The sequence below is a fragment of the Phacochoerus africanus genome, chromosome 3 (genome assembly GCF_016906955.1).
Source record: "Phacochoerus africanus isolate WHEZ1 chromosome 3, ROS_Pafr_v1, whole genome shotgun sequence".
NCBI lineage: Eukaryota > Metazoa > Chordata > Mammalia > Artiodactyla > Suidae > Phacochoerus > Phacochoerus africanus.
Genome location: NC_062546.1, coordinates 28,854,757 through 28,925,460, shown reverse-complemented (window position 1 = coordinate 28,925,460; position 70,704 = coordinate 28,854,757). Strand labels below are relative to the sequence as shown.

Genomic DNA, 70,704 nt, shown 5'->3' with positions numbered 1-70,704 from the left:
CTACACCACAGCCACAGCAACACCGGATCCAAGCCACAACTGGAAACTATACAGCAGCTTGCAGCAACACCAGATCTTTAATCCATTGAGCAAGGCCAGGGATCCAACCCACATCCTCACAGATACTATATTGGGCTCTTAACCCCCTGAGCCACAACGGGAACTCCCTGAACTCCTCATTTATTTATTTGCCTGTGTGTTTATTGCCTGTTCTCCCTGCTAGAACATCAGCTTCACAAGGTCTGGATTTCCCCCTATTTTGCTCACTCCTGTGTCCTTGGCTGCATGAATATTGCCTCATGTGTAGAGAATGAAGGCCCAAAACCCAAGGCCAGACCACACTATGGAAAGGAAGCTTATGACAGAGAAAAGCTGCACTCTGAAGATCCTGCCCTTTACAGTGTCCTTGGGTGACCTGTGGGCCTCTGCTTTCTCATCTGTAAAATGGGCCAGTGCCTTCCTGGCTGGGTCATCATCGTGCAGATGCAATGATATCAGGCCTATGAAGCAAGGCGCCCAGTGCCTGGCAAGTGCCAAGTGCTCTTGAATATTGGCAGCACCTCCCATTATCATCATCATGGTTATCAGCCTCTCATCCCGACTCCAGGCTCAACATCATGGGCTGTGTGGCGGTCAAGGGAGGAGGACCCAAAGAGAGTCGTCTCAACACAAGCCATGTGGCCACCCCTGGCTCCACAGGCCTCCTCGCCTGCCCCTCTGCCTTTGCCAGTGCCCACACGTGGTGCCCTCTGTGACTGGCCGTCCATCACCCATCATCCCGCAAGCCTTTACAGGACCCCCGGGGAGTGGGTGAGTTAGGGCAACATCAGTAAGCCCAGAAAGCAGAAGGCACCCTCACCATAGAGGTTTACTTCTCCCACACCCAGAGTCTGCCATGGGTGCTCCCATAAGTGAGCAGGTCCCAGTAGCAATGATTCCAAGACTCAAGCTCCTTCCCTCTCGTGACCCACTGTCTTCCACCACGAGTCTCCAGTCCCGTATGCATCGAGCCCACGGAAGGGGAAGGCACAGAGGGGAACCCGGTCACCGGCCCACTGCTCTCTGCCAGGCAGGCTGGGGAACATGGCCCCACCACGAGCTTGGTTTTGCTGATTGCTGGGTGGTTCCTGCCTCGGGTGGGAGCAGATTTCCTACCTGGGATCCTAGGATGGTTGGGGAAGGCTTTGCTGAGAAAGTGCGCTGGTGATGCTGCTGGCACAGGGACACCAGGGGCCACCCACTTGGTCTACTCCCTCTCAGGCCATCCTTTCCCTGAAGGGTCCTTCTGTCCCCCATGCTCCAGCCACTGCTGCCCCCTATGTTATCAGAGTAGCAAAAACTCTCCTTCTACCAGCTGACTTTGGCTAACAGTCTCATTGCCCAGTACTTTGTCTTGTGCCCCCAAAACTGTGGAAGAGGCTGAACAGGTGGATACTTGGCTACACAGCCTCTATGGTGGGATGAGGCTGCTAGGAATGGACACTTGATTAGCCAAGCCCAAGGTCTGTGATGAAACATACCTTTTCCCTTAAAACTTGGTTCTTTGGGAAGGTGGGGCAGGAACTGGGGGGAGGTGGCATTTCAGGCAGTCATCTTGCCACTACCACTTGAGAGGTCATATGAGAATGGAGCCAATTCTGGTGATGGTTGAGACTCTAGATCCAACCATGCCTGAAGGCTGCTCTTTTTGGATGTAGTCATTACATGAGCAAAAATTAGTAACAACGAATTATTATTATACTTATATCAATTTTTAAATTTGGTATAAAATTTAAACTATAACGAAATATAAAATATATCTTATAAAATACTCTATAAAGTGTTTTTTATAGAAAATATATAGTTTCTTTTAATTCTTTTTCTTGGTTGTTTTCTTTTTTGTCTTTTGTCTTCTTAGGACCTGTGGCATGTGGAGGTTCCCAGGCTAGGGGTTCAGTCGGAGCTGTTGCTGCCAGCCTATGCCAGAGCCACAGCAACACCAGATCCGAGCCGTGTCTGCAACCTACACCACAGCTCATGGCAACGCCCGATCCTTAACCCACTAAGCAAGACCAGGGATCAAACCCGCAACCTCATGGTTCCTAGTCGGATTCATTTCCGCTGCGCCACAATGGGAACTCCTAATTCTGTTTCTTTTTACAGCCATACCTGCAGCATATGGAAGTTCCCAGGCTAGGGGTCCAATCGGAGCTGCAGCTGCAGGCCTACCCCACAGCCATAGCAACGCCAGATCCAAGCTGCATCTTTGACCTGCACCTCAGCAATGCCAGATCTTTAACCCACTGAGCCAGGACAGGGATCAAACCTGCATCCTCACAGACACTATATCAGGTTCTTAACCCACTGAGCCATAACGGGAACTGCATATAGCTTATTTTATATGTATAAACCAATGTGTATATTGGTTTGGGCTTGCCCTCTTCAGCTGAACTTAACTATTTTTCTCCTCCCCAAGAGATGCCTCCTGGTAGAAGAAATACTACAGAGTTTAGAATCAAGCCACCCAGTTTCCAGTCCTGGCTCTGCCTTGATTTTGGCCAAGTCATTTCACCTCTCTGAATTCTCGACGCTTAGATGAAGCAGGCTAGTGTGTGGGTTGAGCCAAATGTGCTGTGTGAAAAGTCCTGTCACAGAGGAGACCTCAGCACACAGCCTTCCTCCCGCGTTTTATTTCCGTATGCGAAACATGTGGAAACTGGAAATAAATTTCCCAGCTATGTTTTGCCATGGCATGTGTCAACATTTCTTTTTCCTTTACACCAAAAGCTCCTGGAGGCCAGGGGCTATGTCTGCTTTAGTTTTGTATCCACAGCCCATAGGCCATAGGCACTCAGGAGATGCTTGCGTTGGGGAGTACATGGATGCCCCAAAGTGGTACCTGGGGCAATGATAATAACATCAGCGACACCACCACCAGCTGCTGTTCACAGAAGGGCTTGACGTTTGCCCGGCGGTGTGCCAGGCACAAGGCCCTCACCATCGCCTTCACTCCTCCCTACATTGCTGAGAGGTGATCATGGCAACACAACACTTTGTGGATGTATGTGTGCCAACCTCGTCCTGACTGCTTCATGTGCATTCATTCATTTGCTCTTCTCAAGACTTCCATGAGGTTGAAACTAGAGCATTTGGCCTGGCTTGGCTTAACTAACAGAAACGTTTGTTTCTATCTTGGTTAAAGGCCAGGGGAAGACCATCAGGTCTGGGACCCAGGCTCCTTCTAAAGGTTGCTCTGCCATATATGGCCTCAGTTTCCAGGTTCAGCTCATGGTACAAGGTGGATGCTCTAGCTCCAGCCATCACATCTGCATTCAAGACAGAGAGAAGAAAAAGGGGAGGAGAAAAACGAGCCCTATCCCTATCCCAAAGGTTCTGCAAACCTTAGCTTACATCTCATTGGCCAGAATTTAATCACCAGAGAGGCTGGGAAACTCCATCTTTATTCTCAGTAGACATACGGGTTCTATTACAGATGAAGAAGAGGGCCATGACATCGGGAACAACTCACAGTCTCTAACATTATCTTACAGAGAAGAATGCTGAGGCACAGAGAGGTTAAGGATCTTGGCTAAGGTCACACAGCTGGTCAGCCAATGTGATAAGATCATAGGCCAGCCTCTATGCTTTGCTGCTTCTCTGAGCTGGCCAGAGATCTCTTACTAACTAATCTGTTTTTCTGTCATTCTTTTCTTCAGAGGAGGAATTGGAAGCTCAGAGAGTGAAGTGACTTTGCCAAAGTCTCATAATTATAGGGAAATAATTGGAACTTGAACGTGGCTCTATCTTTTAAGGCCTGTGTCAGAACCATGGCATCATGCCACACTTCCCACCCTCCTGCAGATGCATGTCCTCTCTACCTGGGGCATCCTAGGCCTGGCGTGGTCCTGCCCCCAGCTCTCCCATTCATGCCAGCTGATGTACCTGGTCCAGATTTGAGCCCCCCGACATACCCCTGCCCCATTTCCCTCAGGTTCCCAACACCCCATAGACCTTCCTGACTCTGATTCCCCCTGTTCCCACTGTAGGTGGGGCTGATGATGGGAAAGTTTTTTTGGTTTTGTTCTTATGGGGAAATTTTTGGACGGAAAGCTAGAAAGCAGCCGCCTCATATGCCCAGTCAGATCCTAGCCCTTCAAGGGGATGAAGTGACAGAGTGGCTGTCCCACACCCATTTGGAACCCACATCTTTCTCCCTTCTTCCTGGTTTCTTCCCTGTGCTGGACTTTTGCCCCTGCTATGCTGGAAGGTGCCGCAACTCCATGCCCGAGCAATTCCTCACCACCCCTCCAGCCCGGCCCAAATGTTCCTTTACCAAGGAAGCTTTTCCTGCCCCTCACTAGTTTAAGACCCTGTTACACTGGCCCAGGGTTCCCTGGAGCCTCCTTCCCAGCATTTGTCACAACTGAATTCATTTTCTATTTTTTTGCTTGGTATCACTTCTTTACACTAGAACTTAAACCATCAAGGACAATATTTCTTCTTGTGTGTTCCTAAATTCATAGGGCTAAGAAGCACCGTTCTGGGCTTGTAGCAAGTGCCCACTAGATATGTATTAGACGGATGCATGGATGAATGGAAGTATGTACGTATGGACACATGGATGGACAGATGGATGCATGCATGGATGGATGGATGGATGGATGAATTCTTAGTGGATGGAGAGAGTATGTTAAGGCTCCTTAAGGAACCTTATCCATCCTTTGCAATCATCACCTACTATAACCTTTCAGGCTCTTTTCCTGCATCATTTCCAGTCCTCATAAGAGATTGCGCAAAGAAGCAGATGGTGATTCTCATTTGCTGCTGAGATACAGTGCCTTGCACTTCGTCTCAGAGGCGTGAAGTGGTCCAGCTCCTTGGTGAGCACCAGGAGTCAAGCTCCTTCTTTCTGACACTATCCGTTATTGTTTTTTGTTTTGTTTGTTGTTTTTCCTTTTGGCCAGACTCACGGCACATGGAAGTTCCTGGGCCAGGGATCAAAACTGTGCCACAGCAGCAACCTAAGCCACTGGAGTGACAATGCTGGATCCTTAACCTGCTGCACCACAAGAGAACCCCCTACATGTTATTATTTTAATCAGCTTCGTTAAGGCATAATTTCCGTACAATCAAATTCATGCGTTTATGTTTAGTTTGCTGTGTTTTAACAAATGTGTGCACCCATGTAGCTTTCACTCTGATCCAGAATGGAGCACTTCCATCACCCCCAAAAGATTCCTTTGTGACCTTCCTTCCCGGTCAATCTCTGCCTTTCAGCTCCCAGCGCAGGCAACCACTTATCTGCTTCCTGTGGCTGTTGATTAGATTTGAATTTGCTAGACTTTCATATGAATGGAATTACTCAGTATGAATTCTCTTGTGGTTTGGGCTTTTTTAATTTTGAGATTCATCTATGTTGCTCCTCAGAATTTATTCCTTTTCATTGCTAAATAGTACTCCACTGAGTGCATGCACCACACTTATTTATTCATTCACCTGTTAATGCACATTTGTGTTGTTTTCATTTGGGGGCAATTTAACTATGAATAATGCTATGCATAGGAACATTTGCATACATATGTGTGGACATGCATTTTCATTTCCTTTGGATAAATGCCTAGGAGGAGAATTGCTGAGTTGGATGAAAAGTGTGTATTTAACTTTATAAGAAACTGCCAAGTTGCTTTCCAAAGCGGCGGCACCATTTTGCATCCCCACCAGCCATGAACAAGAATTCCAGTCACTCTACATCTTCACTACTTCACTTTGTCAGTCTTTATTTTTATTTGTTTATTTATTTTTGGCCTTTTCTAGGGCTGCACCCGTGGCATATGGAGGTTCCCAGGCTAGGGGTCGAATCGGAGCTGTAGCTGCTGGCCTACACCACAGCCACAGCAACTCCGGATCCGAGCCGCATCTGCCGCCCACACCACAGCTCACGGCAATGCCAGATCCTTAACCCACTGAGCCAGGCCAGGGATCGAACCCACAACCTCATGGTTCCTTGTCAGATTCGTTAACCACTACGCCACGAAGGGAACTCCTCCTGCTCAGCTTCAAGATGAGGGTGGAGGTGGAGGCCGAGATTGCAGTGAGGCAGCCACAAGCCAAGGAACCCTAAGGACTGATGGCCGTCACCTAAAACCAGAGGCAAAGAAGGATCTACCCAGAGTCTCCGAGGGAGCATGGCCCTGCTGACACCTTGATGTCTAGCTTCCAGAGCTGGGAGAGAACCAGTTTCTGTTGTTTGACCCCCTTCAGTTTGCTGTACTTTGTTAGGGCAGCCCCTTTGGGTATAACTCCACCGACATCGACAGTTGGATTCGTTAACCACTGAGCCACGACGGGAACTCCTGTCAGTCTTTTTGATTGTAGTCATTTAGTGAATGTACAGTGGTATCTCACTGTGCTTTTATTTTTACTTACTGATTTTTTTCTTTTTTGCTGGTGCACCTGAAGCATGTGGAAATTCTCAGGGTAGGGGTTGAATTGGAGCTGCAGCTACGGCCTATGCCACAGGCAAGTAACAACAGCTCTGAGCCACATCTGCAGACCATTCCACAGCTTGCAGCAACACTGGACCCTTAATCCACTATGCGAGGTCAGGAGTCAAACCCACATCCTCACAGAGACTATATTGGGTCCTTAACCCACGGAGCCGCAAGGGAAACACCCTCCCTGTGGCTTTGATTTACATTTCCCTACTGACTAGGGATTCTGAATACCTTTTCATGTGCCAATTTGCCATTTGTATCTCTTCTTTCACTGAGAGTTCGTGCAAAACTCAGGCCCCTATTTTGGGAGGTTGTTTTCTTATTCTTGAGTTTTGAGATTTATTTATATAATCTGGATATAAATTGTTTATCAGAGATATGTTTTTCAAAGAGTTTCTCCTAGTTTGCAACTTACCTTTTCGTTATTTTAATCATGCCTTAGACGAATAAAAGCAACTGATTTTGATGATGTTCAATTTATCAATCTCTGATCTCTACGCCTGTTTTGTGCCAATACCACAGTGTTTCGTCAGTTATCAGTTTTTTCTCTTCTGATCCATGCTTTCAGCATCCTTAGACATCTTGGCTGAAGTTGTTTTCGAAATTTAATATATCATGGATCTTTCCAACAACCTCGCTTTTGACAGCCCCTTGGTTTTTTAGCCCATGAACTTGCTACAGTTTGCGGTTCTTCTTCTGGAGGAGGTGTCCAGGCAGAGGATCCCCAAATCCCCAAAGGTGGACTTCCCTTCTCTGTCCGGAGGCCACCTCCTCGGAAAAGCCACATACACATCCCCCTGGTCACCCTGCTCAGCGCCTGCCCCCAGTCTATCCGTGAAGAGAAGCTGTTTCATTCTCAGGGCTTCCCCATTGCCCAGAGAGAAGCGTTATGCACATAGTAGGTGCACAGTAAATAAAATAAACAAGAAGTTCCCGCTGTGGCTCAATGGAAACGAATCTGACTAGTATCCATGAGGTTGCAGGTTCAATCCCTGGTCTTGCTCAGTAGGTTAAGGAGCCGGCATTGCCATGAGCTGTGGTGTAGGTCACAGAGGCAGCTTGGATCTCCACGTTGCTGTGGCTGTGGCGTAGGCCGGTAGCTGTAGCTCCCGTTCGACCCCTAGCCTGGAAACTTCCACATGCCATGGGTGCTTTTTTTGCCTTAGAAATCAAAATAAAATAAAATAAAAAACAAGAAAATAAATTATAAAAATGAGTGAATGAATATTGCAAGTGGAGCACTGAGCAACATGCACAGAAAGTTTCACTAAACAGACACCGTGGCGACCGCAAGAGGCAACCTTCATTGGCCGCTGTATTAGCCGGGGAGGTCAGTGGAGTTGTACCCAAAGGGGCTGCCCTAACAAAGTACAGCAAACTGAAGGGGGTCAAACAACAGAAACTGGTTCTCTCCCAGCTCTGGAAGCTAGACATCAAGGTGTCAGCAGGGCCATGCTCCCTCGGAGACTCTGGGTAGATCCTTCTTTGCCTCTGGTTTTAGGTGACGGCCATCAGTCCTTAGGGTTCCTTGGCTTGTGGCTGCCTCACTGCAATCTCGGCCTCCACCTCCACCCTCATCTTGAAGCTGAGCAGGAGGAGTTCCCTTCGTGGCGTAGTGGTTAACGAATCTGACAAGGAACCATGAGGTTGTGGGTTCAATCCCTGGCCTGGCTCAGTGGGTTAAGGATCTGGCATTGCCGTGAGCTGTGGTATGGGTGGCAGATGCGGCTCGGATCCGGAGTTGCTGTGGCTGTGGTGTAGGCCAGCAGCTACAGCTCCGATTCGACCCCTAGCCTGGGAACCTCCATATGCCACGGGTGTGGCCCTAGAAAAGACAAAAAGAAAAAAGAAAAAGAAAGAAAGAAACTGAACAGGACCCTATGGGGCTTTTCCAGGTAAAAAACTCCTCCGTGGCCTTTTTTGTTTGTAGAGAAAAGGCTTTCAGTCTCTTAGGCCTTTGCAGAGTTCCAAAGAGTTACTAATTAGGGAAGTGAAGGAAGGCAGAAACAAAGGAGAAGTAGTCAAACAAGAAAAGAAATGATAACTTCTAAAAAAGTTCAGGGATAGGAGTTCCCATTATGGCTCAGCAGGTTAAGGACCTGATGTAGTCTCCGTAAGAATGCAGGTTCAATCCCTGGCCTTGCTCAATGGGTTAGGGATCCAGTGTTGCCAAAGCTTCAGCGTAGTTCACAGATGAGCTTGGATCTGGCATTGCCGTGGCTGTGGAGTAGGCCAGCAGCTGCAGCTCTGATTTGATCCCTACCCTGGGAACCTCCATATGTCTCAGGTGCGGCCATAAAAAGGGAAAAAGAAAAAGTCCAGTGATAAATAGAAACCCCAAACTCCCAGTCCCTCCCCTCCTCTCCTTCCACCCCCTTGGCAGCCACAAGGCTGTTCTCTACGTCTAGGAGTCTGTTTCTGCTTCATGAAAGATCATTTGTGCCATATTTTATTTTATTTTATTTTTTGTCTTTTTGCCATTTCTTGGACTGCTTCCCGCAGCATATGGAGGTTCCCAGGCTAGGGGTCGAACCAGAGCTGTAGCCTCTGGCCTACACCAGAGCCACATTAACGTGGGATCCGAGCCGTGTCTGCAACCTACACTGCAGCTCAAGGCAACACAAGATCCTTAACCCACTGAGCAAGGCCAGGGATCGAACCTGCAACCTCATGGTTCCTAGTCAGATTTGGTAACCACTGAGCCACGACAGGAACTCCATTTGTGCCATATTTTAGATTCTACATACAAGTGATAGCTTACTGTATTTGTCCTTCTTTTTCTGACTTCACTTAGTATGATAATCTCTAGCTACATCCATGTTGCTGTGAGTGGCATTATTTCATTCTTTATCATGTAGTATTCCATTGAAGACATGCACCATATTTTCTTAATCCATTCATCTGTCAATGGACATTTAGCTTGTTTCCATGTCTTGGCTGTTGTGGATAGTGCTGCTATGAACATAAAGGTGCATATATCTTTTTGAATTATAGTTTTGTCCAGTTATATGCCCAGGGGTAGGATTTCTGAATCTCATGGTAGTTCTATGCTTAGTTTTCTGAGGAACCTCCGTACTGTTTTCCATATCGGTTGTACCAATTTCCATTCCCACCAACGGTGTAGGAGGGTTCCCTTTTCTCCACATCCTCGCCAGCATTGGTTATTTGTAGACTTATTCATGATGGCCATTCTGACCAGTGTGAAGGATACCCCATTGCAGTTTTTATTGGCATTTCTCAAATAATTAGCAATGTTGAGCATTTTTTCATGTGCCGACTGGCCATCCGTATGTCTTCTTTGGAGAAATGTCTGTTTAGGTCTTCTGCCCATTTCTCAACTAGGGATGTTCACTTAAGGGAACATTCAATATGTAAGTCCTCATGTTTGCCTTTACATTTAAATATTGATGCCCTCCAGAAAATCTAGAAGGATGAGTAAGCTTTGGATAAAGAGGGACAGCAGAGAGAACCAAGGTGAAATAAGAAAAGTCACAAGTCTAGAGTTCCTGTCATGTCTCACCAGAAATGAATCTGACAAGTATCCATGAGGACGCAGGTTTGATCCCTGGCCTTGCTCGGTGGGTTAAGGATCCGGCATTGCCGTGAGCTGTGGTGTCGATTGCAGATGCAGCTCTGATCTGGTGTTGCTGTGGCTGTGGTGTAGGCCAGCAGCTACAACTCTGATTCGACCCCTAGCCTGGGAACTTCCATATGTCTCGGGTGTGGCTCTAAAAAAAAAATTTTTTTTTTAAATAAAAGTCACAAGTCCAAGGCCACTAGGACATGAAAGAAGCCCTGCTGGGTACTGGTCCTCACTGGGTGGATACTGAGAGGCACCATCCCCTTCAATCATCACAGTGACCTGGAGGGATAGATACATTTTGCATTTTCCTGAAGAGGAAACTGAGACTCAGCAACTTGCCCAAAATACCCAGCCAGTCATGAACTGAGCACAGGAAAGACTTGACTGGACCTGCATCAGCTCTTATTAGCTAACAAACCATTCCCAGATCTGGTGGCTTGACACAACAAATATTTACTATCCCCCACCTTTCTCTGAGTCAACTGGACCATTCTCATGGTCAGGGCTGTGTGGTCTAGGATGTCTTCAGCTGGCTCGGGTCGTCAAGGATGGCGTCACTCATCTTGGTGGGTTCAGTGTCAGCTGGGGTGAGAGGTTGACCTGACTGCGTGTCTCTCATCATTCAGCAGACTAGCTGGGGCTTGCTCCCACCATAGCCCCAGGGTCCCAGGTGAGCAAGAGAGCAAAAGCCCTAAGGCACAACCCCTTTCAAGCCCCAGAACCTCACATTTGAAAGGGTCCCGTTGGCCAGAGCAAGTCATATGGCCAAAGCCAGCTTCAAGGGGTGGAGTCTTGAGAAGTCACATTGCAAAAGGCATGCTGACAGGGGCAGGGCCCTGTGGTCAGTTTTGCAATCTACCACAAAACAAAGTCCAGTGTCCAACAAGAGGGAATGAATTAAGAAAATCCTGGCTGCGCCAGTGGAGGCTTAAGCCACCATTAAACATGTGCATATAGAAAAATCTTCTGCCATAGAAAGTACTTCACAATACATAGAACATTAAATAGGAAATGCAGGCTAGGAGTTTCCATCATGGCTCAGTGGAAATGAACCTGACTAGTATCCATGAGGATGCAGGTTCAATCCCTGGCCTCACTCAGGGGACTAAGGATCTGGTGTTGCTGTGAGCTGTGATGTAGTTTGCAGATGCAGCTCAGATCTGGCGTTGCTGTGGCTGTGGCGTAAGTCAGTGGCTACAGCTCCGACTCAACTCCTAGCCTGGGAACTTCCATATGCCACCGGTCTGTTTAAAAAAAAAAAAAGAGGAGTTCCCGTCGTGGCGCAGTGGTTAACGAATCCGACTAGGAACCATGAGGTTTCGGGTTTGGTCCCTGCCCTTGCTCAGTGGGTTAACGATCCGACGTTGCCGTGAGCTGTGGTGTAGGTTGCAGACGCGGCTCGGATCCCGCGTTGCTGTGGCTCTGGCGTAGGCCGGTGGCTACAGCTCCGATTCAACCCCTGGCCTGGGAACCTCCATATGCCGCGGGAGCGGCCCAAGAAATAGCAACAACAACAACAACAACAACAACAACAACAACAACAAAAAAGACAAAAGACAAAAAAATAAATAAATAAATAAAAAGAGGAAAAGAAATGTAGGCTATAAAGTCACAGGTACTCTTTCACAGGCAGCAGATTGCCAAAACAGTAAAGCAAGGGATGGCAGGAGTGCAGAGCAATAGAAACTCTGGTGCCTGCTGGTGGGAGGGAACTCGGTGAGCCACTTGGAAGCACACGTTGGAAATCTGCTCAGGCTGGTGATGTGATTTCCCCACGTCCGGGAGGGGCTCACCTCCATTAATACCCTGGAGAAACTCTTGCTCATGGCACAAGGGCTCGTGTAGGAGATAGCCACTGAAGCCTCTTTAGGCCCGGCAGGTGAATTGAATCAACCTAAGGGTCCATCCTCAGAGGCGGAATAAATAGACAGTAACATAATTAGATGATGTAATGCTGCACAGCGGTGAAAAAATTACCCTGGTCACAGTCACAGTCAAGGGGTCTATCTGTGAAAGTGTGTATAGATCCAGAAAATATGGTGTGCATGCAAAGCTTTGCCTACAGTTTAATAGAATATGTTTGAGTTTTGAAAACATGAAAATAGTATTCATTATATATGGATACATACACATCCTTGGGGGCAAGGAGAAGAGAATGAGATGGGGGAGGAAGATGTAAGGGCTGCCAACTTAGTGTCCATGAGGATGCGGGTTCAATCCCTGGCCTCGAGCAGCGGGTTAAGGATCCAGTGTTGCTGCAAGCTGCGGTGCAGGTTGTAGATGTGTCTCAGATCCAGTGTTGCTATGGCTGTGGCGTGGGCTTCAACTGAAGCTCCAGTTCAACCCCTAGCCTGGGAACTGCAGGTGCAGCCATAAAAAGGAAAAAAAAATCTGGTAAAATTTGCAACATGTTGACAGGTGCCCATTTGGAGTGATGGGTATATAGATTTGTATTATATTACCCTGTGCATTCTTAAAATTTCTTTTTTCAAAAAATAAATGCAATGTAAGTAGAACAAAATTTCCAGTAGCTTAGAAAATGTTCCTTTGGGGGTTTGGGTTTTTTGTTTGGTTGGTTGGTTTTTGCTAGGAAACCACCGGAAAATATATATGTCCATAGGTAGAGAGAAATGATTGAAGGAAAAATACTCCAAAATGTTAGCTGTGGTCTTTGCCTCTGGTTGGTAAGAACCCAGGCAATGTGTATTTCTTTTCCCCTCTTGCTAATATGTATTTTCTGACTTTTCTATGAGAGACAAGCTGTGCTTGTTTAATAAAAACAAACAAAATCCAGAGGGGCCTGTTGGTTCTCTGGGTCACAGGCTCCCCTTGGCCTCCGAGGGGAGTGGGGGTGCCAGGTTCCAAAATAGATCTGCCCTCCGACCTGGCAAGCTCACTCTTCAAAAACTGGAGTGAGTGCCAGATGTGGGCTCAGGGGCAGTGGGGCTCCCCAGGCCTGAGAAAGGACAGGCGTGGCTTCTGGCCCAGGCAGAGCAGCACAGCTAAGAGGGTACATGTCCTCCCTCCTGGTCCCCTCTGGGGCAGCAGAGCCAGAACACTGCCATTGTTCAGAGGGGGAAACAAGGCCAGGTTGGACACCCAGGGGTGAGGCAAGCATAGCCGATGGCAGAGGCCACTGTGTCCGAGGCCAATCTGGCGAGGAATGGACTGGGTGCCAATCTGCTGGGTGACTTCGGACCAGTCCCACAGGGTCTGTGGGCCGGTTTCTCCGGCAGCTCCAATGGACCGAATCCCACTTCCTGCTGCACGTTTAACTATCAGAAGGTCTGAAGGATGTTTTCATGCAAAGAGATGCTGGGTCTTTCCCATAACAGCAGGGGTAATAATAACAGCTACCAACTAGGAAGCACTCATGTGCTAAATACCTACATGGCATTTTCTCATTGTGCCCTTTGGTGGCGGATTATATCTTCCAAAAATGGCTGCAACGTCTCCCATCCCATGTGATCTTTCAAAACCTTGCCACTTCTCACTAAGAGGTAGTCTTTTCCCCTCCCCTTGAACCTGAGTGGGACTTTGTGACTGCCTTTACGAGTAGAATGTGGAAGAGAGGGCTCGGCATGATGCGTGAGGCTAGGTCATAAAAGGTCATACACCTTCTGCCTGATTCTCTTGAGACGCTTACCCTTGATACCCAGCCAACCTGTCATCAGGAGCATCCCCACCCCGTGGAGAGGTCGAACTTCGTCGTTTGGACTGACAGCCCCAGCCGAGGGCTCAGCTATGTGAATGGCTGAGCTTTCAGATGGTTCCAGGCTCCAGCCTTTGAGCTGCCCCAGCCGATGTTGAACGGAGTCTCGTCAAGCCATCCTTACCAAATCCGGCCCAGATTGCACGTTTATGAATAAAGTATGTGTTGCACTGTTTTAAACCTCTAAGCACTGAGGTGTTTTATCACATGGCACTGGTAACTGGGGGTCTCACAAACCCTCCTCCCACAACACTTTGCTAATAAGGGACTATTCTCCCCATTTCATAGATGTGGAAACAAAGTCTCACCTTCTAAAGTGGAATCGAGATCCGGTGCCAGGAATGGTGAGCTCTGGCTGGATAGGTATGGGTTGCAGAGTGACCTCAAAACCCAGCTTGGGGATTGGGTCCCTTCCGATCCATCCACTGTGTTGCAGCGCTAGGCTTGGAGTGGCGGGAAGCAGAGGCAGGGAACAGCTGTCTTGAGTGGAGAGTCTCACAGGGACACCTTGATTCCTGCTCCACGAGATCCCCCTCGGCCTTCTGGGGACACTGACAGACCATCCCCAGTGCAGTCAGCAGCCCCAGAGCTTCCCGCCAGGGCTCAGCCGTTGCCATCAGTGGTCCTAGGAGATGCCAGTTGCATTCTCAGGCGTGCAAAGAGCACAGAGCAAGAAGCTTGGAGTGTCTCAAACTGCCTACTTGCCGCCCTCAATTATCACCCTGGGTGTTGAAATGCAGGAAGCTGAAAAGGGGAAGGGCAGGGGAAGTGCCAGATTGTGGAGATGAGGCCAAAAGTGGGAGACACAGACTTGTGACTTAATCCTCTTCTTTGATCCAAGATCAGCAAGCGACTCTCCAAGAATGATCCTGTTTTCCTCACCTTTGTTCCCAGGAGCAGAAAGAGATATGCTTCCAGGAAAATCGATTCCAGAGTGTGACTCCAGGCACGTCTCCTCCCCTTCTGGGTATGTCTCCTCGGAGTTAAATGTGAGGTGAGGACCCCTGGAATCCCTGGTTATGCCAAGGCGCCACTGGCTGGGGGGGAGGAGGGGCCCGAAGCTGGTTCACTTGGTGAGTGACTAGGATGGGAAGCAGTGGGCAGGTGGTCTGTGCCCATCAACATCCATCTCCCTTCTGGTCTCTGCCCCCAGGTTTCCTTGAGAATCACCCTACCCTTCCCTCAATCCCTTTGGGTCTCACGCTGCTGACTCATGAGGCACTTGGCCCAGTCTGACTGACCAGAGTAGCTCATCCCTTTGGCTATTGTAGTTGGTTCAGGAATGTCCATGTGACCAAGCCAGAACTTTCCCAAGAACTATCAGAAAAGGGGTACTCCATATTTGGGGGGGTTTCTATGTTAATATATTGGAGCTGCTATTATCAATGGTGGAGGTGATGGTGGCAGGAACTGAGTGAAGCTAACAGAGGAAATAGGGGCCTAGAGCTGGAGAAAAGGGGGGGAAAAAGGGATCCTAATATCATTTGAGCACCTGGATCCAGCTATGCCTGAATCTAGATATCCCTGCCGATTTCAGTTACATCTGCCAATAAATTCTATTTTTGCCCCAAACATTTGAGCAAAAGCCAAATTCCCCAGATGGATATTAGTATTTTCTCCATGCTCTGGCTCCATGGCAACAACAGGCCTGCACAGAGAAAATAAACTAGGGATAGAGGGGTTGTTTTAAGTATTTGGAGGCAAGATACTTGAAACACCCCAAACAGAAACTTCCTGCTGTCCTTGCCCTAGAAAGGGTGATTTCCTTAGTCCACCTTGAGATTGTAGCTCCAGCCCCACATTCATTCCACAAACCCTCTTGAGAACCTACTATGAAGTTGACCTTAAGACAAGCAACAGACACAGACATGGAAAGTGTGGTTGATGCCCAGGAAGGGTTTTCAGGCTAGAGGCGGGTAAAGGCCTGCACACAAGGCTGTATAACCCAGGGTGAGTGCTTGGGTGCGGGATGCACTGGGAGAGGCCTTGGGCTCCAGAGGGAGAGGCCTATTTCCACCAAAGGAGGGAGGTGGAGAAGGTGATGCCAGAGATAAGACCCAGAGACAGGGAGAAGGAAGCCTGTGAGTAAAGCTGGGGAGGAATATGCAAGCAGACACGACGACAAAAACCAAGGCACTGAGGCTGGATACAGCAGGGAGCATGTTGGAAAGTAAAACTGTTGCCTCATCCCAAGGTACCAAGTCACAGGGAAAGAACAATGAGGCTGGGATCCTGCAGGGATTTAGAAACCATGTACAGAGTTTGGAGCTCACAACAGAAGCGTTTTAAGCAAAGGAGTCAGGAGCTGGATTTGCGTCCTAGAAAAAGTCACTGACTGCAGGGGATGAACAAGATTTCAGTTCTGAGGCTCTTATGCTCCCATGGGCAAGGGACGAAGACCCTGGGCTAAGAGAGCGACAGTGGGAGGAAATGACGACATCAGTGGCTGTCATTTATTGAGCACTTAGTATGTGCCAGGCTCTGTATTAACCCTTCGCAAAGACTGCTTTTTTTTTTTTTTTTTGCTTTTTATGGCAGCACCCGTGGCATATGGAGATTCCCAAGCTAGGGGTCGAATTGGAGCTACAGCTGCTGGCCTACATCACAGCCACAGCAATGCCAGATTTGAGTCACATGTGCAACCAACACCACAGCTCACGGCAACGCTAGATCCTTAACCCACTGAGCGAGGCCAGGGATCGAACCTGAAATCTCATCGTTCCTAGTCGGATTCGTTTCCATGCCATGACGGGAACTCCCTTTTTTTGTTGTTTTTTGTTTTTTAATAGCTGCACTCACAGCATATGGAAGTTCCTGGGCCACGGATTGAATCCAAGCCGCAGCTGCCACAAAGCGAGATCCTTTAACCCACTGTGCCAGGACCAGGAACCGAACCCTCGCCTCAGCAGTGACTTGAGCCACAGCTGTCGGATTCTTTTTTTTTTTTTTTCAGTTTATTTTTTGTTTTTTTAGGGCCAAACCCATGCCATATGGAGGTTCCCAAGCTAGGAGTCGTCGAATCAGAGCTGTAGCCACCAGCCTACGCCACAGCTCACGGCAACACTGGATCCTTAACCTACTTAGCAAGGCCAGGGATCGAACACCCATCCTCATGGATACAAGTCAGATTCGTTTCTGCTGAGCCACCACAGGACCTCCATGCAGTCAGGTTCTTAACCCACTGTGCCACAGTGGGAACTCTGGCTTTTTAATCTTTTTAACAACCCTATCAGGTAATTGCTGGTATCAACCCCATCTGACAGAAGAGAAAATGGAGGTAGAGACAGGTTAAGCCGATTCGATTAGACTACACATTTGGAAAGTGGGAAAGCCAGAATTCCAACCCAGAGAGGCTGGCTCTCTTATTCCCAGATAGTGAAGAGGGGCAGAGGGAGGAAAGCGAACAGGACTGATTGGATGTGAAGGCCGGGCTCGGGTGAGGAGGGTGATGGGGGCTGGAGCCTTCCTGGCAGGAGTGGTTACATAAATTAAGGGGCCTCGTGCAGAACGAGAGGGTTGGACCCTTAGTTCAGGGCTTATTAAGAATCTCAAGGGAGGTCCCGTCGTGGCACAGCGGAAACGAATCCAACTAAGAACCATGAGGTTGCAGGTTCCATCCCTGGCCTTGCTCAGGAGGTTAAGGATCCAGCGTTGCCATGAGCTGTGGTGTAGGTCGTAGACGTGGCTTGGATCTGGCGGTGCTGTGGCTGTGGTGTAGGCCAGCAGCTGTAGCTCCAATTCAACCCCTAGCCTGGGAACCTCCATATGTTGTGGGTGCAGCCCTAAAAAGCAAACAAACAAAACAAAGAATCTCAAGATGGTGACAGCAGGAGTTACCGTTGTGACTCAGCAGTAACAAACCTGATTAGGATCTATGAGGATGTGGGTTCGATCCCTGGCCTCACTCAGTGGGTTAAGGATCCAGCATTGCTGTGAGCTGTGGTATAGGTCACAGATGCAGCTCAGATCTGGTGTGCCTGTGGCTGTGGCGTAGGCCGGCAGCTGCAGCTCCAATTTGACCCCTAGCCTAGGAACCTCCGTTTGCTGTGGGTGTGGCCCTAAAAAAAGAAAAAAAAAAGTGGTGACAGCAGAGCATTAAACCAAGTGTGGGACCCTGCTAAGCATGGGGCCCTGTGAGTTACAGAGGTCACACACCCATGAACCTGGCCCTGCTTCCAGGTTTCTGGTCCAGATGCCTGGTCAGGGTTGGGGAATTCCCAGAGATGGAAGGATCCAGAAGAAGCTCCTTTGGGGTAGAATCATGGAGGGAAAAAAAAAATGGGAGTTCTGTTTGAGACCTAGGAGGTCACATCCAGAAGGCAAATGGCTCTGGCTCTGGTGCTCAGAAGGGTGTTTGGGGAAGTTCCTGTTGCAGCGCAGTAGGTTAAGAATCCGACAAGTATCCATGAGGACTCAGGTTCGATCCCAGGCACTCGCTCAAGAGGTTAAATCATCCGGTGTGGCTGCAAGCTGAGGTGTAGTTCAAAGACTCAGCTCGGATCTGGTGTTGTTGTGGCCATGGCGTAGGCCAGCAGCTGCAGCTCTGATTTGACCCCTAGCCTGGAAACTTCCATATGCCGCGGATACAGCCCTAAAAAGATAAATTAAAAAAAAAAAAAGCAAAACAAACAAACAAACAAAAAACCCAAAAAAAAACAAGGGAGCTTGGGCCCAGGAGCCCAGGGCATAGAGCACACTGGTTACCAAAGGGCCTTCCATGTTCGATATTGTCTTTGGGGTCCCTGAGCTTTCTAACTGACTGTGGATGGCATCTTTCCAGTTTCCTCCCTGGGCCCAGCCACCAGCTCCTCCTGCCTGCCACCACCTAGGCACCTGCTGCTTCTCATGGCAACGAGTGTTCCCATTTCCCCGAAGGCCCAGTGGTCACCTTGTAAAGTCTCCGCCTCCAGGCTAGCCCTGTGCCCAAACCACCTCCAACACTGGCCATGAGGCCCTGTATGCAAAGATCTTCAGCTGCCCAACAGTTGGCAAACTCTCCATAGAGTCACCTCTGCCAGGTCTCAGGAGGCGTGGGTAGAGACTGTTCATGCCCTCTGACTAAGAAGGAAGAAGCTCCGGCCCCAAGCAGGGGTGACCTGCCCAAGGCCTCCCAGGGTCTGTGACAGCTGGGTCTTACCCTGGTCCTGCAGCCCCGTGGCAGCTCCACAACACTCCAGCCTCCTGCCCCTTATCAGCCTGACAGGAAGAACTTGGCTCATGTATTCACTCACTAGGAGTTCCCACTGTGGTGCAACTGGATCAGCAGCATCTCTGTAGCATTAGGACGCAAGTCCGATCCCTGGCCCAGCACAGTGGGTTAAAGGAGCAGGCATTGCCAACTGTGGCTTGGATCTGATCCCAGACCTGGGACCTCCATATGCTGTGGGGCAGCCCCCCCCCCAAAAGAACTCATTCATTCATTCAGCATATTTACTGAAAACATATTATATATCAAATGCTGAGGACAAACAGAAAGAGGTGAATTATTGCACAAATAATTAATTAACCTCTGAGCACCTTGAGAAGGGTTAAGATAAAGGGGCCAGGCTCCAAGAGGGGCGGTTCTGATTTAAGACTTGAGCAGAGCTGAGGCCTGTGTGCGCATGTGTCAGTTCTCCAGCCTGAAGCATTTCCCAGAGACGGCTACACTGATGCACCACCCGTCCTGCAGGCTTCTCTTGTGGCAATGACACTCCTCCATCAAGAGGTAGGGGGTCTATGTTCCTGCTTGAAGCTGGGCAAACCCCGACCAATAGCCTATGGTAGACAGTCCGCTGAATGACTTCCAAGTCTGGGTCATAAAAGGTGATATAACTTCCACCCGGCTCTCTGGGGACCTGAACCTTTGTAGCTCTTTGGGGGCAGGTAAGAAGCCCAGCTGCCCAAAGCCTCATGCTGGGGACACCAGTGTGGACAGTGAGGTGGATGCCCAGGTGCTGACAGGTGAGAGAAAAAGCCTTCAGGATGATCCTGGCTCAGCCACCATCTGACTTTGACCCCATGAGTCACTGGAGCAACCGCCCAGTCGAGCTGCTCCTGAATTCCTGACCTACAGAAACCCTCAGAGATAATACATGGCTATTTTTGTTTTAAACGACTAAGTGTTGGGGTAATTTTCTGGCAGCCACAGGAACAGGAACAGGATGAAAGGTGGGGGCGAGGGCAGGTGGACAGCGTGTTCTGCACAGAGGAAGCAGTCTGTGCAAAGGTCCTGGGGTGGAATGAAGGGGCGGAGATTAGCAGGGACCTTTCCAAGATTTTCCAGAACTTCTTTTGATTCTCCCTGCATTTCTCCTGTAAACAGACAATACTATTTCCTCCTTCCATGTTCGTGTAATTATGGGACTCGTGTCTATTTAATTAAGCCTGGTTGGAGCAGGGGAGATGAACATTCATTCCTTCTTTTAGTCTATGAGGTTAAATGTGTCGCCTGTGCTGGGAGCGTCCAGTGTCACCGTGGTGCCCATGAGGAGGTGTCCAGGCTCCCTCCAGTGCACAGATGAGGAGGCGGAGGCTGAGGGGCAGGCGTCCTCATGCACTGCTCTGAGGGGTAAGACAGGCTCTGGAGCCAGCCTGCCTGTCGAACCCGTGCTCCTTCCCCAGTGCCGAGTCAGGCACCTCCAGGCTGTGTGACTTTGGGCAAATCACTTCCCTCTCTGGATTCGGTTTTCTCCTCTGTAAAATGGGGAAGAAAATATTGCTGGCCTTGTGGAGATTATCGCAAAGCTCAACAGACACAAGCCTAATGACCGTTGCCTTTACGCTGGGCTCGTCTGCCCCGAGCTCACATGGTGATAAACTCGTGATTTGCATCAAGATGCTTCTTCCCACAAGATCGGCGGAGGTGGGTGAGCAGGGCTCAGTGGATGCTGGTGACGGATGACCAGTTGCCTTTCCTTTTCCTGCCAAAGCCTCACACACATGGTGTCATGCTCTCAGCCCCCGAGGTGCGTCCTCGGTTTGCCACTGTCCCAAGCAGACTGCCCCGTTCAAAACTCGGCCAGGATTTGGGAAAACAAAGGGAAAAAAACAATACCAAACCGCTGGATAAGCCCCCACTCTGGGAAAAACAAGCAGAGAAAGCTGGAAGAGAGCCCAACAGGAGGGGCCCAACCAACCCCTGGGCACCTTCAGCCCAGCAACCCATGCCCCAAGAACAAAATGATTCCATCAGGAGAAGAGAGATACAGGATAACTATGACGCTGAAAATGACAATAAAAAATATTTGTTAGCACTCGTCTTGTGCCAGCACTGCTCTAGCTCACATAGTTTTCACACCCTGTGAAGTGGATGGAATTATTTCCCTCAGTTCACCAAGGCAAAACAGAGGCACAGAGAGGTGAAGCAATTTGTCCAAAGCCACACAGCCAGAAAGCGGTGGAGCCAGGATTTGAATCAGTAAACAAGTAAAGAAGTAAATCAAAAATCCACCTGTCCCCACGCCAAGACCTCACATACATTCCTTATGCAAGAGATGGGGTTTACCTGGCCTAGCATTAGAATCTAGAGGTCTGGAGAAGTGACACTGCCCACCTCAGGTTGCAGGGCCAGCTGTTAGGGAGCAGGATTTAGAGCCAGCTGCCCCGAACTCAGGGGCTGGTCGAGACACCATTGCACCCCAAACTCTTCCCCCCACAATCCGCCTCCCCACTCCAGCCAAAGATGGCTCCAAAACAATCTGCCCCAAGACAGGACGATCTCTCATCACCATCAACAGCAGTGGAGTCAGGGCCACCCTAGGGCCCAACATCCCTCCAGGCCCCAAGGGAGAAGAGTGGATGGGAGCCAGCTCCCAGCTGGGGCACCCACTTCCCTGGACTTGCAAGAATGTTCTCTGTCTCTAGAAACCGACTGGATGGGCTGCCTCCTCCCCTGCCTCGCCCCTCTGCCCCCTCCCCTCTGCTCTTTAGGGTCACTTCGCTGTGTTCCAAGGCTAATGGGGAATCAGAGGGGGGACGGTGGAGGGGGAGGGAAGGGGAAGGCGGTGGGGGCTGAAATTTGAGATCCCAGCCTGGTGAGGGGCGGCTGGAGAGAGACACACACACAGAGACAGAGACAGGAAGAGAGAATTCAGTTGCCTTTGGTTTTCCAAAGCGGGCAGCTTGGGGGTTTGAGGGTGTGTGTGTGTGTGTGTGTGTGTGTTTTGTTTTCTTTCCTCCTCTCTCGCAGGGAGGCCAGGCCTTCAGGATAATAAAAGGACTCAGAGGCGAGGCGGGCAGAGCAAGCCAGCGCGGGGACAGGGCAGTGTGTGGACAAGAGTGAGGAGGCAGGAAGGGAAAGGGGGGACTGGAGGTGAGGGGGTGTCGGGGGCCGGAGCAGGAGGCGGTGGGAGGAAGCCGAGCAGCTGTGGTATTTGGAGCAAGTATAAATAGCCGCCTGGCCGGAGCTCAGCCAGACAGGGCTTTGCAGCTGCAGCGGCTGTGCAGGCAGGCCCGGCCACTGTTGGCCACGGTGGGGACATCCTGGGCACGGAGACAGGCAGTGGGCAGGCACGGCCCCCAGGCTCTGACCAGACACCCCTCACCATTGCCACCTCTCTGGATGCCCTCTCGGCCAGCCATGCTGCTGGGTGGCCTCCTCCTCATTGGGGCCACCGTGACTGTGGCCCAGCGGAGGGGGCAGGAGGCCGGCGGGCGCCGGCGGGCACACCGAGTCCAGCATGGCCAGTGCAGCTACACCTTTGTGCTACCTGAGCCTGAGCCCTGCCCGCCGGACCCCGAGGCCTTCGGGGGCTCCAATAGCCTCCAGAGGGACTCCCCGGCGGCTGCACTCAACCTCGGAGACTGGCCCACCCAGCGCGTGCGACAGCTGGAAAAAATGCTGGAGAACAACACGCAGTGGCTGCAGAAGGTAAGAGTTGGGCCTGCGGGGGGGCGGGGGGCGGCGAGCAGCTGGTAGAATATCCATGCCAGAAGCTTGCCCTGGGCACAGACAGCCAGGCTGATAGGACTCTTGCCTCTGCATTGTGCAGATTGGGATGACAAGGCCCAGAGAGGGGCGGAGATGAGCCTGAGGCCACACAGCAAAATTGGGCAGAGTCAGAACTGGAAACGTGACTCCTTATCTGCCCTCCATTCATTCATCACATGGGCCAGGCCCATTCTAGGCGCTGTGGATATAACAGTAAACAAGACAATATATTACCTTCCAGACTGGGGAAGGAAAGAGGCAATAAAAAGATAAACAGGAATCCCTGTCGTGGCTCAACAGAAACGAATCTGACTAGCATCCATGAGGTTGCAGGTTCGATCCCTGGTCTTGATCAGTGGGTTAAGGATCCGGTGTTGCTGTGAGCTATGGCATAGGTCAAAGATGTGGCTCAGATCTGGTGTTGCTGTGGCTGTGGTGTAGGCCGGTGGCTACAACTCTGATTTGACCCCCAAGCCTGGGAACATCCAAAAAAAAAAAGAGAGAGAGAGAGATAAATGGCTACTATGTCAGACGGTGAAGCAAAATGAAAAAGGGAAAAAGGCAGGGAATGACCAGAGGTGGCTATTTGAGGTCAGATAATCCAAGAGGACTTCTTGGAGGAGGTGACATTTGAACACAGAGAATAAGCAAAGTGACTGAGCAACCCCTGCAGTTTTCTAGGGGGAGGGCATTCCTGGCAAAGGGAATTGCAGGTGCAAAGGCTGTGTGGTGGGAATGCAGCTGGAGTACCGGTGGCAGCCAGTGTGGCTGGAGAAGAGGAGGGGGAGAGAGTGGGGAGGGACAAGATCTGAGAGGGGAGGAGAGGACAGCCCATGTTGGGCCTTGGGGGCCACCGGAAGGACTTTGGCTCTTGCTCTGAGCGTCACGGGAGCCATTGCAGGGTTTTGAGCAGGGGAGACCAAGCTGATTTAGCTTTAACAGAGCAGACCGTAGGGAGCAGAGTGGACGCTGGAGGCCCAAGGAGCAGGCCACCAAAGCCACCAGACAAGAAGTGATGGAGGCCTAGAGCTGGCCGGGGCTGGGGGAGAGGGTGTGGTCAGTCAGATTCTAGAATACTCTGAAGGGGGAGCTAATGGGCTCTGCTGATGAATCGGACATGGGGTGGCAGAAATCAGAGAGTCGAGGACCCCACTGATGTTTTGGCCCAAGGCCAGGTCAAGGCCACTCTAGGGTCTCCTATCCTCATTCATTCAGCCGACACTCTGAGCACCTACTGTGTGCCAGGCCCTAGGCGAGGCACTGAGATACAGCAGTGAATAAGGCACATTTGGCCCTGGGTGGGTATGGGGTGGGAAGGGCATAGTGTGGTGTTCAAGATGCGGAGCAGTTCCCCCTCTTACCCCATGGTTTCCAAATTGTTCAAATCATTTGCTGGATAGGCAGTGCTCCCCACCCCCCAATATATGCATATTTATTTAGTATTGCACATGTGCCCACACTGACACAATATGTACAGGGAATGACACAACTGAAGATAGAACCTTAAGAAGATGGTATATGAGGAGTTCCCACTGTGGCACAGTGGGTAAGGACCTGGCATTGCTGCAATTGTGGCAGAGGTGGCAGCTGTGGCTTGGATTCTATCCCTGGCCTGGGAACTTCCCCCAATCATGTCAATTGAAGTTCTGGTAGTTTCCTCCTATTTTCCAAAGGATTGCCTTCTGCATCCCCTGGGTTGATGCATCCCCAAGGGAGAGGGGTTGTACCACACGTATCTAAGGAAGCTGATTTGTGCACACACTCACATTCACACCCATGTGCGCACACACTTAACCTCCTATTTCATTCCTGCCCCAACCTTCTACCTCCTCAGCCCCCCATTCACCATCTTCCCATAATGCCTACTTGGCCTCCACCCTTCCTGCCCTGCAATACTTCCAGCTGCCACCGCCCTACCCCAGGATCCCCCTTCAAGGGAGTCCTGGGTCTCAAACGCAGGGGGCTTGGTGCTGTCCTGAAATCTGTGTGTGTCTCTTCAGGCAGCTGTTTCCAGCCCCAAAGGGCCTTTCCCACCCTCCCCTCCTTCTCACCCTCCACCCATCCTCTCACCAGACTATGGATTTCCTATGTCAAAGACAAATGGGGCCCAGAGGAGAGAGGCTCCTCGACTGCCTGCCCTATACCTGCAGACTCATCCGTGCACCTACCAGTCCCCAGGGCCTTTCTCTGGCTCAGAGGGAAGACATTCCTCCATGGACCCTACCTGTGGGTCCCATCCCCTGTAGCCCCGCAACCACCTCAAGCCGCCTATCCCCTCCTGTGTCTCTAACAGCTCCTCCTTCTCTGCTGGTCCTTCCCCTCAGGGCTTAATTGCATTCAAGTATCTGCTGTGTAAAAAAAAAGAAAAGAAAGAAAGAAAAAGGTGTTCTAGTTGTGGCTCAGCAGGTTAAGAGCCTGACATAGTGTCCATGAGGATGCAGGTTCAATCCCTGGCCTTGCTGAGGGGATTAAGGATCTGGCATTGCTGTGAGCTTCGGTGCTGGTCATAGATGCGGCTCAGATGCGGCTTTGCTGTGGCTGTGGGGTAGGCCGGCATCTGTAGCTCTGATTCAACCCCTAGCCCAGGAGCTCCCATGTGCCGCAGGTGTGGCTGTAAAAAGAGAAGGAAGGAAGGAAGGAAGAGAGAGAGAGAGGGAAGGAAGGAAGGAAGGAAGGAAGGAAGGAAGGAAGGAAGGAAGGAAGGAAGGAAGGAAGGAAGGAAAAAGAAAAAAGGAAAGAAAGAAAGAGGAGGAAAGAAGGGGCAGAGGAAGAGGAGAAGGAGGGAGAACAAGCCCACTCTCCAGCCCCCACCCGCTCTGACTTCTGGCCTGGCGCTCAGAGGGCCACACGCTCTGCCTCCACGTCCTCCTCCATCACCTTCTTTCCCTAAGTAGCCCCCCAATTCCCACTTCCCACTTCTTTCCTCCAATGGCCACGGCTCAGTCTTCATCTTACTTGACCTTTGGCAAAGTATTGCTGACCAATAGCATCCTTCCAGAAACCGCCTCCATCCGCAAGTCCTCTTCTTCTTCCAGTAACAACGTTCCCTGCCTCCACCCCGGACCGGCCACTATCATCTCCGCTGCCCAGGGCTCCATTTGCACCCTGACCCCCATGGTCCATCCTGCACTCAGCAGACAGAGGGAGCCCACTAAAACCTAAGCGAGACCCTCTGCTCAAAACGCTCCCAGGGCTCCCATCGCTTTAGAATAAAAGCAAAAGTCCTTACTGCCTAGAACAACCCTCCCCTGGACACTTGCGTGGCTCACTCCTAATCCCCCTCGGGACTACTGCCTAAATGTCACATCCTCAGAAAGGCCCTGCCTGTCCACCCCATTGAAAATAACCACCCTTCTTGTGTCACTCTCTGTCCCTTCGCCCAGCGTTGGTTTTCTCTCTTAGCACCTGCCATCGTCTGTCTGTTCTAGAAAGCGTTGCTTTCGGTCTGTGAGCGCCAAGAGGGCAGGGGCCATGTCTGTCTTGTTCACGACTGGGTTCCCAGGGCCAAGAACAGTGACAGGCACATAGTAGGTGCTCAATGCATGTCTGTTGAATGGATGAATGTGGGGATGCGAGGATGGTCCTCCAATCTCTCAGGCCGCTCCTGCTCCTCCTCCCACCCTGAAATGTCCTTGTTTCCCAGGACTTAGGCTCCATTCTTTGTCTCCTCTCATGCTTCTTGGCACAACCCCCAGGGCTGCCCCTGCCGCTCCTGTAGCACCATCTTCCCACCCCGCCCCCTACCTTTTAGGGCTGCATCTGAAGCATACGGAAGTTCCCAGGCTAGGGGTCGAATTAGAGCTATAGCTGCCAGCCTACATCACAGCCACAGCAACTTGGGACCTGAGCCGTGTCTGTGACCTACACCACAGCTCATGGCAACGCTGGATCCTTAACCCACTGAGTGAGGCCAGGGATCCAAACTGCATCCTCATGGATACTAGTTGGGTTCATTACCCCCGAGCCACAATGGGAACTCCCACGGCACCATCTTTGACCTGCTCTGTGATGACACCAAACCAACATATGATGGGCTCTTGAGCCCTAAATCCATGAGCCTGGGCTCCCCAGACATCTCCCTTCTGAGGGCCCACAGTGTCTCCACTCCAAAGCTGCCTGGGATTCAGCTCTTCTCTCCTCTGCCCACCTTTCCTGTTGAAAGTGTTACCATCCTCCCCAGAAGGCCATCCATGGCCCAAGGGGTGTCCTTCACTCCCAGGCAACGGGTCCCATCCTCCTGTCTCCATGGCCACTGCTCTGGCTCAGACACTGCGCTCACCTCCCTCCTGCCTTCTCTACCCCAGGTGTCACCCTCTCATCCATCTTTGACTCCCCTGGGTGCCTGGTGCTTGGGTAACACTGGCCGAGCCAAATGTTAGATTTAAATCGATGGCTTTCAGGTCTGAAGGTCACCCGGCTCACCACTTCTGCTGGCAGTGGAGTGTCCTCTTCCAGACCTGTCTGTCCATCTAGGCTGATCACCCCGGGCAGGAGTCACTGTGGAATGCTGTGGGTCTAAAGAGCATTGATGTGGGAATCGGGCAGATCTGCGTTCACATCCCGGGCCCAGCACTTACTTGCCACATGGCTATGGATGAGCACGTCTCAGATTTCCTGCCTGCAAGATGGAGAAAATGACAGTACGTCAGGGGGTGGCTGGGCGGACCAGCGAGAGCACACACGCACCGCTCTCAGCCCGCTGCCTGGCTCTAATACAAGCCTGTGCTTCATGAAGACACAGGGTGGCTCTTGTTGGTTAAGACATAGTAGCTCAATAGGCTTTTACTTAATTCAACACCATCTCTCTCGGGAGCCCTGCACCACTGGGCGGGAGAAGCCCAGTCCTTGTCAAGTCAGTTCAAGGCTGGCAGGCAACGTTGGGGCAGGAAATGTCACTTGTCCATGCTGGTGTTCTCTCTGATCTCCAATCCTGCCTGGTGTCTGGTGAGGTCCAAGCAGGGGCTTGCGGTGCCATCTGATGGGTACCCTTGGATGGAGTGTCCCTTTCATGCCCTTTAGTCTTTGGGCCACTGCCAAGTCACTCTGTGCCAATGGAGCCTGCCACAACATCCATCGGCTCAAACACATCAGGCAGTCACTTTCCTCTGGTCCTGTCACCTCCTTGGACAGCAGCATAGCCACCCCCATAGCAGGTAAGAGCCCAACTCTGGAGTCCACCTTTTGGGATTCAAGATCTGTTCTGCCCCTTTCTAGCTGTGTGACCTGGAAGAAGTTGCTCCACCTCTCTGAGCCTCTATGTTTTCACCTATAAAATGTGGCGACAACACCACCGACCTTTAGGAAGATTGAATGAGATGATGCCTATGATTATCTTGGTCCAGCACCAGGCATAGAGAGAATTCTCAACCCATGTTGGCTGCTTCCATTAGGAGCTCTTCCTGCAGAGAAACATGAGCCCTGCATTTCTTGAGTGTTTCTCCCCCAGATGAGACATGGGGCCCCTGACTCAGGCATGACCTAGAGAGTCATCGCCCACCAGTCAGGGATGCTTATTACCTTCTGCGACCATGACCTTCCTCTGGCTCTTCTCTTGTATGGTCTCTTGGTCTGGGCTTATCTCAGAGTCTTCGAAACGTGAGGGCCTCTTTTTGGCTTCTGCTGGAACCTCCTGGAAGAGGGGAAAAAATGAGTTCCAGTATAGCAGAAATTGGCGTAATATTGTACGTTAACTATATGTTGTTAAAAATCTAAAAAGATTTTTAAAATCTTTACCATCACCACCATCGCCATCAGGGATGACCAGGGATGAGTGGGGACCGCTGGCCTCCCAGACTGGGCTCTCAGCAAGATTCGCTCACCTGGGAGGGCACAGGGAAGAACCTCGCTGCAGCAAGTTCACTGCATCCAACACCTTCTCAGCCCACGTCCCCAGCCCTCTCCCTGTTCCCAGCGTACAGGGGAGAAAACTGAGGCCAGAGAGGGGAAGGGACTTGTGGGAGTCACACAGCAGTGACACCCAACCTGGCTTCTCCCTCCAAAAAGTCTGAGTCCCTTCTCCGGCTCTGGAGGGTGTCAAGGAGGTGGGTGAAGCCAGATCTGAGATAATGGGGTGGTCCCTTCTGACTCAGAATTCCTGAACCCTTACACCCACTCTCTTCTTCCAGTGGTTCCTCCTGCCTGGGCTCCGGGTGCATGCAGGGCACCCCATGCCTGCCCCTCCACATACCCCTCCCCCTCCCCTGTTTCTCCTGCTCTCCCCCCTCTCTCTCCGCCCTCCTGGAAGCCTCTGCCCCAGTGACTCACGTCTGGAGCCTGCTGTCGGCTGTCCTGTCCATGGGCTGCACATCAGCTCTTGGCTCCACTACACCCCCTCATCTGGGTGAAGAGCTGCAGCAGGAATGCGGGGGGCGGGGGGTGGGGACAGGAGGTGGGGGTACAGAGCCAGCTAGGGAGCAGGCGTCCCTCGCTGGGCTGTGCCACCCAGTGCTTAGTGCCTGGTTAGGGCCCGCCTGCGACCAGCGCAGTGAGCCTCATCTGTGAGATGGGAGCGTGCAAGTGCCTCCTACTGACATCTGATGTGGGGTCAAGAGAGGCAGAGCCCAGAAAGCATCCGCCCACAGCAGGTGCTCCATAAAGGCCCACTCTTCTCCTGTGAGTCCCCCAGCGGCCTCCCAGCCAGGAAGCACCTTCCTCAGCCCCCTCCCATGCCCCCCAGTGGGACATTCCCTTCACACGAGGGGAGTGAGGAAACACAGCCCCCACCCTCCAACACCCAGACTGCCCCCCAGTATCTGAGGACAGCACTTCTGAGCCTCCAGGGTCCCAGGAGCAGGGCAGACACTGAACCCCCACATCAAGGGGCCCTCTACTTTCTCACCTGTCCCAAGAACAGCTGGCCGTCTCTGCCTACCTCTGTGTGTCTCTGCCTCTGTGTGTCCCTGTGAGTCCTGGGGCTCTCACGGTGGCCTGACTCCCTTCCTCTAACTCTGTGGGTTCCTCTGTCACTCCCATTCTCTCTCCTGTCTCCTTGGCATCTCCCCGAGGCATCTCCCCCTTCACCCTAGGCCATCCGGCCCTCCTGCCTCTACCTGCCACCTGCTCTGTCCACGCTGGAGGACACACCAGCCAGATGCACTGGCCAGTGCCCACCCCTCAGCCAAACTTCTCAGCCAGGGCCTCTTTCTCTTCTTCCTCTGCCCCCAGAGCCAAGCGGGGAGGGGTCAGGGGCCGGGCAGGAGCCCCCCATCCTCTGCTGTTGGCTCCACATCCCTGACGTCAAACCTCAGAATAACTCGGTCCCCCAGCCCAGCAGTCTCGAGGACTGGCCTGGCTGGATGTGGGTCAAAAGCCTATCCAGCAAGGGCGCAGCGTGGGGTCCTGGCCCAGCTCAAGGTCCTCCCAAACTGGCCAGGGCTCCTAGCTGCCCCGGCCTCCCCAGGCTGCCCGTAAATTCTTGGCATTTTCAGCCTCCAGTTATCCAAACAAGAAATGAATCTCGGCTGCCGAACAAAATGTCTTGGGGTTTGATTTCCTAACCTCACCACTGGCTCCTCTAAAAAGTTTGGGGCTGGGGGAGGGGATGGGGAGAACAGCATCTCCTTCGGGGAGGACTGGGGTTATTTTTCTTAGAAGGGAGCCTAGAAACAGTGGCACAGATGCCCTGGGCCTAGGGATGAGCAGGGAGCAGGGGCGGCAGCAGCCCCTTGCATGGGCGCCCCCGGAGGATCAGGCCAACCCCCGCCGGCAGGGCCCTGGGCTCTGGCTCTCTCCTCCCAGGCCCCAGAGCTCAGCCAGGCTGGGCTGCACACAGCCCCTCTCCTCGTCTCTCCTTGGGCTGGAAATGAAGCAAACAGGCCCCAGGTCTGCCCCAAAGCCTGTCCCTCTGCCCAGACTGGCCTCTGAGCATTTGCTTCACCCTGGAGTCGGCTCTGAAATGTCTGGAACCAGGTCTGAGTCAGGGGTCATGGGCCAATCATGCCATCCACCAGCTGTGGGTCCTGGGGAAGCCACCTGCCTCGAGTGGTTCCTCTGTAAGGTGGATCTTAAAATCCTCTGCCTCTCAGAGAGAGGGCAGGATGAAGAAACAGAAGAGGGGTTATGGCCAGCATTTATGGAGCACTTACTGTGTGCCAGACACTGTCCTAGGTACGTCAGGAGAATTACTGCATTGAATTCTCACAATGAGCCTATGAAGTAAGAGTGTTTGCCCATTAACAGATGCGGAAACTGAGTCACCAAGAGGTGAGGTCATTTGCTGGAGGTCGCACATCCAGCAAGTGTGAAGTCAAATTCACACTCAGGGTCTCTGTGGCCAGAGATGAGCTGGAGAGGGGTTGCAAGGCCTCTCACTTCAGGGTCCTGCTCCCCCGGTTTCCGGTCCCAGCTCCACCCCTTGCCATTGGCCTGGTTGTTTTTCTCAGCTACTAATGTTCCACATGCAAAAGCTGGGAAATAGGAAAGTGTGTAAAGACACGGGAGGGGAAAAAAAAAATCACTCTCTTCTCAATCCCTGATCATCTCCTAGTTAATTTTAAATTTTCAATGAAATGTTTTAGATGTATGAAAAGGTAGAGAGAAAAAGTAAATCAAATTTCTTGTTCGCACAACCCAGCTTAAGCAATAAAACCTTACTGAGGTTCTCTTGTGGCGGAGCAGGTTAAAGGATCCAGCGTTATCACACTGCTGCAGCTGGGTTGCTGCTGTGGCTCGGGTTCAATCCCTGGCCAGGGAAATTCCACATCCCATGGGCACTGCCAAAAAAATTAAAAAAAAAAAAAAAAAAGAGAGAGAGAGAGAGAGAAAGAAACAAAACCTTACCAATCCCTTTAAGCCTCTGCCCCTCTCCTGCCTCCTTCTCCCACCAGAGAGGCTGTGAATCCTGTGTCAACGACCTCTTACTCAGGTCTAGCCCTCCCTGACCGAGGTGCATTTGCTTCCTAGATAAGTGGGGTCACACTCTCTCTTTGTACAATTCTCTTTGGTTCACTCAACCTTACATCTAAAGATTTATGGCTCTGCAAATGTGGGGAAGGCCTGAGGCTCAGTTTTTCCATCTCTAAGCTGGGGACGATGGTAAGCGCATGCCTGAATGTGCTGTGGGGCCCAGATAACTGAGATCTCGGGGCGCACCTGGCGCTGCTACCTCTTGCGGGGAAGTGGGAGATGCTGTTATTGTTACGTCTCCTTGCTGCCACGACGGCACACACACAGGACTATCTGTGCCAGGCACCATGGTACGTGTTTTACAAATACTGCTGCTTATTAAACCTTACAACACCCTAAAAGGTCAGGACTGTTTTGAGCTCCATTTATTGAGGGGAAACTGAGACCCAGAGAATTCACTGTCTGCGAAGGGAGGGAGGTGAGCTCGAACCCAGGCAGGCTGGCTCCAAACCCCACACCCGTCACCGCCAGACAGATCACCTCTCCATGCTGCTTATTTACACATGGGCAGGCCGACTCTGGGAGGGGGAGTGACTTGACTACCTTCACCCCTGGGGGGTTATTGGCAAGGACATCTTGCTTCTCCTCCCTCGTAGGGACAGGACACACCTCATGGCATAAGCCCTGTGAAAAATCCACACGTCCTTACAGTTAAGAAGTTCTGGGGTTCTGTGCAGGCCTGCACACCTGCACACATGCACCATTCTGAACTTAACTGGCCAGATGGGGGGTTCATTCCTGCCTTCACTTCATCACCCCCTCCACCGATGCTTATAAAGAGCTTAGAGGCTGGCGCTGTGCAGGTATGAAGATTCAGCAGAAATAAAGGAAGACGCAGTCCATCCAACTCTGGGGTCCGTGGAAGAGACACTGACCCAGGAATTGTTCGTAGGCAGTGATCAACCATGATACAGGCTGGGAAGGAGTGGCTCACCTGTTCTAGGAGTGGAGAGTAGGGGACCCAACCTTGATGGAGGGAGGGCAAGAGGAGGAAGGACAGAGCTGAGATTTAAAGGGTGGATTGGCAGTTCCTAGGCAAGGAAGGGAAGGAAAAAGATTTCCAAGCATAGGTGACAGCAAGTGCAAAGGCCCTGGGGTGGAGTGGAGCAAGGTGATGTGGAGGAAATGAAAAGGGCTCGGTGTCACCAGAAAGCAGAGTCAAGAGAGTGTGACCAAGATGAGACTAAAGTGTTCATCAGGGCTGAGATCAGGCCTCCCTGGGCCTGACCCTGCTCAAGAGGCTCTCGGGCACTAGGTTGGATGTGGCCACTTTTCTGCCCTGCGCCCAGCGAGGATGTCTCTGCAATGGGCAGTGGCCACAGACATCGGGATCTGCTCCCCGCCTCCTTCCCAGACCCCGGTCCTACCCCCATCACCCTGTCCTCAGGGTCAGCCTCAGCCACCTGCCACACAGGGTGGGAGGGGGCAGAGCACCTAGCCATTGGGTTCAAATCCTCACTTGCCAGCTGTGGGCAATCCTCTCTGGGCCTCAGGTTCCTCATTTGTCGAGTGGGGGGCGATGGCTCTTTCCCTCCAGGCCTCTGGGGATCAGATGAGAGCAGAGTCACACACCAGAGGGGTACAGGAGGAAAGCCTGGGGCTTCTGGGGGAGATGCCCCAGCAAAGCCTCCCTCCCTCTAGCACAGGATTGCCTCCCTCCCCCAGGTGGAGTTGGGGTTGTGAGAGGGGGAGGGGTGCTGTCACATGATCACTTCAGCCAAGGTGACTTTGGAGAAGGGCAGCCTGGGACAGCCACTCCCAGACAGTCTGAATGTGTCCCTGACAAGCTGCGTGCCCTTGGACCAGTTGCTAAAGCTCTCCATGCCTCATCTGTAAAATGGGTTGATAATAGCTCCTACCTCAGAGGGTGGCAACAAAGATTTAATATACATGGTGGTTAGAACAGTGTTCAGCCCATGATAAGTTTTAAGTAGACACTTGCCAAGCGAAATGGACACACGACCCCGTTCCATGTTAAGGCTGATGCACGTGGCAGAGGTGAGCAATTGCAAGAAATGTGCTGCTTTACTTCCTCTCAATTAAACTCCCCATTTTTTTTCTTTTTTTATGGCCGTATCAGAGGCATATGGAAGTTCCCAGGCCGGTGATCAGATCCAAGCTGCAGCTGCAAGCTATGCCACCGTTGCAGCAATGCCAGATCCTAAAACCCACTTCGCCACACCAGGTCAGGGATCAAAACAATACCTCTGCAGCAACTTGAGCCATTGCCGTAGGATCCTTAACCCACTGCACCATGGCAGGAACTCCTAAACACCCAATTTCTACATGTGGGAGAATAAGAAGGGCTCCTCTATTAGGCCCCATTGTAGACAAACCTTCCAAGATCAAGATTTAGGCACACACAACCACAAAGGGATAGTCAAGCCCGAGGAGGCCAAGGTCCTGGCAGTCTTTCCCCAGCTTATAAGAAGCATCACAGGAGCTCCTGTTGTGGCTCAGTAGTAATGAACCTGACTAGGATCCATGAGGATGCAGTTTCGATCCCTGGCCTCGCTCAGTGGGTTAAGGATCCTGCATTGCCATGAGCTGTGGCATAGGTCACAGACACAGTTCAGATCCTGCATTGCTGTGGCTGTGGTGTAGGCCAGCAGCTGCAGCTCCGATTCAACCCCTAGCCTGGGAACTTCCATATACCTCGGGTGCAGCCGTCAAAAGACAAGAAAAAAAGAAGATGAAGCACTACCCACATTCACAGGGTAGGGGCACCCATGCCAGGCCCTCTGCCAGGAGGAATCAATGAGCCCCATTTTCCGAGGTAGGCAATGAGGCTCAGAGAAGTTACATCACTGGCTCAAAGGAGAAAAGGCAAAGCTAGGATTGAACCAGCGCCTGTCAGCGAGGACACCAGGTCCACACGAGGCTCCACGCCGCAGCTGGGCGTTTGGCGAAGCCAGGCCTGTGCCGGGAATCAGGCTGAGAGTTGAAACGCTCATCCCGCCTCAACAGCCTCGCTGGTCCCTGACCCTCTCCACCCCTGGCTCCCTGCCCACTCCACTCACTCCAAGCCCGACCCAGAAGAAGCAACAGAATCTCCCGCAGGGAGGAAAATAGCCGAGGAAGACTGGGCGTGGGTGCTCAGAAAAAACAAGACAAACCTCGCTTTGCCTCGAGCCAGGGGTCAGGGCCCGTGTAGGTCCCGAGGGAGTGGGGGGGCCTGGAGCCAGGCAGAGGAGGAGGGGCCAACCTTGGCCAGCAGGCTCCCAAGCCAAAGTCAGTTCCATGCAGAAAATGAAGACACTGAGGCCTGGTGGCGGGGGCAAGGGGGGTGGTGGGGGAAGACAGGGCAGATGAGATGTGACAACCAAGGCGGGGGTGGGGGGACAGGACCTGGGAGCAAGAGGGTCTAACCTCTGTAACCTCTGCAAAGGCAGTAGCATTGTTACCTATTGCAGCATAAACACAGAGACACTTAGACATTTATTACCTGTCAAGTTTCCCAGAGTCAGGAATCGGGAGCAGCTTAACATGGTAGTTCTGACTTGGGCTTTCCTCCCTGCACTTACACGTGGATGTCGTGGATGTCAGCTGGGGCTGCGGTTCCCTGAAGGCTGGAAGGGGGCCGGAGGAGGAGCCTCCAAGGTGGCCCCGCACAGGGCTGGGAGGGTGATGCTGGCCGGTGTTCCTCTCCAGATCAGCCCCTCCTCGGGGCTGCTTGAGGGTCCCCAGGACATCGGGGCTGGCTTCCCCGAAATTAAGAGATTCAAGAGGGGACAGAGCAGAAGCCACAAAGTGATGCTGTCGCCACCATCACCTCCAACGCTGCTACAGTATCCTGTTGGTCACACTGGCCAGTCCAACTACCCTGGGGCATGAGGACCCGGAGGGGGGTCGTTGGGGCTGCCTTGGGGTCTGGCTGGCACAGGCAGCCCACCTGAGTGACAAAGGCTGTGGTCTCGGGGGCCCTAAGGCCTGGTCCCAAGCCAGCCTGTGCTGCTCACAGGCTGTGTGACTTGGGAGACAGGGTCATCTTCTCTATGCTTCTTTCCCTCATCTGTGAAATGGGGGCAATGAGAGAGCCGAGACTAAGTGGGCTCTGTTCGTAAGGCCCTGGGGCCACGGCTGGTACGCTCAGCACTGCTGAGACCTGCCTTCGGAGGCCCCGCAGCTGCGCAGAGCTCAGTCCACCCCGGGAGCAGGAATGAACCTGCTCTGGTCACTGCGCTCTGCCCAGCGCCCCTCACAGGTCCTGGTACTTCTAATGAATTTGTTGTACTGTGTCAGATTTCTAGAACATTCTCCTGCAGATACCCCAAGCTGGCTCCCTCCCTTGCCGTGGGCCTCCCTCTGCTCCTTCTCCCTGCCCTCCTGTCTCCAAGCTGGCATTTCTTCCCCTCTCCCTCCTGCCCTTGGACCCATGGTCGCCCCAGCTCTCTGGCCCTCTGGCCTCGCCTCTCACAGGGCTCCCGGGGCAGCTGGGGCTGGGTCGGGATGCCCAAACTTATTTCTAGCAGCCAAACCATTATTCTGTGGACACCCGGCGCCCCTTACGTAAAACGGATCTATTTGTTCCTTCAACAAACCCTTCCTGGGACCTCTTATGTGCCTGGCACTGCTGGAGGGACAGACGGTGTGGCCATGGACATGGCAGCCCTGGGCTCCTGGGGCCGATGTTCCCGCCGGGGAAACAGACAAACAGGAAGTGACCCCAGTGATTTCAGATGTGGGACGTGCCATGAAGAACCCACACAGTCCTGGCAGGTGGAGTGGGGCTGGGGGCAGAGTTACCTTTAATGAGGTGGCCTGGGAACGCATTTCAGAAAAGGTGACATTTGTGAGCAGACCTGAAAGTCAGAAGGGGGCTGATGGGAGAAGCTCGGGGGGCTCCTGAGATGGGGGCATGTGGATGTGCGTTGGGAGGATCCCAGTAAGTAACAAACACTGTGGCTCCTGTGGCCAGACCCCAGGGCCCCTCCTCCAAACACAGTGTGGAAACCACAGACACGACCTCTGCTCAGGGCAGCGTGTCCACATCACAAGGGCATACACCTTTCAACCTGGCAGTTCTGCATCGAAGGATTTATCCCCACACAGCCTCGCAGGAGGGTGAAAGACAAGCAGGCAGGATGTTCCCGGCAGCCCTGGTGTGACGGCAAAAGCTTGGTGGGATGGAAATGACCTATGGCCCCAGCTCTAAGGGACCAGATGAGCAAACAGTGGTGGCTATTAAAACAGCAAGGCTGGTGTCTCTGGATGACTCTGGAACAATCGCCGAGTTATAGTAAGAATAAAGATGCAGGGTGCAGGGTGTCGAGCTGACCTTTTCACAGACGGGAAGCAGGGGGATATAAACATACTGCTGGTACAGGCTTAGCATTTCTCTGGGAGGAAACTTGGGAGCCCCTTCAGTGGCTATAAACAACTATAAAAAAAACTATAATTAAAATTTCAAAAGTTTGCTTTTAAATTGAAACACACGCGCAAAGTCATCAAAGCTCTAACTTCTGGAGCTCCCACTGTGGCTCAGTGGAAAAGAACCTGACTAGTATCCATGAGGATGTTGAGTTGAATCCCTGGCCTCGCTCAAAGGGTTAAGGATCCAGCGTTGCCGTGAGCTGTGGTATATGTTGCAGATGCGGCTCGGATCTGGCGTTGATGTGGTGTAGACTGGCAGCTGTAGCTCCAATCTGACCCCTAGCCTGGGAACTTCTCTGACTTCCTAGCTGTTCATAGGTCTGGCTCGACTGGGCCACTAGCTCCAGTGTGGAGCCTCCTGCAAGTATGTCTCTGACTGGGGCCTCAGTTTCCCCATATGTGAAATGAGGCTGGGCTGAGTAGGCCCTGCCGGTCCTCCGGGCTCTCTGTTTCTGGGCTTTTATCTCTTCCCACCTTCCCCTCCCACCTTGAGTGATGAAGCCTGAATTTAGCCTGTCCGGCTCTATCCTAATTCCCACCCCATCTCAAGTGCAACCCGATTTAGACCCTGCTTGTTGGGATAGTTTTTCCTGTTTACCAAGTAAAGACTTTTTTTTTCTCTTGGAAAGAAATTTGCAAGAATGCCTTGTTCTTGCTAAGTGATATGGAAACTACAGCAGGTTTTGTGCAGAAGGTGCAGTGACCTGACACGTTTACTGGGGTCTCTCTGGCTACTGTGTGGGCCAGGGAGCTTGGTGGCCCGGGAGCAAGGCCAGAGCCTGAGAACCCAGCGAGGAGGCTGTGAATGCCCACCGCAGCCAGGATGGAGGCTGGACCAGGTTGCGGGGGGTGGGGGTAGGGGCGGGCCGAGGAGAAAGTGATTGTCTTCTGGATGTGATCCAGAGGGGACACCACAGAGGGGAGGCGGGGTGGGGGGAGGGAGGGAGGGAGAGGAGTGAGGATGGCTCCGAGGGGCTGGGCCTGAGCGACCGGAAGGATGGCGTTTACTGAAGAATGACATCATTTGGGGAGTTCCCGTCGTGGCGCAGTGGTTAACGAATCCGACCAGGAACCACGAGTTGTGGGTTCGATACCTGGCCTTGCTCAGTCGGTTCAGGATCCGGCGTTGCCGTGCGCTGGGGTGTGGGTGGCAGATGTGGCTCGGATCCCGTGTTGCTGTGGCTCTGGCATAGGCGGGTGGCTACAGCTCTGATTAGACCCCTAGCCTAGGAACCTCCATATGCCGCGGGAGCAGCTCAAGAAAAGGCAAAAAAAAAAAAAAAGAATGAAATCATTTGACCAAAGTCAAGGAGCTCAGAGATGTGGATCCAGGGTCTTAGGCTCCCAGTTCGACAGTCTGCCTCACTCTCTCCCTGCTGCCTCCCTGCAATTTCATGGGAGGTGGTTTTTGGTGGGGGAGAATCCCTGTCTTTCCTGTATCCTAACTCACACCTAAACGCGCAGAAGCCCCTGGTTCATATTTGGTTCCATTCAGGCAGGAGCCCTGAGGCAAGGAACCCAGAAATGCAGGCAACAGGCAGAAGCCGGCAGCCAGGCACATTGGTGCTCCGGGCTCCCTGGAGGGAGGCTGAGCCTCGGGTCCCACACTGGGTGAGGGAGGCACGGCTTCCACCTGCTCAGCCCCTGACCTGACCCTCCTGTGCCCACTGCACCTGACCTCCCAGCCTCCAAAATCAGCAGACCTAGTATGAACCCAGCAGCTGTCAACTTGACAGGTAACCTTGGAGGTAAACTCCACGTGTCTGAGCCTCCATTTGCTCACTTATAAAATGGGGTCAGGGAGTTTCCATTGTGGCGCAGCAGGTTAAGAATCCAACTAGTATCCATGAGGCTACGGGTTCAGTCCCTGGCCTCACTCAGTGGGTTCAAGATCCTGTGTGGCATTGAGATATGATGTGGGTTTCGGATGTATCTCGGATCTGGTGTTGCTGTGGCCGTGGAGGAGGCCAGCAGCTGCAATTCCAATTTGACCCTCAGCTCGGGAGCTTCCATTGTGGCCCTAAAAAGACAAAAATAAAAAATAAAATTAAAATTAAAGTGGGATCAATAGCAGAGCCTCCATGCAAAGGACAGTGAGGTGCCATAAAGGGGACAACCACGTCTTCCAAGAACCCTTGACTTCTGCCCCCACTCCCACTCCTGGTAAAGTCCTACCAGCAAAGGACAGAGGGACCAGAGGCCAGGCCAAATGTTCTGCAGTAGGACAGAACCTCCAGCTTTCCAAGATGTGCCAGCCCCTGGCCTGGGCTGCAGGTGGAGGTGCTGGGACAGACCAGGCAGCAGCTTAATAGCAACAGCAGGAATAATAACAGCAGCTAAATTTACTGCACACACAGCACGTGCCAAGCATGGGCTCCCTGAACACCCGTGTCTCGTTTAACCCACAACAACTGCATACAGTAGGTCCTGCTACTGTGCCCATTTTACAGCCAGGGAAACAGGCTCTGAGAAACCTCACAGCCAGTGGGAGTCAAGGCTGGATATAAACAGAGGCCCTCTCCAGCCTGCAGAAACAAAATGTTCTTAGAGGAAGTTTCCAGAGCCTCTCAAGAGGCGATGCAGGGAGACTGTGGTGTTTGTTGGGCACCAGCTCCATGCCAGGCACTCTCTGGTTCTTTGCCCCAGTGCCTCACACTAACCCCAAGAAGGGGTGTGAGGCTTCCTCATTTGACAGATAAAGAAACTGAAGCTTGGAAGGAAGACACTTAGCTGAGGTCCCATGGCAGTTAATGGAGAAGTTGGGATTCAAACCCAGAGCCTAGAGGTCTAATACTGGAAGCCTGGCCAGCCCTGGGAGGGACGGCTGCTGGGCCCCCTCCTCCTCCAAGGCCCTTCCCACCCGGGGGACAGGGCCAGTCCCCCAGCCTCCCGGGCAGACCAGGCCTCCTGCTGAAATCCAGCCGGCAGTGACCCAGAGCTAGACCCTGTGCAGAGATGCCTTTGACTCCCAAAGCCACCACCCCAGCACAGCTCTGTCCCACTGGGGTCATGACAGTGACCTCTACCCTGCTGGCCTCCCTGCATCCCGCAGCATCCTTGACCAGAGAAGCTCTCAGCATTCCTACCACAGGGCCCTTTTCAATGAGCTCTGCCTCCTTTCTACCTTCCTCCAACCCCATGAAGTGGTCCTGTGCCCACCCCAAGTAGTGATGGGAAACAGAGGTGCAAAGGCTGGAAGTGGGAAGCCAGGAGGCAGCTCCCACTAGGATTTAAATGTTTTGTAAAAGCTTCTTTCCTTTCCTGTCATTCTATTTCCCAGTGGCTGCACTACAGAGCCACACGGGTTAGTTTATTTCAAAGGTAATTCTTCCAAGAGGGGAGATGTCCCATCTATTCATTCATTCAACTTAACGAATATCCATGGAGCACCAAGAAATTGCCAGATATCGTTCCAGGCACCCCAAGCTCTGTAGGCAGGCAAAGCCCCTGTCTTCTTGGAGTTCATGGCCCACTGGGTGGACAGTGATACAAACCATAACACGGACATAGAGACCTACTGGAAATTGTCGGGTATCAATTACCTATCATGCTCCTGACCCTTTACATGGGTTGTGTCAGGAATCCTCCCTACAACCTGGAGATGAGAGCTACGATTATCCCCATTCTAGAGAAGAGGCCCAGAGAGGTAGGGGTACCTGCCCAAGGTCACACAGCCGCAAAGCTGAGAGCTGAGATTCAAACCGAGGCTCATCACATCCAAGGCATCTCTGTCTGGGTTGACTTTTTTCTGTAGTGGACAAAATGCTTTACCCACATGTGAACCACAGGCACCATTTCCAGGAGAGAGACAAGCAGGACACATTGTTCTTATTGACCTTCTTTTTGATTCTCTAATACCCCTGACACACTCCCACCTCAGGGCTTTGCACTGGCCCTTCCCTGCTTCTGGAATTCCCTTCCTCCTGACTTTCCCACAGCCGGCTCCTTCACATTGCTCCCCTCTGATGGCCCCTTCAGGGAGGGTTTCCCTGCCGCTCTGGCTACACTTGCCACTGCCCCCCTCATTACCCCTCTTATTTTCTTCATGGCACTCATAGTTTCTGGCATTTACCTGATGTAGTCGGTGGAAGGGCCATGGAATCAGAAAACTTGCCAATTTTGTTCATTCTTGATTATTTAGAACCTAGTAGAGAGTCTAGCACATAATAAGTGCTCGAGAAATAATTCCCGAGTTGAATACTTGAATGAAACTGAGAGGGTGAGGGATTCGTTGGGGAAATATATTTGTTATTATAACACATATTTATATGGGACAGTTTATAGAACCTTGGGTTGGGGGGGGTTGGTTTTATATTGAGATATAGTCCACAGACTGTGAAAATCAGCCTTTAAATGTACAGCTCTAGACATTTTGACAAAAGTATGTAGGTTCACGCAATCACCAGCATGTAATACAGAACACTGCGACACTCCAAAATTTCCCGTGTCCCTTTGCAATAAATTCCCAGCCCCAGGCCCTAGCCACTAGCAACCACTGATTCTGACTTTTCCAGAAAGTCATATAAATGGAATCCTACAGTATATATACTTTTTTTTTTTTTTTTGCTTTTTAGGACTGCACCTGAGGCATAAGTTCCCAGGCTAGGGGGTCAAACTGGAGCTGCGGTTGCCTGCCTACAGTATGTACCTTTGAGTCTGGCTTTTTTCGTGCCATGTAATACATCAGAGATGCCTCAGAGATGCCTCTGTGTGGCTGTATGCATCAGTGATTCACTCCTGAGGAGCCACAGAAGAGGCTAGGAGCCTGATGAGTTTGGGGCCCTGGGCACTTTGCCATCTGGGTAAAGCCTAAGGGTCAGAATAATACTTTTTTTTTTTTTTAATTGGCCATGCCCATGGTTGTGAAGTTCATGGGCCAGGGATCAAACCCACGCCACAGCAGTGACCCAAGCTGCTGCAGTGACAACGCTGGATACGTAAGCCACTGTACCATAGGAGAACGCCCAGAATAATACTCTTAAACAGATAAAGTATAAGAACTCCCAGTGACTTTGCAGTTATAATTAAAACATTAAAAATGAAATCTGTGCTGGAAGTTCTCTTGTGGCTCAGTGGGTTAAGGATCCAGCCTTGCTGCAACTGTGGTGCAGGTTACAACTGCAGCACAGGTTCTGTCCCTGGCCCAAGAACTTCCACATGCCACAGGTGCAGCCATAAATCAATCAATCAATCAATCAATCAATCTGTGCTATAGTTGTATCGTTATCCGGCGGTGGGTTTGAGAATGTCCATAATTCTGAAGTCATGATCAGCATTTTAAGAGACTTTAACATCTGGCCTATGATATGAAAATATTGGTGATTTCTGTTGGTAATGAACTTGCATGATCAGCTAAGAGGGCTATGATTTGGGGTCTATGCTCACAACTGAAAGAAATGCCAATTTTGTTTGTTTGTCTTTTGTCTTTTGTCTTATTAGGGCAGCACCCACGGCATATGAAGGTTTCCAGGCTAGGGGTCGAAACAGAGCTGTAGCTACTGTCCTACACCACAGCCACAGCAACACAGGATCTGAGCCTCGTCTGCAACCTATGCCACAACTCACAGCAACACCAGATCTTTGACCCACTGAGTGAGGTCAGGCATCGAACCCACAACCTCGTGGATCTTAGTCGGGTTCGTTAACTACTGAGCCACAAAGGGAACTCCCGTATTTTTTTCTCTTGAGTGTAGTAAATACACAGCTTTTCGTATATTATCCTTTATGCTGTTTGTGTCTGGGAAGTATACCATAATAATATTATTAACTTTTATAAAAGGTGAGCGTGGAAATGGAACTGAAAATAGAGACAACTTGTTCAAGAAGTTTTGATGTTTGAGGGAGCAGAGAAATTGGAGGGGGCTTTGGAGCCAAGGATTTTTTTTTTTTTTTTTAGGTGGGAGCACATTTGCGTGGTGCAGGGCACAGTGGGGGTGGGGGAGCTGATGGTACAGGGGAGGAAGGGGTTAACGGGAAAAGGGCTTGATCAGCTCAGATGTGCTTATCTCCCTAGTCCTCAGTCCCCTCTGTGACCTCCACACCACTGGATCTCACACTTGAGAGAACATCCAATTCACCATCCACGTCCGGGCGAATCCTCAGTGTTACCGACACAGAGATCTGGGTGGGCTTATACATTTGCATTTACAACAAACTCCCTGGTGATGCTGCCTCAAGCACCACACTTTGAGAACCACAGGTATCATCCATACCACGGGCGCCCCCTTCGGGATTTGACATTGCACCACAATGGGCCGGGCCCCTTTGCAAGCAGGGGAGGAAGGCATGGGAGCCAAGAGCTGAGATGGAAGAGGGGAGACCACGAAGGAAGAGACAGCTGGAGCCTGGCCCCCTGGCCAAGGTCACTGCCTCTCCCTGGGAAGCACCACTTTTGGACCTCCTGGAAGACTGAGTGACAGGCGGAGGGAAGGAGCCCGGGCTGGTTGGGGCGTAGAGATTGTGGCAAGAGGCCACTAAGTGTGCCAAATGGAGAGGGAGTGGAGGAGGGGCACCCGCGCCCGCCTTCAGGCACTGAGCCCTGAGAACACGCTGTTCACCTTTGCAATTTGATCCTGGTCTCATGCCAGACCAGCTCCTCCGGCCCTTGGGAAAGAAAGCAGCCCTGTCAAAAAATGAACATTAGCTTGTCAGATCCCAAAACATCCAAGCTGGGAGAACCCTTGGAGACCAGCCAGTGCAGCCTCATTTGGCAGATGGAGGGAGCCAGAAAATAGAAAGTCCAACTTGGTGATTGGACCTGCGAATTCTTGTACGGGGGAAAAATGCATCCCCACCTCCTGTTACTGGCTCAGCCCTAGGAGGCGGGGTAATGGGCATGAACTTGGGGGCTCTGCGCTGACCCTCGCTGCTTTCCTTTTCATCGATTCGTTGAACACATATTTTTGAGCACCCTCAGTGTGCTAAGCATTGGGCTAGATATTGAGATAAGCTGGTGAGCAAGACCAAGCCCCTGGCTTCATGGCATTGACATTCCAAGGGTGAATAAAACAGGCTATAAACCAGATAAATATGTAATACAAAGTCAGGGAGTATGGTAGGAAGAGACCTGAAATGACATGAGGGAGTGAGCCATGCAGATGAGATAGAACAGCATGTGCAAAGGCCCGGAGGTAGGGGCATGCTTGCTGTGTGGAAAGGGTATCAGAGGCTGGTGTGTCTGGAGTGGAGTGAAGGAGAAAGGATGAGGGGAGGAAATCAGAGTGGTAAGAGGAGGCCAGGTCATGAAAGAAGCTGCAGTCAGGGAGAATGTTGGCTTTTCCTCTGAGTGAGACAGGAACCCTAGGAGGGTTTTGAGCAGGGGAGCAATGTGATTTGACTTAAGTCTAATAGGCATCCTCTGGCTGCTGAGTGGAGGATGGGCAGTGTATGGGACAAAGATGGAGGTGGAGAGGACAAAGAGAAAGCCACTGGAACAGTCTAGGCAAGGGGTAATGGTGGCCTGAGCTGGCAGCAAAGCCTTCCCTGGTTGCTCTATGTCCCTCCATGGGGGCATATGGAAAGGACAAGAGCCTGCCCCCAGCCTCTACCCATGACCCCAGCCCATGGTCTCCCCACAGCTAGAAAGGTACATCCGGATGAACTTGAGGTTGGAGCTGGCTCAGGCCCAGCAGCACATGGTCCAGAACCAGACGGCCACCATGCTGGAACTGGGTACCAGCCTTCTGAACCAGACCACTGCCCAGACCCGCAAGCTGACCGACGTGGAGGCTCAGGTACTAGAGGGTCAGAGGGTGGCACTGGGGGGCGCATGGTTGGCCAGGCTGGCTCATAGTCTCAGTCATCTTGCCTTGACCTCTGTCCCTGGATAAGGTCAGTGCCTCCTCTGGGCCTGCAGCCGCCTTGAGACCCCTTCCTAATGACCCTGTCCCCAGACTATCTTCCACCAGGCCATGAGCCTGGGGTGGGGAGGTACAAGTGGGGGAGGGGAGTAGACCCTGGGTTTGGCACTTCTGCCAGTGACTCCAGGGCCCGGGTCCACACTGGGTACTGGAATGACGGGAAACAGAAGCACCTGCCCCCACCCTCAGGGGGTTCACAGTGCTCCAGGGGAAGCTGGATAACAAACAGTGCATTAGCCCTCAGGGGGCCAATGACTCTGAACTTGGGATCAGCAGAGAGGGAGGGAGGGAACAAGGGTATAAATGAGGGTGAGGGAATGACTGAAAAGATGCCTGACAAATGGCAGGGGCGTGTGTTTGTTAAACCCAACTAAGTGCCGGGCACTGTTGGAGGCGCCAGCTTCTCGTTTACAGCAGTAAATAAAACAAGCAGGCATCCGTACCCACCTTGGAGCCGCTTTTCTAATGAGCACCAAGAAAATGAACAGGAGAAATAGTATGCGTGTAAGATGATGGTAGCACTAGGGAGACGGGAGCTTGGACGAGATGGGTGGGGAGTGTGAGCTGGGAGTGGCGGGAGGGGTGAGTGCAAGTGTAGACAGTAGTGTAGGCCAGGAAGGCACCGCTGGGAGGGTAGGATTGGAGCCAGGCTTACTGGGAGAGCCTGGCAGACAGGGAGAACAGCATGTGCAAAGGCCCAGGGGTGGGACCATGAAGCTCGGGAACATCAAGGAAGCCAATGTGGCTGGAGCGAGCAGGAGGAGAGTGGTGGGCCAGGGGTCAGAGAGGTGATGGGGGCAGATGGAGGCCCCCGCTGTGTGAGGTGGGAGCCACAAGGAGATTCTGAGCAGAGGGACACATTTTAAAAGTCTGCCTAGGACTACCAAACAGACAAGGGACTGTAGGAGGCAAGGGCAGAAATAAAGAGCCCTGGAGGCGCTGGCACAGGACACAGGGCGAGAGGTGATGGGGGCTGGGGCCGGAGTGGGGGCCACGGAGGGCAGAGAAGTAGTTTGGAAGGCAGAGCTGATGAGACTTGCCGATGGATTGCATGTGGAGGTCAAGGGTAACTCCTCCTGGGGTCTGAGCAGAATGGAATTGCCCTGTGCAGTGATGGGGAAGAGCCAACTGGGGAAGCAGATCTTGAGCTTAGTTAGGGTCTGTAGGCGAGTGAATGAATGAAAGAATGAATGAACAACCATGGGGCTTAACTACAAGGAGGGTGGAAATAGTCCAGCAAGTCTCTGGACTGTTGGGGCTGGAGAGCAGGTGTATGGCTGCCAGGCAGGGCCCCTGAAGGGCTTACAGAGGCCCTGTCCCCACCCCTCCCCTTCTTGCCGGGGCAGGTCCTGAATCAGACATCGCGAATGGAGATCCAGCTGCTGGAGACCTCACTGTCCACCAACAAGCTGGAGAAGCAGCTGCTGCTGCAGGGCCACGAGCTCCACCGGCTTCAGGGCCGCAATAGGTGAGCACTGGCCCCTGGGGCCGGAGCCAGGCTGGGACCCACGTGGGCTTGGGCCCCACGGTGAGCACCAGGACTAGGCTCAGGCCAGGGCCAAGGTTGGAAGCTGGACTCGGGCTAGGGCCTAGGACAGGGGCCGGGGCCAGAGCCAGGGGCCTGGATTGAGACTGGAGTGAGGGGAGCAGGGCTGGAGCTAGACCTGGGGAGAGGCCAGGGCCAGGTAAGGACAGAAACCAGGGTCGGAGATGAGACTAAAGCTGAGCGTGAAGGTGGACACTGGGGCTTGGCTGAGGCTGGGGCTGGAGGCCAGGCAGGCACAGGGCCTGGGTGGGGACAGGGGACAGGCATTTTCCTAGGGCTCAGGACATCCTGATTCTTTCTCTGTTGTATCTTTCTCTTTCTTTCTGCCTCTCTCTTTCTCTCTTTCTTTTTTTCCTTCTTGCTTTCTTCCTTTGTTTATTTTATCATTTCTAACAGCTTTATTGAGCTGCAATTTACACACCACACAAATCGCCCTGTGCATTTTAATTCAATTTACGTATATGTAAATAAATAACTCGGACCTCATCTACCGATTCCCCTTCCCAGAAGCAAGCACAGTGACCAGTTTCCAGTCTGCCCTAGCGGAAGGACAGTCTCCACATTTACAAGCAACCACACACAGGGGAACACCCTTTAAATTACAAAGAAAGAAAGAGTCAGGAGGCACAGATAGGCAGAGACAAGGACATCCCGAAGCTGATTTCATCTCAGTTTCAAGCTGAGTGGAGAAAAAACTGCTAAGGTCAGGCCGCTAGAGAAAGCAAAACCCACACGGGGAAACAGCCACAGGGGCTGTGACCAGGGCAAAATGTTATTGTTGCCACGTGCTGGGTCAAGATAAGGCCATAAGCATCCTCCCACTTGCTCCCTGTGATCCAAGGGCCACTGAAGAGAGTGTGTGTGCCGCTGTCTTATTCTTACTCTTCACCCCGAGGTGGGGAGGGTGAGAACTGGGACATTATCACTGGTTCTGAATTGGTACCAGGTACCTTGAAATCAGTGAAGATGTCCTCAACAAGCTCTCGGCCCATGGAGTCAGCTAAAATTCTAGAATCCAAGTGTGCCCCATCGTCCCTCTTCCAGGGGCATAATTTTGGGTCCCCAGGGAAGTTCCTCCTTCCCTGGACTCATTTTCCTAGTCTGGCGAATGGGTTGGCATAACCTCATATACAGCAGAAGGTCTCCCTCCTACCCCTATCTCCCAGGCGCCCACCCACCCACCCACAGCAGAGACAAATATGCATGCGCAGTCCCCTTTTCACCCTTTTTAAACCCAAATGGAGCTCGCCACTTCTTGCTTTTTGGTTTCGCTTCTTCAGTTAGCCTGGAAAGGGTTCCATAACCGCAAGACATCCTTGCCCATTCTTTTCCCCTGCAGCATCACGTTTCACTGGGTGGCTGTCCCTGCATTTCTTTCCCAGGCCCCGATCAGTGGGTCCTGAGGTTGTTTAGTCTTTTAAGACGCCAACCAGCGATGCCATGAACAACGTCTCCCTATCTCCCCGCACACACATGCGAGCAAATCTGTAGGATAAAATGCCACAGGGGCAAGAGCCGAGCCCAAAGCGTCTTCCTGCTTTTTAAAAACTCTTCTTTTTTATTTTTTAACTCATGACAAAAATGCCTTATGCTAATTATATCACCAGACAATAGAGACTAGTACACAATGAAAGGCAGAGTCTGTCCCCTCCATCTGCCCCCATCTTGCTCTTCATCCAATCAAACCTGCTCTGCAGAAGTAACAGCACTTAGTGGGTTTTCCTGCACATTCTCTGTAAAGACAGGCGCCTCTGTGTCTTTCCACGTGTCTTTCCAGCCTTTTCCTATAAGCTCCGCAATATCTACATTCACATGAATACCTTTTTCTTTTTTTTACGTTTTAAAAATTAAAGTATAGTTGATTTACAGTGTTTTGCCAATTTCTGCTGTACAGCCAAGTGACCCAGTCGTACCTACATAATACATTGCCTTGCTTATATTATCTTCCATCATGGTCTTTTCTGTCTCTTTTAATTTCCCACATGTGGGATTGGGCTAGCAGCCCTGATGCACCAGGGCCCAGGCATCTTTCCGATTCTTCATGGTTCCAGAACATTTCCAGGGACACCAGCACAGAGCAAACATAGCCAGTTCTGGCTGTTGGGTATTTAGGCTGCTTTGCTTTTTTTTTTTTTTTTTTTTTTGCCTTTTTGCCTTTTTGCTATTTCTTGGGCCGCTCCCGTGGCATATGGAGGTTCCCAGGCTAGGGGTCCAATCGGAGCTGCAGCCACCGGCCTATGCCAGAGCCACAGCAACACTGGATCCGAGCTGCGTCTGCAACCTACACCACAGCTCACGGCAACGCTGGATCGTTAACCCACTGAGCAAGGGCAGGGACCGAACCCGAAACCTCATGGTTCCTAGTGGGATTCGTTAACCACTACGCCACGACGGGAACTCCTTTTTTTTTTTTTTTTTTTTTTTTTAAGGGCCGCACATGCAGCATATGGAGGTTCCCAGGGCAGGTATTGAATGGGAGCTACACCTGCCGACCTGCATCACAGCCACCGCAACCCGCGATCCGAGCTGTTTCTTCCACCAGGGATGAACCTGCCTCCTCATGGATACTAGTCTATTCGTTACTGCTGAGCCACAACAGGAATTCCACATTTAGGCTGTTTGGGTTTTCCCAATTACAACCCGTTCCCCAACCAGCATCCTTGCCCCGTGCTCTCTCTCGAGGTTATCTCCTGAGAGTAGACTGCTAGGTCAAAAGACAAGCATATTTGGGAATCTGATAATGGCTACATTCCACTCCACCTTTTTCCTCTCCTGGACCCCACTCCATTCTACTCCAGGTCTCTCTTTCCTCCCCTCCTCACTCTGTTCTATCTGTGGGCACGGACTTCCGGGCTGTGTCACCCTGGGCAGGACGCTCCACCTCTCTGAGCCTCAGGGCAAGTCTGTACCGCGAGTCCCGTATCCAGAGGAAGGAAGCGCGCGAGTGTAACTGCACGGTGGGGGCGGCGGGTTCACCCTTGTGCGCCCCCGCCCCGCAGCGCGCTGGAGACGCGGGTGCTGGCCCTGGAGACGCAGCAGCAGGAGGAGCTGGCCAGCCTTCGCGGCGAGAAGGAGCGGTTGCGGCGCCTGCTGGGCCGCCAGAGCGGCGCCCTCGCCGGCCTCGAGCGCAGCCTGCGCGCGGCCAGCAGCAACTCCAGCCTCCTGCAGCGCCAGCAGCGCCAGCTGCTGGAGTCCGTGCAGCGCCTGGTGCGCGTCGTGACCCAGGGCCCTGGTGAGCGATGGGGGCGCCTGGGTGCGGGAGGAGGGCTGGAGGGGGAGGGGACCCCTCGTTCCCTTTCGTTCTGGAAGCCACCGCGGGAAAGACCCCCGATCTGCCCGCCACACACATACCCCCCTAAGAAACAAATAATAAAGAGTAATGATATGGGAGTTCCCTTTGTGGCGCAGCGGAAGCAATCCGTCTAGTAACCGTGAGGCTGCGGGTTCGATCCCTGGCCTTGCTCAGTGGGTGGGAGGATCTGACATTGCCATGAGTTGTGGTGTAAGTCGCTAGGGTGGCTTGGATCCTGTGGCTGTGGCTGTGGCCTAGGCCGGCAGCTATAGTTCTAATTCGACCCCTAGCCTGGGAACTTCCATACCACATGGGTGTGGCACTAAAAAGCAAATAGAAAGGAAAAAAAAAAGTAGTAAAAATAGTGACAACAGTCCTAAAAGGAACCAATCCAGAGACTCTTCTCCCTGAGTCCATGAGTGACTTTGAGCCCCTGCCCCTCTCTTGGCCTCCGTTCAGCCATCTGTTTGATGGAAGTGGTGATAATAAGGACACCACCAGCCCAGACTGACAAGTTAAGGTTCCAGGAGGCTCCCTCTACCCCCACTTGCTTAGGCTTGATGGCTGGGGGGCGGGGGGGCCTCCCCCCCACCTCAATTTCCCTATCTATAGAGTGGACCCTCCAAGGACTTCTCTCACCCTGACACCCCCACCCCTAAGCCCAAGAAGGCCAAACAGATGTGGAGAGGTGCCTCTGGCCCAGGCTTCTGAGAAAGGAGGACGACGGCTGGGCCCTAGTCCCCTCTTCTGATGGGACTAACTCCAGGTGACCAAGGCATTCCCAGTTCCAGCTTCAGTCACTCCACCCACAAGCACTTACTGGGCACCCACCATGAGCCAGGCCCAGGGCTGGGTGCTGGGACTACGGCAGTGAACAGCGGAACTGTGGCCTCTGTCTCCACCCAACGCCCAATGGTGGGTCTCCGAGGGAAGGAGGAAGGAATGCTTACTCGCAGAGCACCTACTATGTGCCAGATGCCCTGCTAACAGTATTCCTGAAGTTCCCAGACCATGGAAAGCCTAAAAGCCTGGCCACAGGACAGGGAACTTTAAGCTGAGGGCAGTGAGGAGCCACCGCAGGGTTTTGAACAGAGGGGGACCAAGTTTGAGGAACCCGGGAGGGGAAAATGGCTTGAGGAGAAAGACAAAGAAAGGTTTCCTTCTGCGACTAGGTCACCAGAAGGGGGAGACTGGAAATCCTTTAAGGCTCAAGGAATCAAACAACAGCGATGGGTTCCAGGCTCTATGTCTGGCAGAGTTTTGGGGACAAAAGGTGGCACTATGGCTCCATCTAAGTCGGGTAGGCTCCACCAGGGAGGGGTCTAAGGCCTGAGGTAGCCACAGGCAAAGGGAGTGGGTACCTTCCAAACCAGGAGATTAGGAGTGACGGGAACCCACCCCTGGCTTGTGCAGAGCCTCGGCAGTGCAGCTGCCTAAATTAATCCCGTGTGCACGTAGTCTGGGCCTGACCCCTTCCCCACAGGTTCACTACTGACCCAGCCACCAGCTGTGACCCGGTGTGTGCTCACCAGGCTCACCGGGGAGATGGTGATGGGCACCTCAGGCACTCTTTGCCCAAACATCTGTCCTCCTGTCCCACTGTGTCCAGGGAAGAGGCCCTAGGAGTCATTTCTCCCTCCTGACTAGATGGAAAAACTGGAAGAGAATTAGTCGCCAGGTGTAGAACAGAAGATCAGAGGAGTTCCCGTTGTGGAGCAGTGGAAACTAATCCAGCTAGTATCCACAAGGATGCAGGTTCAAATCCTAGCTTCATTCAGCGGGTCGAGGATCTGGTGTTGCCATGAGCTGTAGTGTAGGTTGCAGATGCAGCTCGGATCCCAAGATGCTGTGGCTGTGGCTCTGATTCGACCCCTAGCCTAGGAACGTCCATATGCTGTGGGTGTGGCCCTAAAAAGCAAAAACAAAAAAATTGAACAGAGACGGGCACAGAAAACGGGCATCCATGAAGGCCAGCGGGAAGCCTGCACCCCTCTCTGCATGGCTTCGTCCTAGGCAGGCGGAGGCGGACAAGGGGTGGAGAACTCAGGGCCTTCTAAATGTTAGAAGGGTGGGGACCCAGGTAGAAAAGACCTCTCCAATGCACAGTGTCCGAAGCAGCATGGGGTGACGAGGTCTCTTTGTCCAGCCTTACAGACGCTCCGTGGCGGTGACCCAAGGGGAGGCGGGTCGTAGGAAAGGCACTGGCTCTCCAGTCAGATGGAGCAGGGTTCGAGCTCTGGCTCCCTCGCTGACTAGCACCCACGCTTTGCACACATTTAACGTCTTAGAGTCTCAATTTTCCTTCCCTATAACATGGGCCTAATAATGGCACCTGTCTCACAGAGTTCTTGCACAGGATCAAATGAGTTCAAGCACGCAAAGGGGCTGAGCACAGGGCCTAGGGCCAAAAGGAGGTGAAGCTGGTTCAAAGATTCAGGGCTCCAGGCTGGGGCCAGACTATGTTGCATGTCCATACTGGTCTATCCTTGCTCTTATGCTCCCTGAAAATATTTTTCCTGGCTCCAAACTGCCCATGGCCGTCACTGGCCAAGAAGCACTACAATACATGGTGGGTATGTCACTTTTGTTGTCATTACTGTTGGTGAGACTATTGTCATTGACTAAGGACAACTGTAGTGGACAGGACCTAGGCAAGAGTGCCTGGAACTCTGAGGCCAGCTCCTAGCTCTGCCCTAGGCCTGTCCCAGCCCACCTCCAGGCCAGCACCCTACCAGGCTTAGCTGGACTCCTGTTCCCCAGGGCCCAGGGTGGCTGACAGGTAAGGCTGTGGAGACCCTGCCCAGGGAAAGTTGGTGCACAGACTCGGGTGGATTGGGGCCTTGGTCCCTTCATTTGTCATCTGGGAACAGCAGTCTCCTTTTAACAGGGCCCCAGCTCCAAGACTCAGAGTCCAAGTTCAAGTATGAGGCCCAAAGACCCCTTGATAGCTTCCTGGTTCTCCACTGATGCAGATATGTATCCATCTGGAACTCCAGCCCTATCCTCGGATACCCACCTACCCAGAGATAGGATTCTGGTGGAATCATAGCCCAAGCTCTCACTGGATCCCATGAAAAGAGCCAGAGAGGGGATGGGAAACTTCTATTGTTTATTTACCAAGAGTCTTTTTTCAGGCTGGGCCTGGAGGCCCTCAGGGCCCTGGTGGGATTCAGCCATTAAATTAATATTCTCCTGGGGAGTTCCCGTTGTGGCACAGTGGTTAATGAATCCGACTAGGAACCATGAGGTTGTAGGTTCGATCCCTGGCCTCATTCAGTGGGTTAAGGATCCGGCGTTGCCGTGAGCTGTGGTGTAGGTTGCAGACGCAGCTCAGATCCTGCGTTGCTATGGCTCTGGCGTAGGCCGGCAGCTACAGCTCCGATTCAACCCCTAGCCTGGGAACCTCCATATGCTGCAGGAGCGGCCCTAGAAAAGGCAAAAAAGACAAAAAAATAATAATAATAAAAATAAATTAATATTCTCCTGAGGGAAGATGCTTAGGTGCTTGAGGCCAGCAGTCAGTCAGCTCCCGGGGCAGGCCTAGTGAGGGGGCCCACCTTCAGGGTTGCAAGGCTCTCTGGCTGAAGGAGTAGGCTGTGGAGGGGACTCTGGCCCATAAGACCTGGGGAGAGGGAAAGCCTTGCCCACCTCCTCCTGCCCCACTCAGCTCTATGCCCTCGAGCCAGTGACCGCACTCTTGGGCCTCAGCTTCCTGGCCTGTCAAATGGACCTCAGTAGAGCTCAAGCCCCAGTTACCTGTCCTGAAAGATTCCAGAAGCTTATCTCTGGCTTCCTTGCTCTGAGTCTCATCCACTTTGGTGGCTGTTCTACACTCTGGCCAGAGCGCTCTTCCTCAGCACAGACTGGACTCCTCAGCCTGGCATTCAAGGCCAAACTCTCAGCCTCATCTCTCTTCCTTGACCTCCTCTGTGCCAGCCTCACCCCATTCCTCTCAGGTCCATCAAACGGCCGGAGCGCCCTCTGGCCTCCGCTCTGCCATCAGGGTGTGAGTCATCTCCCGTCCATGGCCTCCGTCAGCTCCCCTCACCACATTCCCTGCACCCCCCGGGACTGTTCCCACCGTGGAGCCTGAGCATATGCTGTTCCCTGTGCCTGGGACCCTCGCCCCTTCTCATGCGGGCGCCTCCTGCTCCTTGTCCAGGTCCCAGCTCACCGTCAGCTCCTCTAGGAAACCCAGGTCCAATACATCTCCCTGTCCCCAGCACCTCCCAGCCCAAAACCTGACACAGAGCAGGCTGGAGTGACCCCCGACGCCTTCCCACTCGCCTTAGCTCACCTCCAGTTGTTTTTACCTTGTCCCACTTCAGCCTCCATGAGGGCAGCTGAGCAGGTGTTCCAGGACTGTGCAGAGATCCAGCGCTTCGGGGCCAATGCCAGCGGCATCTACACCATCCATGTGGCCAACGTGACAGAGCCCAGAAAGGTCAGGGGGCTCCCTGGGGGCCGAGGCCATAAGAGGGTGCCGAGCCAAAGGCTGCTCAGACAACCCTCCAACCCCACCCCCACTTCAGCTTCAGGCCTTGTCCAACATCTGAGATTCTGGAGAAGGTGGGTGTGACCCTACCTTCTGGAGCCCCAACCCATTTGGGTGTCAGATCATGCAGTTAAAGCAGAAGGTCCCAAAGCTGGTGACGCATCCTTCTCCAGCATCTTTTCCAAGGATGCCTTAATTAATTAATTAATTTATTTATTTATTTATTTTTAATCTTTTTGTCTTTTAGGGCCACACCAGTGGTATATGGAGGTTCCCAGGCTAGGGGTCGAATCAGAGCTATAGTCGCTGGCCTACACCACAGCCACAGCAGCGCAGGTTCTGAGCCACATCTGCAACCCACACCACAACTCACAGCAATGCCAGATCCTTAACCCACTGAGCAAGGCCAGGGATCGAACCCGCATCCTCATGGATGGTAGTCCAGTTCCTTAACCACTGAGCCATGACAGGAACTCTCAGGGATGCCTTTAAGTTGGAATAGCAGGAAACGGTTCTCTGTCGGTTCAGGTAAATGGTAGCTGATATAACCAACAAACCTTTAAGAATTTCAGTTCCACAAAGAACTTAACTTTGGGCTTAACACAAAGAAGTTTATTTCTAATTTACACACAGTCCAGTTGAAGGCAGGTATAGGTGCAAATTGGGGATGGGGGCTGATAGAGGCCCCACCACCTTCAATGAGTGGCTCCCAAGGTTGCCCTGAACCAGATGGGAGGGTGGTCAAGGGAAATTGTGAATGTCAGGATGGGAAATTGGGGGGCCAGGCCCAGAGGTAGAAGAGTTTGGGGAACAACTAGCCAGTTTCCCCACTTTATATTCCCTTGTCAGTTTTCTTTGGACCCTACTGAATCTATCAAGGAGAGCAGCTCAGATTGTGTTTAACAGTTCTCATACACCTGCTAAACCCCCCTTTTAATAAAAAGAGATCGGGCCTTCAATTTCTAGCCCGATTGTATGTATTTTTACAATTATCTGAATAAAGGCGAGTTTACTAATTTTCCCTTTTAGGGTATTGATGAGATTTCCTTTTAAAACACATTTGATCTGAGTATTTAAGCTTTTAAAAAGACACCACTGGCGTTCCCGTCATGGCTCAGTTGTTAACGAATCCAACTAGGAACCATGAGGTTGCGGGTTCGATCCCTGGCCTTGCTCAGTGGGTTAAGGATCTGGCGTTGCCGTGAGCTGTGGTGTAGGTCATAGACACGGCTCGGATCCCACGTTGCTGCAGCTGTGGTGTAGACTGGCAGTTGTAGCTTTGATCAGACGCCTAGCCTGAGAACGTCCATATGCCACGAGAGCAGCCCTGGAAAAGGCAAAAAGACCAAAAAAAAAAAAAAAGACACCATTTTATGAATTTTATATGAAATTAAGTAAATTCAGCTGTAGTGGAAATTCAGAAGGCGTGAATAGCTAAAATTTGGGAACTCTGATAGAGAGGTAAGAGCTGGCCTGGGAAGTAAGAGACCAGGGCTCAAACTTCAGCTTCAATTTTGACCCATTTGCCTTGAGCAAGTCCCTTCCCCTCTCTGGGCCTCAGTTTCCCTTCCTGCCACCTCTGCTACCCTCACAAGAGATGTCACTGTCTTCTCTCCGAGTAGGCCTTTATCCTCTCAGAGCCCCTACGCCTGCTGCTCCCTCCACTGGAAATGCCATTTCCATTCATCTCTATCTGGCAGGTACATCATCCAAGGCCTTGTTCCAGTGCCACCTCCCCCGAGAAGCCTTCCGGGGTTGCCCCATGACTCTTTGGGGGAACTCTCCTTATCGCTGCCCAAATATTCATATTCAGTAGTCTTCCAGCCCTATCAGACGTAGCCCTGTCAGTCTGCTAGCTTACTCCAGACCAAGCCAGCTCTGGGGGTTCATTTATCTCTGATTTGTCTCTGGTTCATCTAGTACAGGGCCAGGCGCCAAGCGTGCCCTCCCAGAACACTGTGATGGAAAAATCGTATGTGAGCAAAAGTTAAACTGAAAGATGTGATTGTGATGGGTGGGAAGCTCTTTGAGAGATAGAACTCTTTGTAGCATCCATGTTGGCATCTCCTGTGCCTTGAATGGAGCCTGGCGTATAGTAAGTGCTCAGAAAACATTTGTCCACTGAAGGTAATAACATTTCCTAAACTCCACTGTGTGCCAAGCGCTTTATACACCTTGGCATTTATGTCTCACAGCAACCTTGCACTAACAGGGAATGAAAAGTTTCCATTTGCTTGGTTCCTAGTATGTGCCAGGCTCTGTTCTTTAGTGGGTGACTCATTTAATTCTCACAACGATCCCGGTTTTCAGATGAGAAACTGAGGCACAAAGAGGTTAAGGTATTAACATCCTCAATTTGCAAATGAGAGAAGGGGAGTTCCCGTCACGGCTCAGCAGAAACGAATCTGACTAGGAACCATGAGGACACGGGTTCGATCCCTGGTCTCACTCAGCAGGTTTAAGGATCCGGCGTTGCCATGAGCTGTGGTGTAGGTCACAGATGCTGCTAGGATCTGGCGGTGCTGTGGCTGCGGTGTAGGCCGGCAGCTACAGCTCTGATTCGACCTCTAGCCTGAGAACCTCCATATGCCACAGGTGCGGCCCTAAAATTTAAAAACAAAAAAGACCAAAAAAAAAAAAATGAGGAAAGGAAGGCTCCAAGACGCCATCACTTGCCCAGCACTTTAGAGAAATGAAGACAAGGATAGGGAATTTGGACCTGGATCTTTCTGATGCTCTTGACAGCCTGGCTGGCCCGCCGCTCTGTGAGGTTCTGTCAATCAAGTCACCCTCAGGCTGGACCAGATCTGGCATCTGGCTGCCTCCTAGGGCTTCCAACTTCCCCTCCCCATTTCCCTCCAGGTGTTCTGTGACCTGGAGGCCAACGGAGGTGGGTGGACTCTCATCCAGCGCCGCGAGAATGGCAGCGTGAATTTCCAACGCAACTGGAAGGATTACAAACAGGTAACACTGCTGCCTTGGGGAGGAGCTTTTTAGCCCCGAAATCTGGGGCAGGAAGGGGATTATGGGCAAGGGTTTTTAAAGGCTACAGGAAAGGAAACAGAAAAAAGTCATCTCCGCTGCCGACCCCTGGCTGCCTTGCTTAAATGAAGGTCTTTGTCTTAGCAAAGACACTGCAGGAGAGATTTTTTTTTTTAATGCAAAATTGCTGGCTCAAAGACCCCATGCATTTTACAAGACAAGGAATAGTGTCGGATTGCCTTCCAATTTTTTAATTAAATTTTGAATAAAGGATTTTTGGCAAGCTGACTCAAAAGCTCTTAAAGTTTTCAAGAACGAAAGGAATAGAAAAAGATACTTGCACAGATACATGACAATACTATTTTTGTGTGTCTGCTTGCTGTTCATTTGATAAATATTTAAAAATAAATACCAAAGGAAGCTATGAGTGTTCTTAAACCCAAGATCCTTTAATCTCAATTGATTTAAAGAATCATTAAAATGACAACAAGAAATAGGGTGCTCAGAAACAGAAATACACCAAAGAGTGCTGAATAGTAACCATTGGGCTGATGGGTAGTGCAGCATGACCAAAATGGGGAGTGGGGCTTTGGCGTGCCTTGTCCTTGGTGCTGAATCATTGTTCCGGCCAGGGGCATTGGTTTCTTGCCACTCTAGGACACTGATGGCAAGAAACCCAACGCTCCTAGCTTTCCATTTTTACGTCACTGAAACTTTGCAGTGGCTGCCATGTCACTGATCAAAGTTTGCTCAACCATTTATGCAGCCAATTTGAGTTTTTATTTTTTAATGGAGATTTAATATGCACTCGGCTAAGTGCACAAATCTTAAGTGTAAGATTCAGTGAATTTCCACATATGCATTCACCCACCTGACCATCATTCAAAGCTAGGTATACAGCACTTCCTGCACCCCAGAAGCCCTCCTCATGTCCCCTCCAGGTCTGTACTCCCCCCAAAGCAGTTACTATTATCATGTCTATCACCACAGGTTTTTGCCTGCTCTTGAACTTCATAGAAATGTACTTTCAGTTATTTTTACATTTTAACAGGTTTTTACATTTACAAAGGTCTTAGTCTTTTTGCTCTAGGAGGTAGGGAGCTCCCATCCCCAGGCCTGCCTGGACTATACTTTATCAACTCGGTCATTAAGCAAAGTGGTTTCGGGTAAGTGTCCCCAGAGCCTGGCCCAGCCCCATTCTCACAATGGGCGTAACCAGAGGCATAACCCGCATCCTTGGCATGCAGCCCACCCCTCTTCTCCCCTTCCCTAGGGCTTCGGCAACCCAGCCGGGGAGCACTGGCTGGGCAACGAGGTGGTGCATCAGCTCACCAGCAGGGCAGCCTATTCTCTGCGTGTGGAGCTCCAAGATTGGGAAGGCAACGAAGCCTATGCCCAGTATGAGCATTTCCAGCTGGGCAGCGAGGGGCAGCTGTACAGGTGGGCTTGGGGCCCAGGCTGGTGGGTGGGCTGGAGGTCCTGGGCTAGTGGCTACAGCATCTGCACCAGGGGTCAGTCCCTGGGCGTCTCCTGATCCCGCCATCTGTCCCCCATTTGGGCGCACGTCACGGGATCTGGAGGCGGCTGGTTAGCACTCAGCACATCCCGGCCACTGGGTGGGGTGGAGAGAATGTCACTGATGCTGCCCTCCTAAGAGCAGGAAAGAGCCTTCCAAGGTCAGTCACCCCAAGTCGGTCATTTAACAGAGGCCCAGAAGCAGGGTGGTGATCTTCCCAGCCTGTCCTGTGCGGTGGCGTGAGGCGGAACGGTCCCGAGGCTAGGAATCGGGGGGTTGGGTTCGTTTTGGCTCTGCTCAAGTTCACTTTGGGAACTTGGGCGAGTCAAGTAGCCTTCTCTGGACCTCTGCTTTTTAACTACAGGATGGGCTTAAAGCATATTTTAGAATCACGGTCTCCCACCCCTCCCTCAGCCTGGTTCTTGGCTCCATTCAGGAAAAGGAATGAGCATTTTATTGAGCACCTACTATGTTCCAGGCACATGATTCCATTTAATCCTCCTCACAGCCTTCTGAGGTAAGCATTGTTTTAGCGATGTGGAAACTGAGACACAAGAGGTTCCCCTTGTGGCGCAGCAGAAATGAATCCAATAGTATCCATGAGGATATGGGTTTGATCCCCGGCCTCTCTCAGTAGGTGGGAGATCTGGCATTGCCATGAGCTGTGGTGTAAGTTGCAGATGCAGCTCAGATCCCACGTTACTGTGGCCGTGGCATAGGCTGGCAGCTATAGCTCCGGTTCAATCCCTAGCCTGGGAACTTCCATATGCCACTAGTGCAGCCCTAAAAAGGAAAAAAAAGAAAAAGACAAAGAAGCCGAGACACAGAGCTTTTGTCCCCTGCCTGAAGTTACAGGTTAGGCAGGCCCTGGTTTTGAAACTCAAGGATCTTGAACATAAGCTATCCTGGAATCAGGCCAGAACTGAGAAGATGCAAGCTCCAGGGCCACAAAGATATCGCACATCATCTGGTTCTTCATATGATGCTAGACTCTCTTCCACAGCCATAATCATCATCCAGCCACGGCTGGAAAGCCTCCACTAATGGGGAGGTCACGTCCTCCTAAATCATCTCTGATGACTCTCTGCCCCCTTGCACTACAAGCCTGATTCCACCTCTGAGGGCTTCTCAGTGCTGTGCCCCTAACCCCTCCCTTCTATGAAATGCCCCAGGGAGCTGGTTCTTACATCCCTCCTATAGAACCAAACCCAATCGGATAATGTCCCTCCTCCAAGTGCAGGGTCCAGAGCTGAATGAAGCATCCCCTGGCCTGGGCTAGGCAGGGCTGAGCTGGATGCCCCCAGCTCCTCCGGCTGAGAACCCACAACACCCTGCTGATTCCTATTTAAGCCACTGCCCTGCGAAGCCAAGGTTAACTCCTGGCTTTATCCCCATCTCCCTGAGTGGCTTTGAGCAAGTCCCTTCACCTTCTTATCCACAAAATCGGTGCCCTGGGTATACCTCCCTCATTCAAAGTGTTATGAAGCTCTAACAATACTACATGTAGAGCGTCAACGCTGGTACTTAATAAATATTCAGTAAATAATATTGTAATTACTGTCCCTGAGCCAGCCCTTCCCACACTTGGCTGGCCTGCTCCGTGCAAGTTCACTGCTGTTCCCATCCCCGGTGCCTGGGACATGGTAAGAGCATAACAGGAAGCTGGGGGAGCCTCCCTGGTCCTCCCTACACATGTAACAGCTTCATCTCCATAACCCAGATCCTGGGCATCAGCTTCTGTGGCCTAGGTCCAGAATCCGCTATTTTTCTTGGGGAAGAAACATCAAGAAAAGTATCTCATTGCACTAAAGAGCACGGCCCTAGAGTTCCCACTGTGGCTCAAAGGGTTAAGAACCTGACATAGTGTCCATTAGGATGCGGGTTCCATCCTTGGCGTCGCTCAGTGGGTTAAAGATCCGGTGTTGTCTCGAGCTGTAGCATAGTTTGCAGATACAGCTCCGATCTGGTGTTACTGTGGCTGTGGTATAGGCCAGCAGCTACAGCTCTGATTCAACCCCTAGCCTGGGAACTTCCATATGCCTCAGGTGTGGCTATAAAAAGAAAAAAAAAAAAAAAAGAACATGGCCCTGGAGCCAGGCTCTATATACAAACCCTGACTCTACTGCTTTTTTGGCTTCATGACCTTAGACAAGTTACTAATCTCTCTGTGCTTCGGTCCTTATCTGTAAAATATAGTTTATATGTCATAATTGAAATAATCTGTGGAAAAACGCCTAGCATAAGTGTTAAATAAATGGTGGCTCAAAAAAAAAAAAAAAAAAAAAAGGCAGGGGGTGGGGAGTAGTTCCCATTGTGACTCAGCAGTAAAAAACCTGACTAGTATCCATGGGACGTGAGTTCAATCCCTGGCCTTGCTCAGTGGGTTGGGGATCCAGCGTTGCTGTGAACTGCAGTGTGGGTTGCAGACATGGCTCAGATCCTGCGTTGCTGTGGCTGTGGTGTAGGCCAGCAGCTGCAGTTCCAATTCACTCCCTAGCCTGGGAACTTCCATATGCCACAGGTGTGGCCCTGAAAAGATAAAAATAAAAAATAAAAAACCAATGGTGGATATATACAAACAATATAATTCAAAGACAGGAATATAATATTTCTGCATCTACATATATCTCAATTATTTATATCCATCCATAAACATGTACATACGTGTATATTATATTTGGAACCCATTATCGTGCTCTCCTATGTGAATTTGACGCCCTGCCTCTGGCTTTTTATCTGAGCCATGGAGAGCTCCCTGCCCAAGGTTCCAGACTGTTATGCTCAGGGCTCAAGAGGGCCCACATCTATCTGACCCTCTGCGGAACCCTAAATAATACTAATGGTATATTGCACACGTGCCCTGTGCCGAGCACGAGCTGGCCTTGGGGAAGACTCAGACCTGTGCTTGACCCCTCAAAACTGCTCACAGTGCAATGTGTCATGCATGTCTGGGGGTGAGTATGTCCACAGGCAGTCCCACAGCCCTAGAAAGACAGGAGCTGCCTGCAGGGAAAGCATAGGGCAAAGAGATGCTTGTGTATCTGGGAAGGCTCCCTGGAGGAGATGATGCCTATGAAGAGTGGGCATGTGCCAGACAAAAGAGGGCAGCCTAGGCAGCAGGTATATTCTGGGGGCGGGGGGCGCAGAACGAGAGTTGACATCAAAAATGCCATAGAAACCCCAATCCTGGAGTTCCCATCATAGCTCATTGGTTAATGAATCCGACTAGGAACCATGAGGTTGCGGGTTCGATCCCTGGCCTCGCTCAGTGGGTTAAGGATCTGGTGTTGCCGTGATCTGTGGTGTAGGGTGTAGGTCGCAGACACGGCTCGGATCCTGCGTTGCTGTGGCTGTGGTGTAGGCCAGTGGCTACAGCTCCGATTAGACCCCTAGCCTGGGAACCTCCATGTGTCATGGGAGTGGCCCTTTTAGAAAAAGCAAAGAGACAAAAAAAAAACCAAAAAAACAAAAAAAAAGAAAACCCAGTCCTGAGCAAGACTTTTAACGGCTGCTGGGACCATAAGGAAACTCATCCGGGAAAAGCTTGGAGGATCCTGGAAAACGCAGGGGGGCCTAGAAACTGCCAGAGAAGGGCCACAGGGAGAGTGGCAGAAACAGATGCTGGGTCCCCGGGCTCCCACCATACAGTCAGCTGCCTGGTGAGGTGGGGAGGGTCCCCACAGGGAAACCCAGAGGCGGCCAGGCGCGGGCGGTCAGCAGCTGGGGCAGGGGCCTCGGTGTGGGAGGGGCACCCTCGTCGATCAGACACAATAATGGGGCCCCTCTGGGGCCTGGCTGGGGCGCATGCGTAAGCCTGCGGAGACGTGGCACAGTCAAGGCACTGACACACACTGACACCAGGCACGGGCCTCCCAGAGGTGCCCACACACCCAGACCCGATAATGGCACAGGTGCACGTACACACAGGGCCACACAGACACACATGCACACATGGAGGAGCTCACCTCACCCCTGGGTACACACACGGGCCTTCAGAGCACAGACTCACACGAGTGCCATAGCTACACCAACAAGCAGACACACACCCAGACCCATGTGTAAATGTGCCTCAGAGAAGCCCTGGCAGATAAACACATGCACAATCCCAGGCACGAAGACAGATTCCCGATCACACACTCAAAGCCACCGTAGATATTGCCACGTACACTCAAAACACACCCACGTACACACGCGGGCGCAAATACTCATATCCAAATGCTCACCACTATAGACACACACTCACGTCCCTCATGTGTCTCACTCGGGGATGTCCAAGGAGTCGTGCATTTGTCTGGGGTCCCCAGGCTTGAACCATGACTGTGTTTGAAGTGCATCTGAGCAATGGCTCAAGTGAGGTTTCTCAGCCCATGACTTAGGGGTCCCTCAAGATCACAGACCCCACACGCATACCTCCTTCTGGCTCCTAGCAGGGAGGGGAGGAGAGGCAGAGCCTGAGCTGAGGACTTGGGGCCAGTGGGGGGCCAGTGCTGCTGGAGGGATCCCGTGAAACCATCCGGCTTTGTCCAGCACTGATTCCATGCAGCCCCTGACTAAATGCGATGCCAAATGAACTGAGCCCTGAGGGGGGCCCTCGATGGCCACAAGGAGAAGCTGGGACCACATGAGCTGGTGGGCTCACCTGCCTGTCCTCACCCCAGGGAGCTCCCGGCCAGGTGGGCCTCTTGAGGGGTGCTTTGCAACACCAGTCATGCAAGTCCAGGATGGCATAATCAAGGGCACAGTTAAGGCTTTACAGCTGCCCTTAAAGACAGAGTGTATGTTGGGACAGAGCCCGTGGTGGCACAGAGCCTGTGGTGGGACAGTGTCTGTGGTAGGACAGAGCCCGTGGTGGGACAGAGGTCATGGTGGAAGGCACAGGGACTGAACAAGGCCACACGCCCAGGCCACACATTTCCTCTGGATCCCACTGGGGGCAGCTTCCCTGAGCTGCCCTGGATGCATCCAGTGTCCACTCGCCTCTCCCAGTAGGACCTTCTTGATTGCCGAGAAATCGGCTCCCTCCTCAGCTGCCGGTGCAGCACCACACACACACACACACACACACACACCCGCCCCACTACAAGCCCCCAACACCCTCCAGCCAATCTCAGTGGAAGCCTGTGCCAACCGTGCGCCGTGGGCTGGAACACAGGGACAGGGTGCATATCAACAAGCACTGCCCGTGCTGCGTGCTTCCCACATGCCAGCGCTGCTCCACACTCGCCACACATGGAGGTCGCCCCATCACCATGACCCAGATGCCATTTTAACAGGTGAAGAAACTGAAGCTGCCCAAGGCCATGCGGCCAGCCGGCAGAGCTGAGATTTTAAATCCAGGCATTTTGCCCCCGGACTTCATGGTCACGATCACCACTCAGGCCTGGATGGGCCCGCCAGGGCCTCATGGTCTGACAAAGAAATAAAAACACTCCCCAGCTGGCTGCAGGGGTGGAAGTCACAAGGGCTAGGGTGCCTCGGGGTCCTGATCCATGCAGACTGGTGTGGTCAAGGAAGGCTTCCTGGAGGAGGTGGGTGGGTGTGAGGAGGTGTGACGGGGCTGGGGGTGCAGGATGGTTGGCCAGGGAGGAGAATGCCAGCAGCTCCCGCATGGAGCCACATGGGGCTGGGATCTGGCTCGCACCCTCATTCATTATGAGACCTTGGGTAGGCTCCTATGGCTCTTGGGATCTCAGTTTCCTCTTCTGTAAACTGGGAATAATGGGGCATTGTGAGGATTAAATGACAATGAGTTAACCCACATAATGCACTTTTTTTTTTGTCTTTTTGCCTTTTCTAGGGCCGCTCCTGCAGCATATGGAGGTTCCCAGGCTAGGGGTCTAATCAGAGATGTAGCCACTGGCCTACGCCAGAGCCACAGCAACGCGAGATCCGAGCCACGTCTGCAACCTACACCACAGCTCACGGCAATGTCGGATCCTTAACCCACGGAGCAAGGGCAGGGATCGAACCCGCAACCTCATGGTTCCTAGTCGGATTCTTTAACCACTGAGCCACGACGGGAACACCCCACATGATGCACTTTAAACCATGCCTGGCACGTGGTGGATGTTCAAAGAAATGTTAGCCTTGGTCCTCATTATTATTATGATCCTGATGATTCTCACAATCGTCCAAGACTCAGGATCAGCCAGCTGAGGGAGGCCTGGCACACAGTGTGTTCTCTGTCTCCGGAGGCAGCAAGCAGGGAGGGCAGTCCAGGAGGGCAGATGGCCCAGCACCCCAGGCTGGGGCTCCCCCCTACCCCAGGATGACCAGAGGGAAAAGCCCCCTCCTCAACCAGCCCCAACCTGACTCTGGGCCTCTCTCCCATCACCACCTCCGGGTGGCTTCCAGGCTTTCTCTGAATGGGTACAGTGGCTCGGCGGGGCGCCAGAGCAGCCTGGTCCTGCAGGGCACCAACTTCAGCACCCGTGATGCAGACAACGACAACTGTCTCTGCAAGTGCGCCCAAATGTTGTCTGGAGGTGGGTTTAGGCGGGGTGAAGCCCCCCACCCCTGCCACGGGCGGAACACCCCCATGCCCTCCCTGCTTGTGTCCTTGTGCAGCCAGGTGCCATCAGGAAGTGGGCACTGGACAGGGTCTCACCCAGACAGGCTGGCCTGGCTGTGCTTCATCCATTCCATCCCGCCCCCACCAGGTCCTTGTCCCCTCTGGGGTCTCAGCTCCTCCTAAAGCAGGCATCACCTGTTCTCCACTGAGACCTCTGAGGGGTCTAAGTGGCATCGTAAGGTGGTACGATGCCTAATCCACCCCAACCCCAGACCCAACACTCCCCACCCCACCTCCCGCCGCCACTGCCACCCTCCTCCCAGGCCAAGCAGGATCAGAATGAGGGAGGACTCGCGAGTGGCGGTGGGCAGAGGGGCAGCTGCCCACCAACTCTGGCTCAGGCGGTGTTTTTTGCGAGGAGAGGCCTGAGAGAGTGGGAGGTGAGGATGAGTGAGAGACGGACAAACGGGAGGGACGGGGATCCAAGGAGACTTCTGGAGACACAGAGACAGGGACAGACGGAGATGGGAGAGACACCAGGACTGACAGACAGAGTGACGGACACAGGAACAGAGGGTAGTACAGAGGGAAGGATGGAGAGGGAAATGCAGCTCACAGAAAGACAGATGGACGCAGTGTATGAGAGACAGAGGGACCCAGAAAGTCAAGGCAACCGAGCAAAGAGGGAGAGAGACGTCAGAGAGAGGCACACGGAGAGGCAGACAGGCTGAGCGGAGGGTCTGGGAGGGTCATGCCGCCCCCATGCCCATCCCCACCCAGCCTTGTCCCCAGCGAGCTGGCTTCCCAGAGGGACCAGCGGCCCTGACTAATCTTTGAGGTAGGGGGCTGCCCTCAGCCCACTGACTGGGCCCCTTCGTCCCCAAAGCCTCTCCCTCTTTTTCCACCAGGGTGGTGGTTTGATGCCTGTGGCCTCTCAAACCTCAACGGCATCTACTACCCGGCTCGCCACCACGTGCGCAAGCTCAACGGCATCCGCTGGCACTACTTCCAGGGCCCCAGCTACTCGCTGCGTGCCACCCGCATGATGGTGCGTCCCACAGGCATCTAAGGAGCAGCCGGGCCCGGAGGCTGGACCCACAGGAGGACCTGCACGTGGTGTCCTCTGGACAAGCAGGACCCAAACACAGGACTCAGTGCCAGGACCTTGTCCTGGACACCCTGGGTCCCCTGAGCCAGCCCTCCTTGCCCCAGGAGTCCAGAAGAGTTGCCTGCCTCCCTCTCTCCCTCAGGTTGTGACAGGGTGGGCGTTAGGGGGTTCCTGCCTCTGCAGCACCCCCCTTTCCCCTTCCCTCCTATCTCCTGCAGGGCCCACCTGCCAGCTCAAGGTCCTCAGTGAGCTGAGAACAGACTTAACTGGGCTCCTCCAAGGGATACACAACTAATGGTGGAATTACAGGCAGGAAACCACCCAGGTAGAAGCCCAGATTCTGTCCCCATGTTGTCGGGAAGGCCATCCCTTGTTCCCAGCTTCTTTAGCCTTGAGATGGCCTTGAACTTCCTGTTTAAGATTGAAGGAGCTGCATTCACCCCATCATGGGAATCTTTATTTCCACCCACACCATCCGCCACTCCTGGGCCCCAGCAGCTAACCCTCAATGCTCCAGGAGATCTAAGAAGGATGCCTTTACCCCTAGAATGTCTTGTATTGTTCCAGAGGCAATAGCTAGGACTCCCCCCTAAAAAAAAAAACAAAAACCTATGATCAAGTGAGGGAGGGAAACAGGGAGTTACATCAATGAGAACAGGCATTCTTCCTTAGCTGCAGGACTTGTCAGAGCCATTCTTGCGGTCGTGTGCTTTGCGATTGCCCATGAAAGGGCTAGAGTGGGCAGCTTTCCCCAAATTTACTTATTTGAAAATGTCCTAGTTTATCCCAAAGCATCTCTCGGGGTTCTGGATGCCCTTGGAAAAACCAGGTCCTCACACCTCATGAGCTGAAACCCACGCCCCCACCTCCACCCCCAGCTGAAGGCCAGTGATGTTCTCAATCAGCCTCTAAAAACAGCAGGGAGGAACCTTTGGCTTAGACGCACCATCCCTGAAGAAGGGTCTAGAACTGAGTTTCGGGTCTGTGCCATGGGCCGGTGTCCTCCCAGGCTCCTCTGGCCCTGAAGGAAGACAGATCCTGGCCTGGGGGCTGCCCGCAGCACTCCCTGTGACCCCAGCTCACACCAGCTGAAGTTCAGGGATGCTTGAGGACTGTCCACTCTGCCTTGAGTCGGACACTGATTGCTGGGTCCAGATCCTTCCTGCCTCCGAGCCAGAAGCCCTAGCCTCCTCCTGCTTCATCCAACAGTGAAGCCGCAGCTGAGGGTCCATGGAGACTCGGCCTGTGCCTGAGTCCGGGAGACCAGGGGCTCCCCATGAGCTTCTTTCAGAGGGGCCAGGGCCACTCTGCCACCCACTCCCATTGCTGTGTCACCCTCCTCAGTCCACATGAGGCCCCTGCAGTCCTGTCATCCTCAGCCAATACCCGGGCCCAGCCAGGACCCACCTTCCCGGCTTCCAGGATGCACCTCTGTCTTCAAAAGGTTTTCTCCTGGGTGAGGCTGGGCGGTGGAAACAAGGCCTCTGCATCACCCCTGGCTCTGCCCCAGCCCCTGAGTCCCGCTCAGCCAGTCTGCAAGGTAACCCAGCACAGATTAATGCTGATCTTCTTCAGAGAAACAGAAGGATGTGGTTGCTAATGGTGACATTTCAGGCAGGAGGGAACTGAACTTAGGGGAAGACAGCTGTCCAGAAGGCTAGCATGGCCTTATCCAGCATTTGCTCAGCAAGCTTTTATTTAGCATCTGCTATGTGCAGTGTGGTACCACGGGCAGGACTTTGGAGTCAAACAGACCTGCTCCGGCTCTTGAACGTGAAGCCAGTGGCTCAGGCTTTTAAGGCCTTAGTTGTCTTATCTGCGAAGTAGAGATGGTGATGCTTCGTCCTCACTTCCCTGGGGGCAAGGAGGAAATGAGACCATGTCCTTCAACTTCTTAACAGAGCCTGGCACGAAGCAGGGGCCTAATAAATGCTAGTTCCCAAAGCGGTTGAATGGGGTGGAGAGATGGGGCTCCTGACATGGAGAAACTGGCATGCCACACCCTCTCCTGGACCCAGGGAAGGTAAACATTTTATTTCTGTATCTACGGCATTTATTTTTGTATTACAAGGGTATAGGCAACGCTGTGAGCCCCAGGGCAGAACTCCTTCGAGTGGAGTGAGGGTCCAAATTTCTGTCTGCCCTCCATCTCTCTAAAAAGGCCAAGAAGCTCATTTGAATAACCCTCACACACCTGTTCTTAAAAATACTCATCCTTCCTTCTTACTTCCCTTCCTTCTCTGTGCCAGGACTCTCGAGTGCAAGGGATAGAAACCTTACTCTGAGAAATGGGTTGACTCACATACAGGAAGTCTAGGGATGGATTCAGGTGCGGTTGGATCCAGGTGCTCAATGATGTACCTCCCCACATCTTGGGCCTGCCATTCCCCAGGCTGACCTCATTCTCAGTCACATTCTCTCCTGACAGATGGCTCATGTCCCTCCTGCCTCAGCATCCCTAAGACCAAAAGCTCCCAGTGATACCAGCAGACACATGATTCTTCCCAGACAGGACTGGTTCTGTGTCCAACCCTGCACTTTTCACTGTGGTTCTTGTTCACCAGACCTGAGTCACATCATCATGCCTAGAACCTCCCCCAAGTTGTGTGGATGAGCCCTAGGGAAACTGAGACACCACTTCAGGAAGCAGGGGTGCTGGGCAGGCAAGAACAGGTGTTTGCTTTTTCTCCTTCCGTCCCTCAGGCTCCTATCTCTTCTGTCTCCATCTCTGCCCCCTCTCCCAGCCTCCCTGCCCCGATGCTCTAGCCAATTCCCAGACTGCCGACACTTCTGTGTCCTGTCCAGAGATGTCAGACACCGTTCGCAGTCCTGGCTCTGTCCCTGGAGCAGAGCCCCTGGCCCTCTCTGAGCCTCCAGTTCCCATCTATGCAATAAGGACAGAGCACCTGCAGACATCCAAAAGTGCCGCTGAGGTGTTCCCATCATGGCTCAGTTGTAGCAAACCCAACATCGTGCCCATGAGGATCTGAGTTCGATCCTTGGCCCCACTCAGTGGGTTAAGGATCTACTGTGATCCTTAGCGTTTCCATGACCTGTGGTGTAGGTCACAAGCATGGCTCAGATCCTGCGTTGCTGTGGCTGTGGTGTAGGCCAGCAGCTGCAGCTCCGATTCGACCCCTAGCCTGGGAAACTCTATACGCCACAGGCGCGGCCCTAAAAAAAAAAAAAAAAAAAAAAAAAGAGTGACGCTGACTCACCATGGCTGCAGACTTGAACAGCTAAGGGACTTTGGGTACACCAGGCCCTAGGGGGCATGGCTGGAGTGGCCTTGGCCTTGGCTGGGTCTCCTGGATGCCACCGCTTGCAAGAACTGGCTTCCAGGATAAACTGCATCCTATGCAAAATCCTTGTTACCCTTCTCTGCATCAGGCTAGTGTTCTCCCCATTTTAGTGATGAAGAAATTAGATCTCAGAGAGGGAAAGAGTTTTATACAAGCAGCACAGCCAATCACCACCTCCAGGGCACCTGCATCTGTCGTCTGCCTCCCTCTTCCAGAGCTCTCTAGAGGCATCTTGGCCCTGATCACAAAAATGCTGAAGTGGTGACCCTTCCACCTCTATCAAGGGCTGAAGGAATTTTCTGGAAAGTTTTTCAAGACTAGTCTGCCTTTCCTACTGGTCCCAATGGAGCCAGGCAGGCTGAATACATCATTCCCGAGGTCTCTTCATGTCCCCATGTTTCCACACTGGAGAAGGGAGCTCACTGTGCACACCCCAGAGACAACAATCATGGACAGGGTAGGAGGTGGCCCTTTGCAGGGGACAGGGGAGCAGTCAACATCAAGATGGGTTGGCTCAGTGGCCGGGGGATTTGACCCCTTTTCCCAGACCGTCCTCCTGCTCATGGAGCATGTAGGCCTTCACCTCTCCCATTAAAGATGTTTCAGAAAGCAAATGGCGTTGCCTTGGCAACAGCAGCATCAACATCTTTTTTTTTTTTTTTGTCTTTTGTCTTTTTAGGGCCACACCTGCAGCATGTGGAGGTTCCCAGGCTAGGGGTCGAATCGGAGCTGTAGCTACCGGCCTACACCACAGCCACAGCAACCCCAGATCAGAGCCGCATCTGCGACTACACCACAGCTCACGACAATGCTGGATCCTTAACCCACTGAGCAAGGCCAGGGATCGAACCCACAACCTCATTGTTCCTAGTCGGATTCGCCTCTGCTGCGCCATGACGGGAACTCCAGCATCAGCATCTTGTGATGAAGCAGCCCTTTAGAGAATGGAGTCTGGTCCAGGCCAGACCCAGCATAAATGTATTCCTTTCTTGTGTTTGAGTAACATGGGATGGCACAGCTGAGGGCATGTATCGTTTGAGCTGATGTCATGTGTCCTGAGGGCAGGGAAGTCCAATGGCCTCTAGCACCCAATACATTCTGACTCCCCTGTGAGACTTCTCTGAGCCTCACTTTCCT

At 52.3% G+C, this 70,704-nt stretch overlaps 1 protein-coding gene across 1 annotated transcript; it reads left to right on the top strand.

The window, feature by feature from the left end:
* Positions 1-21,804: 21,804 nt before the first annotated feature.
* On the top strand, positions 21,805-68,308 carry ANGPT4 (angiopoietin 4). Its single transcript, XM_047771423.1, has 9 exons — positions 21,805-22,619; positions 44,534-44,689; positions 46,162-46,283; positions 49,361-49,593; positions 53,982-54,097; positions 57,011-57,112; positions 58,404-58,570; positions 65,001-65,131; positions 66,066-68,308. Exons 1-9 carry the CDS (start codon positions 22,311-22,313, stop codon positions 66,224-66,226), a joined length of 1,497 nt encoding a protein of 498 aa, XP_047627379.1. The 5' UTR covers positions 21,805-22,310; the 3' UTR covers positions 66,227-68,308.
* The last annotated feature ends 2,396 nt before the right edge of the window (positions 68,309-70,704 follow it).

Excerpts from the sequence above, each read along its gene's own strand:
- ANGPT4 (XM_047771423.1), top strand. The coding sequence starts at position 22,311 with ATGCCCTCTCGGCCAGCCATGCTGCTGGGTGGCCTCCTCCTCATTGGG. Across the intron at positions 46,284-49,360 it reads CGGCTTCAGGGCCGCAATAG|CGCGCTGGAGACGCGGGTGC; the intron begins GTGAGCACTGGC and ends CCCGCCCCGCAG. Across the intron at positions 49,594-53,981 it reads CGTCGTGACCCAGGGCCCTG|CCTCCATGAGGGCAGCTGAG; the intron begins GTGAGCGATGGG and ends GTCCCACTTCAG.